The sequence below is a fragment of the Silurus meridionalis genome, chromosome 4 (genome assembly GCF_014805685.1).
Source record: "Silurus meridionalis isolate SWU-2019-XX chromosome 4, ASM1480568v1, whole genome shotgun sequence".
NCBI classification, from domain to species: Eukaryota; Metazoa; Chordata; class Actinopteri; order Siluriformes; family Siluridae; genus Silurus; species Silurus meridionalis.
The window spans coordinates 19,904,557-19,973,752 of record NC_060887.1 but is presented as its reverse complement, the minus strand read 5'-3'; the positions used below and the strand labels follow the sequence as shown (position 1 = coordinate 19,973,752).

The 69,196-nt window shown below is 37.0% G+C and overlaps 3 protein-coding genes across 14 annotated transcripts; 2 read left to right on the top strand and 1 right to left on the bottom strand.

The window, feature by feature from the left end:
* The first annotated feature begins 3,428 nt into the window (after positions 1-3,428).
* casp2 (caspase 2, apoptosis-related cysteine peptidase) lies at positions 3,429-13,271 on the top strand. Of its 3 annotated transcripts, none has more exons than XM_046848058.1 (13): positions 3,429-3,744; positions 3,854-4,013; positions 4,314-4,470; positions 5,089-5,238; positions 5,348-5,425; positions 6,767-6,839; positions 7,063-7,154; positions 8,395-8,574; positions 8,752-8,880; positions 9,048-9,138; positions 9,259-9,459; positions 9,650-9,759; positions 10,954-13,271. In XM_046848058.1, exons 3-13 carry the CDS (start codon positions 4,318-4,320, stop codon positions 11,086-11,088), a joined length of 1,392 nt encoding a protein of 463 aa, XP_046704014.1. In that variant the 5' UTR covers positions 3,429-3,744; positions 3,854-4,013; positions 4,314-4,317; the 3' UTR covers positions 11,089-13,271. The 3 variants fall into 3 exon arrangements, with proteins under 3 accessions (XP_046704014.1, XP_046704016.1, XP_046704015.1); XM_046848060.1 differs by having other exon boundaries at positions 3,430-3,744; positions 9,259-9,453; XM_046848059.1 differs by having other exon boundaries at positions 3,431-3,480.
* Positions 13,272-18,024: 4,753 nt separating this feature from the next.
* On the top strand, positions 18,025-39,651 carry clcn1b (chloride channel, voltage-sensitive 1b). 5 transcript variants are annotated; one of them, XM_046847227.1, is made up of 24 exons: positions 18,025-18,091; positions 18,254-18,426; positions 26,233-26,452; positions 26,725-26,856; positions 26,944-27,072; positions 28,202-28,335; positions 29,642-29,719; positions 30,642-30,720; positions 32,073-32,198; positions 32,317-32,401; positions 32,570-32,671; positions 32,961-33,045; positions 33,185-33,340; positions 33,581-33,650; positions 33,755-33,865; positions 33,959-34,172; positions 34,299-34,432; positions 34,571-34,752; positions 35,222-35,294; positions 35,952-36,028; positions 36,532-36,576; positions 36,672-36,776; positions 37,028-37,114; positions 37,465-39,651. In XM_046847227.1, the coding sequence occupies exons 2-24, from the start codon at positions 18,376-18,378 to the stop codon at positions 37,846-37,848; spliced, it is 2,859 nt and encodes a 952-aa protein (XP_046703183.1). In that variant the 5' UTR covers positions 18,025-18,091; positions 18,254-18,375; the 3' UTR covers positions 37,849-39,651. The 5 variants fall into 5 exon arrangements, with proteins under 5 accessions (XP_046703183.1, XP_046703186.1, XP_046703184.1 ...); XM_046847228.1 differs by lacking the exons at positions 18,025-18,091; positions 18,254-18,426 and adding an exon at positions 21,530-21,615 and having other exon boundaries at positions 37,465-37,732; positions 37,883-39,651; XM_046847230.1 differs by lacking the exons at positions 18,025-18,091; positions 18,254-18,426 and adding an exon at positions 18,616-18,841.
* Positions 38,479-68,368, bottom strand: fam131bb (family with sequence similarity 131 member Bb). 6 transcript variants are annotated; one of them, XM_046847245.1, is made up of 10 exons: positions 68,233-68,357; positions 65,425-65,469; positions 57,887-57,924; positions 48,512-48,547; positions 47,874-47,970; positions 46,527-46,751; positions 45,747-45,887; positions 44,467-44,792; positions 42,654-42,911; positions 38,479-42,482 (listed from the first exon to the last, which is right to left on the bottom strand). In XM_046847245.1, exons 1-10 carry the CDS (start codon positions 68,258-68,260, stop codon positions 42,252-42,254), a joined length of 1,425 nt encoding a protein of 474 aa, XP_046703201.1. In that variant the 5' UTR covers positions 68,261-68,357; the 3' UTR covers positions 38,479-42,251. The 6 variants fall into 6 exon arrangements, with proteins under 6 accessions (XP_046703201.1, XP_046703199.1, XP_046703203.1 ...); XM_046847243.1 differs by having other exon boundaries at positions 47,865-47,970; positions 68,233-68,356; XM_046847247.1 differs by lacking the exon at positions 65,425-65,469 and having other exon boundaries at positions 47,865-47,970; positions 68,233-68,368.
* Positions 68,369-69,196: the final 828 nt, after the last annotated feature.

Below are 69,196 nucleotides of genomic sequence, written 5' to 3'. Positions count from 1 at the left end.
GCTTAGTGATTGCACTTTATTACTACACTTGTACACCAACTCATTCAAGCAATGTTAACGTCAGACGTGTCAATGTCAACCATCAGAAAGAGGAAAAACATGAAACATTTTTTCCTCTTTCTGATAGTTGACATTAACACGTTGATGCCAAAGGTTTTTATATGATCTCTTGGGATTTTTTTTTTACCCATAACAGTCTATGGAGTTACTCTATACTTACAGTCTACAGAGTTACTCTGCAATAAATAAAAAAATGCCAGTCAACAGTTCTGTGAAAAGAAACTATTTGTTGATGAGAGAAGGCAATGGAGAATGGAGTGTTTTCAGCTGACAGAAAGGCCACAATAACAGTTAAGCACTCAATTGCACAATTGAGCAATTGCAGAAAAGCAACACACAACACATACTTCATGCACAATATGTCAAACTTTGAGGCAGATGGATTACAACAGTCAAAACAATAAAGCTAAGGCTGGAGCAGAAGTCAGCTCACCAAAACTGGACATTTGACTGGAAAAATTCACCCTGCTGTCATGAACTTTAATTTCTGCTGAGGCACACTGATGGTAAGAATAGAATTTGAGGCCAACAGCATGAATCCACCAGTCCAACCTATGCATTTTGTCCCCAGCTTATGCTGGTAAACGTGGTCTAATGGCATGATGAATGTTTTCCTGGCACACTTTGGGCCTGTTAATAACAATACAAAATTGTTTGACTGTCACAGACTATTTGAGTGTTGTTGCTGTCCATAATCAGCCTTTTACAGCCCATCTTGTAATGGCTACTTCCAGTCACCAGATTTGAATTCATTAGAATAACCTGTAGAATAAGATGTGTTATAGAACAGGAGATTCACAGTGTGAAGGTGCTCAATAATGACATGGACCTGAATCTCTAAAATCTTGTAGAATCCATGCCATAAAGAATTGAGGTTATTTTGAAAACAAATTGTGGTCTTACCCAGTATTAATATAGAGTTCCTAAATAAAAAAGTGTTCAGTGAGTGTAATATTTATATATATTTTCCAGTTTATTCTTTATATACCTGTATACAAATCAATGTAGCTATCCAATCAGTCAATCACGTGGACGCAGCATAATGCAAAATATCTCACAGATACAGGTCAAGAGCTTCAGTTAATATTTATATTAGTCATCAGAATGGGAAAGTGTAATCTCTGTGACTATAACTGTGGCTTTTGATGGTGTCAGACAAAGCAAAAGCACAGAATGAGTGTGAGTGAGTGAGTGAGTGAGTGACAGTTCTGTGCAGTGCTCGAATTGAGGGGGGATTCCGGATTTAATCAGATGTGTAATTCATATATTTTTACTAAAATAATGAGATTATTTTAGATAAAATATATGAATTACACATCTGATTAAATTTAAGCAGTTAGGATATGGTAAATTTCGTGTGACATATGCATGTTTATTTAAAAAGTTGTAATGTGACTTTAAAATGCAAACATCCCCACATCTAAAAACCGCCATACGCATGATATCATTTACCGCTTGTTTGGCGCCGCTACCTGAAGCCAGTTATGAAATGGATATGAAAAATATGAAATTTTCACTTCCTGCCATTCTACTATATTTGTTTTCTTCATGTCAGGGGTTTTGTATTCAACATAAATGACTTATTCTTCATTATTAATAGGCCTGGTTATGTAGGGGTGCTCAGACGAAAGCAACCCTCATTTGAAGCTAGTAGCCTATATTTACGGAAAGAATGTGGCAAAAATCCAGTACATATTTGAGTTTGCCCTCGAAAGATCAACTGCAACCAAGACAGGAAGGCAAGCACAGACAAAACCAGAGAGACCACTATGGTCTGTTCAAGGTGTAAAAGTTACGCATTAACGTGTTCTTACCCTGACATCGCCTGATACTTTGCCATCCTTTTGATGTTTTAACTAATAAAAAAGATCCTTAAACAGGCCCTTAAACACTGTAAAACACTGTAACACAATGTTTTGCGTTACATTGTAAATAGCTGAATCTGACAGAAAGACCCATCCGCCATCCCAACAACTTGGGACCCCCCCATCCCAACAACTGTGGACCCCCCCCATAAGACTTGACTCAATTCGAGCAGTGGTTCTGTGGATTAAGTGACATGAAATGGATGAATTGACAATGTTCCCCCAATTCACAAAAAGGAGCATAGACCCCAGAACTTAACAAAAGTCAAAACTAACTACATAAAGTGCACATGTGCATTTATTGCAGAAGAAAGAGGACATCATAAGACAAACAGACAGTAAACACGGCAACACTGTAGCACTGATGGAAAGTACAATTACTTCATTACTGTACTTAAGCAGATTTTTCTGGTATCAGTACTTTACTTCACTATTTATTTTTCTGACAACTTTTTACTTTCACTCTACATTTTTACACAAATATCTGTACTTTAAACTTCTTACATTTTTAAACCAGGCTCATTACTTGAGTTTGAATCTATTTGGTGACATGATCAATGTTTTTTCTTATTATTGCACACCATTTTCAGCCCATCAACCTATTTCGTGTCATTTCGTGGATTTTTCAATCTACCACTGGTGAATCATTTCCTCACACACCACAGACGTAGACTAGTTTACGAAGCTAACAGAAGGCAAGGCAGAAGGCAACAAGAAGTCTGTGGTTAACGTGGATGAGACAGAGGGAGTCAGTGATGTAAACATGACTGGAAACAGAAACATTTCTGATCACCTGATCATTATCATTTTTTCTTTGCTTGTGATGTATGTGGTGGTTGTTCAGACTGAATACATTCATTAGATAACAAAATGTTAAATTTTTTGTATTAATATATTAATATAATATGAGTTACAGTTACCAGCGTCCCTGATGAGCGAGCTGGTGGCGACTGTGGCAAGAAAAAACTCCCCGAGATGGCATAAGGAAGAAACCTTGAGAGGAACCAGACTCAAGAGGGAACCCATCCTTATCTGGGTTGCACCGAATGTCCATTTATAGCAGATATAAGATGTTGCGTGGTACAGTGATGATGATCAGAAGCGAAAAAGTAGTCCTGAGTCGATGTAGCAGACTGTTGACATTAACTACAATCCAATCTATCCTCAAAAGCGCCCGTTCTTCAAATGAATAAGAGATTACAGTGGACACAAGCTAATCTCTACAGGGGACACAAGCTTATCAAAATTGGACAAGATTTTGGAACTGAGACATCATTAATAAGTGATAAACTGTAATGTTTGGCAATAGACTAGAGCAAATGGATTTAGTGGGGAGATAAAACTGCTTCACAGTGGTAACACTTCTTTGTTGTTTCTCCAATCCCTCGTTGATTATTGTTCTCGCACAACACTCCCTGCTCTGGTTTGGGTTTTTTGTAACACCAGTATGTGGCAGTAATCACGGGTAGTACAGTTCAACCTGAAGAGCATGAAGAAGGGAAGAAAACGCTCATTCGCTGCCCAGTGGCGCGGAAGTTGCTCCTAGACACTGCTTGTATTGTCAATTATTTTTTTAAAACCTATTTTCCCCTGTAAACTCAGATAACCTTTTTGTGCATGCTGATGATTCTTCACGAAAGCCTCCTGCAGCATTAGATGCGGTGACTCGGTGTAATGTAATGCGTTGTGTTTATTACAGATTGCAGGCGAGTCGTTAGCAAGGCTATGCTTTTCTCTTTATCTAGTAACTTTGACTAGCCTTTAGCTTATTTCTAGCTAGATGCATACAGTAACTGCTAACTAGCTTGCAATACTTCAGGTGGGAAAAATCGTTTATCTTATCGTGTTTTTAAATGTTTGTTTTGTGTGTGTGTGTGTGTGTGTGTGTGTGTGTGTGTGTGTGTGTGTGTGTGTGTGTGTGTTTCCAGCTAAAGGAAACAGCTTGCTAGCTAACTTCAGGTGTTCAAGTTGCTCCAAAGAAAAGTTGACATTTCTGTTTGTGAGGCTTTTCAGCACATCTGTGTAACTGTGTACCTAAAAAAGGAATTTTCCTCTAATATTAGAAGTGGACCAGTGAACTAAAACACGGTAAGACTTTATATTGTGTATAATCAATACTAACACGCTGTATATAATAACAGATGATCGAGATAGTGAACCAGTGCATCAAAGCAGGTATATTGTTTTAAACAATAACAAAAGGTGTAGAGTATATTATCATATCATATCATTAAACAGCTAACTAGTTACTGTGATAATATTGCTGGCCATGTAACCATTTATGAAAACTTTTTGTGTGTGTTGCTGATTACTATTTGTTTATTGGTACAGACTCAGATTTCTGTCAATCTGTCATTCAACCACATTTCACTCCAATCCACTCCACAGCACCATGCTCGGGGGCTGTGGCATGAAGGAGCTCGACAAGGTGACCCTGAGGAAGAACTCGGTGGCACTTTGTAAAGAACTGGTGGTGGATGAGCTGCTCATTCAGTATTTACAGGCTGAAGGCATCCTCACTGAGGCCATGGCAGAAACCATTCTGGTAAGGCCTGAGTTTGTGTTGTAGCTTCTGCAGGCATGTGCAATTAATTTGCAGGACATGGGAAAATAGGTTGAACTGGATTTTGTAATGTATTGTGAAGCAGTTTTTACAATGGCAGTCAACAAAATATCTGTTAATGGGAAGAAAAGATGACTGATCTCTAAGTGGGATTGGGGCAAAGAGTTATGACACAAAGATGCAACTCTGATTGCCTGGCAATTTAGAAGGATCTCCAATTCGGTAGTGGTTGGGTATTATGGCCCTGGCCACAGGTTTCCAACTCTGCTTTGCACATTCTTTGAGTTTTTCTTGTTCCCAACACACATCATCTCTAGAAGGGCTTTTGATTGAACATTGTGGAAAACACAAAATGTCGAGGGCAAAGTGTACTCCCAGATCAGGCTTGGAAACCTGCAGCTTTTGTAGTTAAGGTGTTTTCAATAGAGGGTATGAATAAATCAAATACGTTTAAACAACTTCTGTATAAATCATCAGATATCCCAGACTATACTTTCAGTACGTATCTGTGGTCACTAATCTAAGAAGTGTATTTATGGTGGAACAGTACAAGAGTCTCTGTAGAACGTTTTTGACTTTGCCTTGAATTGAATCTTGTAGGCAGATCCAACATCCCAAAAGAGGAGCTGGCGTTTGCTGACACTTCTCCCGAAACGTGGCCCCCGAGCTTTCAGCACCTTCTGCACAGCTCTTAAAGAGACCGAGCAGGAGCACCTCTCCAACTTGCTCTTTAGGTTCAAAGACAGAGTGGTAAAGGATACAGCATACTCCTAAATAGTTTTATACCTGTTCATTATGGTACACATTTCAAAGGTAAGAGTGTGTTTATAACAAACATTGTGCACAAATATGGTTGCAGAACTCACCTACCTCAAGTGAGAGCGAGATCTCTTTCTCAAAGGACAGCTCACCTGCTAAGAAAAGTACAGAACAGAAGGTGAGACATGTAGACACCATAATTCACAACTAATCAAAGCAAAAGCAGCCATTACTAGTGGCCTGTAAAGCTTCTAACAAATTTTAGATTGATATGCAAATATTCTGGAAAACTCGATCTGGAATAGCGCAGTGCAGCACCTCAGTGCAGTACACTGAGGTGCTGAAGGTCTGACAGATAGTGTGATCGAAGTGGACAGTAATGTTTATTTTGGGTTTTAAAAAACATATGTAGAATGTGATGGTAATACACACGTGTAGCTTTTTGTGTTGCATGACAGCTGGTCAATAGATAAAATAAGTCCTTTCTGTATATTTCAAGAAGACATTATGTGAAACATTAAAACTGCAACATGGAAAATGTAAGCGATCACACTCCATTTAATGCTCAGTGGATTACTTGTATACTCTGAAATGGCCTATCGATGACTATTTTTAATTGGCTTAAAACAGATTTTTTTTTTTGTCAGCTGAACATCGAAAATCGAGTCAAATCTGTTTTCATTTAATAATATTTATTTATTTATTTATTTAATTTTGCTAGTGACTCACATTGTTGAAAAATGAACTGTGATTTACTCTACATAGCACACCTGCTTGGTGGTAGTTTAGTTTGCAGGTTTGCTGAAGTATGTGCCTTTAATCAATCAAACTGTAGTTAAGATTTCAGTACATTTGCATCAGGCAGTACCTCAAATAGAAAAGGCATTGGTTTGTTTTTTTATTCTAATAACATTTTAAAATTGTTCTATTTTAAGCATATAATAATAATTATTATTATATATAATAATTAATCATTTTATTTTTTAAACATCATATAAAAAGCTTAATAAGTAATGGGAATTTAATGGATAAAACTTAATATAAGTTTATGAATGTATATAGACATATATGTAATTTTCTTCTGTAAGTATACTTTGGTATAGGCTGGCTTTATAAAGACAGTCTGAATAAGGTGTAAACATGGTGACTGTAATTCCCAATTATTCTAACAAAGAGAATGAAATAATAATTTTCCAGTTTAGGACACAATTTAGGTCAAATTAGTTGCATAAATATGTTTAAGTAGGTAGGAAGTTAAAGTTGATTCTTGAAATGGCGAGATCTGAAACACTTGCTCAACTTGCTCATGGTGCCACACCCCAAGACCCTTTTGATCCTGAATGAGTCAGAGAGCCAGCTGACAAAATATTTTAAACAATTGTGAGTTTCCAAACGCCAATCTCTGGAGTTGATGCACTAAAAATTGCTTCGTATGAGAGGCCCAATATTAAATGAATCAATGGATTACTGCATCTGGCTTAACTATTACATCAGACCTAAATGTGTGTTTTGTTTGCAGAGGTTTGCAGACAATAAACTTCCACTTCCAACTGAGGAGTGTGCAGTGCCTGCTAAAAAAGCTCGCACCCAGGGTAAGTGTGTGTGTGTGTGAGTGTGATATAGTTAAATATAATTAAAGAAAGTAATTGGCAATAACATGCTGTATAAAAAAAGTACAACAGTTGCTTTTTGACATAGTCAGTGTAAGTACCGTTACTGTCCATTTTAACACGCACTTTTATTTAGACAGTAGCAAACTTTAGATACATTTATTATTAATATTTATTTTTTTGTTTTTTTGTTTTGACCATTCAGAGTCTATGGAGATGTCCTTAGATGCTGACAGTCCTTTCACCACTGCTTTGCTCCCCTGCACACATGAATTCTACCTCTCTCACTGTGAACAGGTGTGTGGGTGTGTGTGTGTGTGTCTATGTATATATGTATGTATATATAAAAATTATGGCATGCCATTTAGAAAATTATTCATGGGACAAAGGAATGAAAACTCAGAGATTCTGAAAATATTGAATGAAACCTGACATCAAGGCATCTTGTACATTAGGTAGAATAAGAAAAAATATACACTTTAGGCAGAATGAGTGAGTCAGCAAGACTTTTTTTGCTGCAATTTAGAGATGGTTGACACATTGGTGAGTGTGTGTAAAGTCAGAATTGCGAGATATAAACTCGCAATTCAGGGAAATAAAGTCAGAATTGCGATTAGAAAAAAGCAGAATTCCGAGTTTCGACTTTTTATCTCGCAATTCAGACTGTACACGCATTAAATCTTTATTTCTCAAAATTGCTGCAACTCTCTGACTCACTCATTTCCCCTAAAGTATATATATTTTTATTTTTCCTAAAGTACAAGCGCCTTGATAACATCAGGTTTCATTCAATATATTCAGTGTGTGTGTGTGTGTGTGTGTGTGTGTGTGTGTGTGTGTGTGTGTGTGTGTGTGTGTGTGTGTGTGTGTGTGTGTGTGTGTGTGTGTGTGTGTATATATATATATATATATATATATATATATATATGTATGTATGTATGTATGTATGTATGTATAATAATGGTATATCTCACAGTGGTCCCCCAGAAATCATGGGGGTTATTTTCTAAGAACCCCCCACCCCACCCCATTGCCTTAGTGAATTCATCTAGACATTGTCACTTTTGTAATAGTTTACATGTATTAGTTTACAGTATTTGATCAAATACATAGTTTAAGATGTTATTCCTAACGTTCCTGAACATTTGGTCCCACTGCGGATGCCCGTGAATTTTAAGATAATCTGCAACTTGCTGTTAGGTTCCAAATGAGAACCCGCAAATTTTTCTAGAAAATTTTGAGATATGTGTGTGTATAACTATAAATATATAAATTATACACAACCCACCTGTCACACAAACACAAATAGAGAAACACCTGAGTGCTGTTCCACTGTACACAGGTACTGTGCACAGGTGCACAACCACAAAAAACACCAACAGGTAAGAGTTCTACTGGTCTTTCTGGTTACAGGTATACACACACCTACCAGAATTCTTGAATTTTCTGTTTCACTGTGCACTTCATACTCATTCACCTGAGTACTCCCAGTCTCTCCCAGCCTCACACATATTTCCTCTCTTTTCTGTTTCCTCAGGCCTACCCAATAAGATCTAGTCGGCGTGGTCTTGCACTAGTGCTGAGTAACGTGCACTTCCAGCCTGAGTTAAGCGATCTGGACATACGGCGAGGAGGAGAGGTAGATGAGGAAGTGCTGAGGAGACTCTTTACTGAACTGGACTTCACAGTAAGCGTGCACAAAGATCTCACTCTCCAGGTAGGTCTCATTCCACTTCACCTCAGCAAACTATACAGAAATTAGCACTACAAGCAAACATAGGGTCTGCCTATAATCTGCTAGGTTATAGGTTAGGTTGTAGGTATGGGTGAGTTTCTAATTGTTGGTTTATAATGGATTGTAAACCTTAATAATATGTTGCTGTTTGTCTTTCAGGCCATGCAGACCTGCATAGAGCAGTTCGCACGGCAGCCAGAGCACGCTGTGTCTGACTGCTGTGTTGTGTGTTTGCTGTCTCATGGAGTGGAGGGCTCCATTTATGGTGTTGATGGAAAGCTGCTGCAGGTAGGCCTTTTTTCTAGCAAAAGTGGCATCAGTATTCAAACAGAGAACATGTTACTGAGATGTCCTTCTAGCTGCAGGTGGAAAACAATTATCTGTCTGGTAAAGAGTGATTAATAATTGCTTATTTAATTTGCCTAGCACTGAGCACACCTCTTTCTCTATTACAGTTGGACTGGGTGTTTGAGAGGTTCGATAATTCTCGTTGCCCCCTTCTTCAGAACAAACCAAAAATGTTTTTCATTCAAGCCTGTAGAGGAGGTTGGTGCACTTACTGAGTCACCCATAAAGTAAAATCAGTTGTTCTATGCTTACATATTCTGCTGTAAACATGAAGCCACCAGTGAACTATTTTCAGATTTTTATACCGTTCTGTTTCAGAGGAGATGGACTGTGGTGTGGACCAGTTAGATGGTGATGATGCGATGCAGCCTTCAGTTTGTGAACAGAGAGATGCAGGGAGAGAGGACAATATTGGCAGACAGACGCAAACAAATGGAGTGAGCGAGGGCAATGAACTACGAGTGAAACTGCCCCAGAGATCTGACATGATCTGCGGTTTTGCTACTCTTAAAGGTTTCAGTGTGTATCTGTTTATCTCTTTGTGAGCATGGTTCTATTTGTGTTCATGTATATTCACAGAACATCTAGTTTCAATATGACTACACACCTGTGAATTAATCATTTTATTTATGGATGAGGTGTTCTGACTGAGTGGACCCATACCTTCTAGATGTATTATTTTGTGTCTGTGTTTGTCTCTATATCTTAGGCACAGCTGCAATGAGGAACACAAAGAAAGGCTCATGGTTCATCCAGGAACTCAACAAAGCTATGAGACAGAAAGCCAGAGACACACACTTATCTGATATATTAGTGCAGGTAATACAACATACCTTTCAATGTCTTTTTTTACAATATATTTGAAAACATATATTTTTAACATAAAAAAATATTATAATGTTGAGCCACAAACGGAATAATACTCAAGTCAGTTTTAATAGTGCATCTGAATACAACAAATACTTGCTGAAGAACCCAACTATGATTCTTTGGCATTTTGCACATACAACCATCTGAGCTATAATTCAGAACCTTAAACTCTAAGCCAGTGATTCAGCCACATTCACCTCTGCATTCATTTGCACCAAAGATTTGCATGTGCTGAGTGAAAGCTAGCTGAGCTATTTGTGGTGGATCAGAGGTTATCGTCGTCACGAAAGTGATTGCCACTAAATGAAAAACTTTCCAGCCATTTTTACAGTGTGTTTTCTGGTTTTGCTTGGTTTATGGTTAAATCTTTTCCAAAGCATATTATTTGGCAATTACTGAATTCACTTAGAGTTTATCTCTAAAATGACTGACAAGAGGTCCATGTAAACATAAACAGGTACTCCAGACTCCAGTCAGTAAACCAGGTTTCCTGTGAATTTTCTCACCCACCATATACTTTCATCATTACTTTATATCATGAAGGTTAATTTTTTTGCCATGTTTTACATATATTACAGATTACTTAAAAAATAATCAAATCCACAATTACAACTAATGCTAATATGAACTTGAATAATAATATTTAATACTTTATTACTGTAGGATACACCAATGTAAAATGGTGTTTATCTCCTACTACTTAAACTAAACAAACAAAATTTAAGAGAATACAAAAATAAAAAATGTCTTTGTCTGCTAATGACTTATGTACAGGACTGTGTATTTTCACACAGGTTTGTAATGGGGGAGAAAAAAAATCAACTGTTTTGTTTCTGAATGTGAATGACATGTTCAGCTCTGACTCTGTATGACGTCTTGTTTTTACAGCACATGCTTGATGTCATTTTAAAAAACTAAGTGTAAAGCTAAGTATTTTCATCTTTAAAAGAAAAAAGTACCACAGCAAATTGAAGTGGTAAAAATGATTGATTTGTTGACAAATGGAGACAATCAGAGTCAGTAATAATAATTCTGTGGTAGTGTACAAACTTCTAAGGATAAAGATTTTTGCAAACATCCAACACTGCTTGATCGTGTTTTTGTTTTGTTGTTTTGACTTTGCTCTTTGTTTATTCTTGGTAGGTGAATAGCAGAATTAAAGAGAGAGAAGGCCATTCTCCAGGTGCAGCATACCATCGGTGCAAAGAGATGTCTGAATTCACCAGTTCACTCTGCAGAGACCTCTTCTTATTCCCTAAGTACTACCCAAACAGCTAGACACACAGACACACATGCAGCTCTGTGAAAGGACCGTTGCAACCCTGCAATATTTAGCATTCTGATACGCAGCAATCATTCGAAGCAGACTTATTTCATAAAAACTTACACAGAAATCAGCTCTGTGAATAGTATTTGTGTTTTCTGGGCCAAAACTGCGACTGGTTATCCAATTTAAATTAGTTACAGTGTTTGAACACATATTTGGTGTGTATACCTAAATATAAAAGAGTAACGGTTTTGTATAAGTGAAAAAACCTAATTTGTAAATATCAGTAATTGGTTATATCGGCTTGTCTTACAAAGATTAAGGCAATATTTTGGACAGTTCTTAAAATGTGTTTTTATTATTGGGATTTGCCTTCATATGCATTAATTGCAGTTTAATTCTATATCCTGAAACCCTTTTTAACACAGTCAGATCTATTTTTATTAGTTTTGTAGGAAATATATGGGCTCTGTACAGGATTTTTTTATTATTTTTCACAAGTTTTGTTTTACCTTTTCTTTATTCTGAGTTTTTATTTTTGCTCAAATGGCTTTGTGTCAGTTTTTAGGCATGACCACAGTGATAAGCACTTCCTCAACACCTTAATTTCATCAACCCCCTAACCACACACACACACATACACACACTCTGTTTCAGTAAATGTTTGAGTCAGTAAATGCACATTTGATTTCAGTTCTGCTCCGTTGAATGTTTGTTTTGCAGCATGTTGAGTCTCCACTTGTTTGTACAAATGACTTTTTTTTATTACATGTGGCACAGACCTTATTTTTATTGTAAAAAAAAAAAAAAAGTGTTTTGATGTCAGCATAATCTTTATAACAATTTCTTACCTTATTAATGTTTTATTAATCAGCTTCACATTCCACTGCTGATTTTTTATTTCTGTTTTTCTCTGTCACCAGATGGCAGTATATGTTTAGAAGTAATGATTAGACATTGACACATTTGCTACTCAAACTCCCGACTTTACTGCTGAATGCATTTCTGGATTCAAAGATTTTTGGTCAGTACAGTAATTGCCGAAGTCTGCAAATTTCCCTCATTCAGTTTAGTGTTGTAAATAGTAAAGGGTGAAAGCTTTCCAAAACCTCACATTATGCAGCTTTAATGCACACTTTAATTTTGCACACTATGACATTCCTAGTGAACCAAATAACACATCTGCCTGTTGTGTTTTCCTGCAGCAGTCATGACTCTGTAACACAGTTAACATTTGTCGTCTATCACACATGACTCTTTTACATGATCTCCATGCTGCTTTGGCCTGACAGCATAACATAATAGAATAATATTATACTGAGTGAATTAACATTATTTCAGACATAAATATTTTCTCTATTCTGCCAAACATAAATTTTTGTGGTGCTAGTACTTTTTTCACTTCAGAACATATATATTTGAGAGAGAGAGAGAGAGAGAGAGAGAAATTGCTGTTACTTTTAAACCACACACCAGTTTGTGATACAAATTCCAAGAGCTGCAGTGCTCATTGAGAATGTCTTCTTTTTGTGCAGGAAGTGAAAAGAGGAAGCATTTGTAATGATACGCTCAAGTGTTATAACACAGAGATAAATGTCAGCATTCCAGTTTATAGGTTCAGAGCAGTATTGATTATTCTGCGTCTGTTTGCAGTTATCTCATGATTCAATTTCATACTAGACCAAATAGTAAAGTGCAGATTGTTTTATGTGTGAAGATTGACAATCTCACTGTTTAAAAAAAAAAAAAAGATTTCCATCCTGAGAGTATTTAAACAGTTCTTTATTTCTTTGCTCTTAAAAACATCTGCAGTTTCCCCACTTTATACATTTAAACACAGCATAGAATTAGAAAATTAACATGGAATAAAATGTAACTAGGCAACAGTATGAGCAGCTCCATTTTGCAGTTTTATAAGCTGTAAAAAACATATAGACCCTGAAGTGCAAAAGTATTTATTAAATGGTATGTTTTCCATTTTGACTCAAAGATTTCAGGCTAAACTTTGTACATTTTGAATGAATAATATAATTTGTGGCAAATAGTTGATTGTAATTTACTGCCGTTGGTATCCGGGACAGTGCTATGGACAATGCTGTCAATCATTTGTGATATTTTTGTAAAAAATAAATAAATAAATCACTGTCTTCAAATAAAATTATATTGTTGGAAAATAAAGGTGGATGACATTGTTTATATGTGTCTGACTGAGTTATGTTTGTGATTGTGTGTGTGTGTGTGTGTGTGTGTGTGCTCACCTGTCCAGGTGTGCTTTTGTTTTTTGCCTCTATTGTGTTTTCCGGCTCTTAATTGAGCCATATTGTGTTGTGTGTGTGTGTGTGCGTGTGCATTTGTGGTTGTTGTAGGTTGTGTGGTTTGTTGGTTTGTTCAGTGTTCTCTCATGAGTTTTCTGCTTTATTCTGTGGCCTTGCTGTCATACTGTAACCGAGTGAATGACCATCACGGCACTGATTCGCCACGATGTTTTCATGTCTGTAATGGTGTAATAGCAAGTAGATCGCAAGGTGCACATGTCCTGTCTGCTTTTTTTGTGACTATTTTTTTTTATTGTCCAAAAGACATGATTTAATCACAAAAACACATGGAGGAAATACTAGTTTATTGTTTATTTGTGGGTTTTTGTCTTTCTTTAAATCACAGCATTTTTTTATCAATTTTGGCATTTTTTTATATGTATTTTCAATTATTAATTTTCCTAGCCTATCACACTGAGAAATTCCTGAATACACGTGGTCTGCAAACTTTGGGAAATTATTGACCTCTGAGATAAAATGTGCTAATTCTAACATATTTTGATTAGACGAATTAGAAAACAGGTGAGAAAAGGTGCTGGTTGGCTAAAGTTTGCAAGATATTTCATGATATAGATTTATTATTATCTGTACACAGGTAAGTATATTTGCCTACAAGGGAAGGGGTGTCTGGTGAACATGATGCCCTGTAAATTCTGAAAAAAGTACCTCAGTCTCCCTAGCGAAACCAAAATGTAGAAATTCTCAGTAAGTGTTTAAGCAACTTGATTAACATTAAATGAAATCTAAAGATAGGATTGTTAAATATTAGATCTCTCATGTCAAAAGCGCTCACTATAAACACAAGTATTACCAACCAGGAGTTTAATGTAACGTGTTTGACAGAAATATGGATTAAACTGAAGAATATCTAGCATTAAATGAAGCTAGTCCTCCTGGTTATAGTTACATACACCCACCAAAATGGCAAAGGAGGCAGTGTCACATCTATTTAAAAATCTAAACGTGACACAAAAAACTAAACACAAATGTGAAACAAGTTCTTTACACCAACATAAAATATTTAGCGTCCAAAAGCAAATCTGGTCAGTCAATTTAATGAATTATTATTTAAAGACCCCCAGAGTCCTACTCTGATTTTCTCGAATTTGCAGATTTCCTCATGGATGTACCTACTTCTTTACACAAAGCATTAATTGTTGGTGACTTTAATATTAATTTTGATAATCAGGAAGACTCCTTAAGAACAGCAGTTGTGTTCATTCTAGATTAGGTAGGAATTAATCAGGATGTTATAGGACCCACTCATAGTGATGGACACACTTGATTTAATACTAACATTTGGATTCAATATAAAAAATAGTCATATTTCCACAGTCTGAACCTATTTTAGATCATTAACTTATCTCTTTTTAAATGTTTCTCAGTCATAGCATAATCACCATGTTACCATGTTAAGAGTACATTTACATCAACTACAGCAGAGTTTTATCAATAATCTTCTGAAGTTATTGACATTAATTAGATCTCCGTCTGACCCCGCAGAGCTCCACTGGGCTACTGAATACCTATAATCAACGTTAGGTTATGTTACACTCTAGATGATGACACTTTAGCTCCCCTTAAAACTAAAATGATCAGGGAGAAAAAAATTGCAGTGGTATAATTATCATACGCACACCTTAAAACAGACCACTCGGAAATTAGAATGTAAATTTCGTCCAACCAAATTGACAGTATTTCAAATCGCATGGACGGAGAGCCTCCTCAGTTATAGAAAAGCTCTTAGTGCTGCTAGATCAGCATATTTTTCTACCCTCATAGAAAATAACAAGCATAACCCTACATTTTAATTCATTACTGAAGCAGAATTAACAGGGAACAAAGCACTGCACTAACATGCACACCATAGATAGTAATTATTTCAACTTTTTAAATAACAAAATTTAAATCATCAGGCAAATAATCCACATTAATATAAATCCAAACTATTTTATAAATAACCCTGTAGATAGCATTACAATTATAACAGACAATGAAAAAGTTTTACTCCTACTAAAGAGAATGACTTAATTTCATTTATTTCCTCATCAAAATCATCAACTTGTAGGCAAGGCCTAAAATGATTATTCCATTAGCACTGATTATGTCCCTAAAACTTACAAACTGGCAATTATCAACCCCCTAATTAGGAAACCTGACCTTGACCCTTATCAGCCGTCACACTATAGGCCAATATTAAGCCTTCTCTTTATCTCCAAGATTTCAGAAAAGGTTGTAGCACAGCAGTTCTGCCCACACCTACTTAGAAATAACATTTTCGAAATGTATCAGTCAGAATCTAGGCCTCATCATAGCACAAAGAAAGCGCTGGTAAGATTTTAAATGACCTGCTATTGGCCTCTGATCAGGGTTGTGTCTCCTTCCTTTTTTTATCTCGAACCTAATGCAGCATTTGACACCATTGATCATAATATCCTCCACCAGAAGTAAACTTTCCAATAACGTAGCATCTCTGGATGGTCTTTCCATCTCAGTGTGCACAGCAGTCAAAGACCTTGGTGTGATTACTGACCCTAGTTTGTCCTTTGAGGATCATGTGAATAACATTACCAGAATAGCCTTCTTTCACCTTAGAAATATTGCTAAGAAATATAATGTTATTACAGGATGCAGAAAAACTAGTTCATGCTTTTGTAACGTCTAGATTAGACTACTGCAATGATTTACTGTCTGGGTGTTTAAGAAAGTGCATAAATAAGCTTCAGATAGTCCAAAAAGCAACAGCAAAAGTCCATACTAAATCTAGAAAATATGACTACATTACCTCTGTTTTAATCAGTCTGCACTGCCTCCCCATCAAACCTCACATTGATTATAAAATACTGATGTATAAAGCACTTAACAGTCTCATGCCGCAGAATCCGAGTAAACTTCTGTACCATTATGATCCTCCATGCCTACTTAGATAAAAAGGTGCAGGCTATTTGTTGGTACCTCAAATAATAAAGACTACAGCAGTGGGCAGGGCTTTATAAGAGAAAGATCTGCCCACTGCTGTAGTTCCAAATAGTGTTCGGGACTCAGACACAGTCTCATTGTTCAAGTCGAGGTTGAAAACATTTATCTAGTCAAGCCTTTTATCGGTAGGGTTTTTTTTTAGGTAAAGGCGCAGATCTTTAGGGATAATGGATATATGGAGTGGAGTGTTCAGAGAACTGGGATATTTGTATGCTGTCTACAGCCTAGGGATCCATATTATGGAGTAACACATGAGCTTTGAGGATTGATTTTGGACTGTACTTAATGTCAACAGTTTGCTACACTGACTCAGGACTATAGTTTGCCGTTTATCTGTAATAAATGGACATTCTGTGTCACTCAGATGAGGATGGAGTCTTGTTCCTCTCAAGGTTTCTTCCTTATGCCATCTCAGGGAGTTTTTCTTTGCCACAGTCGCCACCGGCTTACTCATTAGGGACAAACTTACACTTATAAAGAACATCTTATTCATTTTTATCACCACATCATCTGTGTAAAGCTGCTTTGATACAATGTCCATTGTTAAGAGCACCATACAAATAAAAAATAATTACATTAAGTTAAATTAAAGTCATATTTATGTATGTATGTGTGTGTGTGTGTGTGTGTGTGTGTGTGTGTATGGTGAGAAGGACTTTGGCTCTGTCCCCTGAACAGTTTGTCTAAGCTTCTTCCTCTCTGATGAGGTACACACACACACACACACACACACAGACACACACACATATATATATATATATATATATATATATATATATATATATATATATATATATATATATATACACACACACACACACACATATACACACACTCAGAAACCCTCATCAGGTTACAGGGGCGCCCTAAAGGGAAACCATGTCCTCTCCAAAACACTCCAATGTTGGTCTGGAGGGAACAGAGAGGAAGCAAAACGGAAATCCAGGCGGGAGGGGTGGGTTAATATGCTGGCATGATGCCATTGGGCATGCTGCAAGGCTAATGTGAAAGGCAGAGAAGGCTAAACGATTATCTATCCACTCCTTGAAAATGAAAACTTTTTATTATTTTATTATTTTATTATTTTTATTATTATTATTATAATTTGGTTATTACAAATGTAAACATCGCCATTCCAAACATGATATACCAGGTGATATATTTATGTGTTCACTGATGAATAGCATGCTTCTTCCATCCAGAGTTGCTTTATTAACTCTTTAACTTAAAGTAACAGAAACCACTTAAACAACTGTACAAATATTGCATGAAGAGAAACATTCCAGGTGAAGTTTAAGCTTAGCATAAAGTTTTTTCAACAGGTAACTATGCTACCTGATTTGAGACTCTGCAAATATCTACCATCAGAGGAGCAGAGGGTGTGAGATGGAATGTAGAGTAAGAACATAAAGGGCTTTAAAATAAAATAAAATGCTTGAAATTAATGTTCCTAGCTTTCAAATTAATTACTTCTTTTTATTATTATTACTTTCAAGTTAATTACTGTTCTTTTTTGTAAACAACAGTGGAAAAACATAAAATCACATACCGCGTGTCTGAATTGACATTACTTCTCATTCTTTCAGGCTTCCACCTTTCTTTTCTTTCCCTCTTAATCCCTATAGTTCACCTCAGACCTCATCTCACATCTGCTGTGGATCTCACTGATAAGACCTTTTACACTTCCACTGTTCAGTTATCTCTTGGTGTGGGTTTTCAGGTACGTGTCCTGAATGTGTATTTTTTGACATGTATTATTAAAACTAAAATTGCATTCATGTTCTTTGTGTGTCATTTCACACAAAACCAGCAGTATGTGTGCCATAATGTAAGTACCACCGGTGCCGTAAAGTAAGAGGGCCTTTGTGTGTTTGTGTTATAGGTGGCGTATCAAAGAATCAAGACTGTGTATGTGTTTTGTGTGTGTGTCTGTGTGTTCCAGGCGCTGTAATACAGGAGCGGGACGGTGTGTACGTTTATTTTTGGCTCAGTGTAAGCTTGTCGATGGCTGCCGATGCATCGCAAAGGAAAGCTCTGAGATATCAGCAGACCCTGGTCAGTTTCTCCCTTTCTCTCTCTCTCTCTCTCTCTCTCTCTCTCTCTCTCTCCCCACTCTCTCTCTCTTTCTCTGTGTTTCTCTGTCTCTAACTCTCTGCCTGCCCTTTGTGTTACTTTGTGCTCACATTGTTTGACATGCTGTGTGTGGAGCCATTTGCTGAGATGAACTATGATAACATAAACAGTCTTATCTACCAATTTGAACTCCCTTTTGGGGCCTTTAAAGACCTGGTCTTCAATAGCTCACACTTTAATTGATTTTCCATTCTATTCTGAGTAGTGACATATCGAGAGCTTGATGAAAGTAGCTGTGCAGTGGTTAGAACCTGCACCAGTGGCTTGTTGGTTGTGGCTGTGATTTGGATGTGTTTCTTTTAGTTCCTACTGCTGCATGTTATCACACTGAGCAAAAGTAAGTAATTATAATAACCTACTCTTTCTATATTGTATTCTCCACCTTCTCATATCCATTACTTAATCATATCCATCTCATCGATCATTATCTATGTGATTAACAATGATACTAAAAATGTAAGTGTTTAACTATTTCATCATTCATTTTTCTGCTTATTATTCTGCTCATTATTTTCAACCGGGAAATGTTTTACATCAAGTAGAGTAGAAAGTGGATTAAGTGTTGATAAATATCTGTGTAGCTGCTCCATTCAACTTGTTAGCCATGTGTGAGTTTGTGTGCTGACTGTAACACACGCTCCACATCTGTGTGGCCGTGTGCGAGGGAAACCTGAGCATGCAGGTTAAATATACATCCAGCAATTCTCTTCAGCGTGGAGCTGCGGAAAGCATGGGCTCAGCTTATTAATTACAGCACATGGCCAGCGTTTTTTCCCTGGGGTACAAGAAAATTAGCAGAAAGAGGCGTAGAATGGAAAAGAATTCTGTGTCGGTTATCAATCGACTGTCGGAAGGTCACATGCCTTTGCGTCGATGTGAAAGAGGGGCCATGTCTGTCTCTATACTAATGCTTTTCTGAACATGTTCTGACAGTTCTCAAAGAGATATCTTTCATCCCTCTGCTGTCCCTCTCACTGTGCCACACAAACAGAAGCTCTGACAGGAATCTGTCCTTTATTAGACTTTTCTATACCCACATGCACACACATTTCAGAGATACCTGCAAAGAGATATGGCTCTCAGAAACATAAAGCTCTGTCAGCAGCTCTATAAATAGCCTTTATAGTTGTGTTGATCACTTTATTATAAGTCAAACAAATCACATTTTTTAATTTGAAAAAATTATTTTCATGTTTCTGTCTGTGTGTCTGTGTCTTCGTGTGTTTGTGTCATAGGTTCATTATGTTCATATGTGGTTTGCGGGACAGAGTTAAAACGTGCCTCCAGGGTTTGTGACCGAAGAAGTAAAGCTTTTGCCCTGAGGACTTTCACTCTCAGGGGAATGTATACCTAAATTAGGCTTAATTTGTTGCTGAGTAACTGATTTTAGATTTTTTTCCCTGCAAATATACAGTAGATCATAGTGCTTGTCTATATTGTTTAGTATATTCACAAACCACAACCTTTTTGTGGTTCTTGGTTAATGACTGGAAAGAAAGTGAGAAATCCGCTGTCAATCCTCGGAAAGACCTTTATTTTGTCCAATGTTACACTGTGTGTGTAGACATATGGTGATGTAAATAGAAATAATAAAAATTATTGAAACTAAATAAATGTTAAAATAACAGATTGCTCCTCATCTCAAAATGAAAAAAGCAAAATGCACATTACATAAGTGGTTAAAAATATAAATTAAATTTATTTTGTAAAAATATGTACTTCATCAAGCTATGTTCAGAAATATTTGAATTAATTAATTGATTTAGATAAATACATTATCTATCTATCTATCTATCTATCTATCTATCTATCTATCTATCTATCTATCTATCTATCTATCTATCTATCTATCTATCTATCTATCTATCTATCTATCTATCTAGCGACACTAAATGAACAAAAGTTTGTGGACACCTGCCCATTACTTGTATGTACTTTTTGAACATCCTATCCCACATTTAGTCCCCATTTGCTGTTATAATAACCTCCACTCTTTTGGGAAGATGTTCCACTAGATTATGGAGTGTGCTTGTGGAGATTTGTGCTCATTTAGCCACAAGGGCATCATTAACGTCAGATACTACTCTAGAGTTGAGGAGGCCTGAGGTGCATTCAGCATTCCAAATCATTTCAGATGTGTTTAAAAAGGTTGAGGTCAGAGCTCTATAGCAGGCCACTCCAGATCTTCCACTCCAACCTATGTAACCCATATTTCTGTCTGTCTGTCTGTCTGTCTGTCTGTCTGTCTGTCTGTCTGTCTGTCTGTCTGTCTGTCTATCTATCTATCTATCTATCTATCTATCTATCTATCTATCTATCTATCTATCTATCTATCTATCTATAATAAAAAATAATAACTGCAAAACTTAAAATTCTCAGAATGCTCAGATATTAGAAACATGTGTTAAAAATGTATTAATTATTAAAAACTAGTTGTTTAAAACACATGGATGAATTTTGACAGTCTGTGACAGAACCTGACACTGACAGCACCTGCATCTGAGAAAACTTAGGCTTATACCTATAAACTCATGAAGCTTATTGTGTTCAGAACTCGATAAGAACAATATGAGCAGATGTGCATTATTTATTAAAATAAAACATTTTTTATTATTTATTTATACATATAATAAAGATGTTCATATATAATTGATCATAAACTACTTGGCATGCTAGATTAAGACCTTTGTTAATCTTGGTGAAAATCTAATATAGTCTAAGATTTTGAATCTGTAACAACAAATGCAAAAGAAAGTATGTTGTTAATGTACATGAACAAATAGATCAACACACAGTTATATTTTGTGTGCCGGACCCCTGCCCTGTGTATTAGATGTTGTTGACAGCAGTTTATCAACCACAGCAGAGGACATTAATCAAAACTATGTTGTGGGTGATGTAGTTTCCTGCCCATACGTACAGAAGACACATAGAAGGCAGGTACAATTACTAATACCTGAATGTTTTCTGAAGGTTAAAAGGACAGAGATAGAGAGGGAAAAAAAGAGAGTAAAAGAGAGGGAAATAGGAACAGGCAGCAGCAGAGGGAAGAGCAGGATGAGCGAGAGCACTGAGGCATTTGAGACAGTAATGAATTTAGATCAAATTCTGGTAAGGATTTTTTTTCAGAACTATTTATTGACTCAGAATATGAATTGAGGCATTTACTACAAATACATGGTGCTAGAACGGGTACCATTGTAATTGATGTAAATTAAAAAAAAAAAGTTTATTCAGTGATATTAGCTGTTTATTTGATGTATACTTTATACAGAGAAACATTCTTCATTACTTCTTGGATTTGGGTCACTGTGTATTTGTAGTATGCAAAATAGTGCTTCAGTGCTGTTGGATCAGTATATTTTTTATTGTATTACAGCGATGTTATGAAATGTTCATAGTTGTATAATATAAAGCTGATTAAAGCAGTGCTGTGAAGTATGTAAGAAGGGCGCATTTATTTGTGCATCATGCCTTTTTATTAAATAATCAGATCCTCTTCTCATGCTTATTGCTTATTGTGAGAAAAGAATAGCTGAATAATAAACAGTTCAGAAATATTTACATATATCTTCTGATTTCTATCACATATTGTTGGACAGTTTGTTTCGGAGAAGTTAAATTGTCGGACTGAATTCAGGGTCATGTTTGCTCTTTTGATTTGTGTGGGTGTGTGTGTGCGTGTGTGTGTCTAATCTGTCAGTGTCTGGGTCAGATTTTATCATGATGCGCACACACATACACAGAGTAGTCACGTAAAGGAATGCATGATTATTATAGTTTTAATTAACTCTCAAAGACACTGTGCCCTTGATGTCGTGTCCACATGAGCAACTTTCTCTCTTGGTCTCTTTCTCTCTACCAGTTTTCCTCCCTTTCTTTTTCATGCATTATCTTTAAAATCATTTTAGATGAAACAGTTAAAAACATTATTTAGCATCCAGAAAGTAGTGCTGTTTTTCCCTGTGTATGTGTTACTTTTTCACACTCATATGACATTACATTTAATTTATTGCTCATCATATCTAAATGTCACCATATATGTAGCAAGTGAATAAGATTACACCTTCATCACCAACACATAACTAATAGTTTGTCTCATGTTTTTAGAAGGTTAAATCTGAGTGAGTCTTTCTGGCTACTACCCAATCTCTGGCGCTCTTTATTCTCTGGGTCACAGACCCTAAAATAACACCTAAAATCTTAACCCATGTCTTGTGTATGAGTCAGGTTTCCAGCTTCTTTCCGTTTCAAAATAAACCATTGCTTGTAAAGCTCTCTAAATCATATTATAAGAGTTTTTATTAATGATGTAATGATGATCCTAAAACAAAAATTCTGCCATTTGGAAAGATTTGACAATTTTTTTTGTTTGGGGAAAAAAAAAAGTTCACTGTAGTGTGTAAATATTTAATTTCAGTGTGTAAATAAGCCATTTCTATGCTTAATAGAGATGCACCATAATCACTATGCTTTGGCACACAGATTGTTCACAGTTACATGGTTTCTTTGTGCACCTTATACTTTTTTTTTAATGGGAATTAGATTTATTTCTGATCATTTGTTGGCCATGAACTGTTTTTAAACCATCCTGAAATATCATCACTCACAAACTTGCTTTTTACCCTCAGCCTTAACATACCAAAAGGTTTAAGCTCTTAAAGCTTATACTTCTCACAGTCAGAGATTTAAGAATAGGGCCATGAAAGTCCTTCTATTATATTTGTGAAATAAAAGTATTGCATTTGCTTATTTTAGGCTGGTACTGAACACAAGAATCAGGGCAGTCTAAAAAAATACAAATCACTGCAAATCACAAAACAGTTCATGATAAATGCACACATCACGCACTGACTGTGATTCTAAAGGCTCTGGCATGAAGAAGCTGGTGTTAGATCTGTGATGATCACAAATGTTGAGCTATTTTATGAGTTGCTCAGTAGCTCGTAGTTTTATAACCATAAAGACTGTATAAGACTGTAGAAAGAACATCACTTATAATCTTATACTCCAGTGCTCATGTTAGTTCTCACTCTCCAGTGTTCTGTATTGTTGAAATATTTATGATCACACTCTTGATGTCACCCAAATGAGGATGGGTTCCCCTTTTGAGTCTGGTTCCTCTCAAGATTTCTTTCTCATAACATCTAAGGGAGTTTTTCCTTGCCACAGTCACCACGGCTGCTTATCAGGGATAAATGCACACCATTCACCTTGACTGTTAATTTCTGTAAAGCTGCTTTGAGACAATGTTCGTTGTGAAAAGCGCTATAGAAATAAACTTGACTAGACTTGATTCTCTGGAAATAAGCACAATGAACACAACTGAATAAAACTAAAAATAGCTGCAGTAAATTCTAGTAACCGTAAAACAATTGGCACTAAATTAGAATGGCATTAACATTTTTATTTTGTGCACTCAGGATAAACTAATGTATTTAATGGTGGCGTAAAAGATTTAAGCATGGTCTACTGATTCCTATCAAGATCTTTATCACATTACTACTATTTTTAAGACAAAACCTACATTATAACATACAATAAAACAGTTATCTCCTACTTAATACACTTGATATCATTATGCAATAAGTTTACTGAGGATATTTTGGACCAGGTGAAAAGAGCATTTAACACTGGCATTGAGAATCCAGGGTGTTCTTAATATTAAATACTGTAGCTCGAGGATTTTTTGTGCACCATATATACAATAAATAAAGGCTTTTAATGAAGCTTCAGCTGTGAACAGGTAGATTGGAAAATGATTGTTATTTAAGAAAATATTAGAGGTCCCCTGGCGGTCTTGTGGTTAGGATGCGGCGCTCTCACCGCTGCGGCCCGGGTTCGATCCCCGGTCAGGGAACCAACCCCAGCCATTAAGGTTGCACAAGCCTTAGTGCCGGTCCCAAGCCCGGATAAATGGGGAGGGTTGCGTAAGGAAGGGCATCCAGCGTAAAAACATGTGCCAAATCAAATCATGCGGATGGTCCGCTGTGGCGACCCCTAACGGGAGAAGCCGAAAGATTTAAGAAAATTTTAGGGTAATTAGTGTTTCTGTATAAAATGTAAGGTCGAGTTTGTGGTAAAAACAAAAAGACAAAAAAAGGAACATACTGTTCAGAGAAAGATGTCATTAAACGGCATTTTGTTCTCAGACAAACTTTCTCTCACGCTGTCGAAAGGTCTTTCTGACCTCCAACCACACAAACAAGTCAACTGACAAGACAAAAGAGAGAATAATGAAGTCAGGCGCAGTCTCTCTCTCTCACACACACACACACACACACACACACACACACACACACACACACTTTTACAACATTTTCACTCGTTCAAATGCCTTTGCTCAAACTTCACTATTGAACCTCAAAATTGTTCATTGTTGCACTTCAGCAGAAGAATACATGTATTTTATGTACAGTTTGACTATTACTATTTTTTCTTATTGATTTATGTCCCTTCTAATTTCCCATAGGTGTTTACATACAATGTTTTCCTCTTACTCTGAGTTTCCGTGTAAGAGAGAAAAGAGGGAGGGAGGGAGAGAGAGACAGAGAGAGAAATAGTTTCTCAGTGTCTCAGTTTTGGAGCCACTTTGTGCACAAGTACAGTCTAAATACAGAATGCCCAAAAAAACTTCTTCAAAGGAGGTAGGTTGTAATATTCAGAGGGATTTTTTTGAACGATTCTTCTAGTTTACCAGCCACTCTCTATAACTGCACAACAGAACATTTTGCTAAACTAAACTAAATTGAATTGGTCGTGGCACAAAACAAGTTACTTTTATATTATTAAAAATGAAAGTGCTTTTAGTAAATGTATATTTCTGTATAAGGCCTATACCGTATTTGTTTTTGAAATTTACCATTATTACAATACAAACAGGAAATGGTTGCATACACCTTGTTGTAAAAATAATACATAAATAAATGTGAAAAACCGGATTAAACTGATGTAAATTATTTCGATAAAATTACATAATTTTTAATTATATTAATTGTATTTTAAAGCATGCAATTTCTAAATACAGGTTGAAAAAAACTATATGAATGAAAAGTTTGTAAACAATTGTTTGAATTATTTACAAATAAAATCCATCTGGCGCTTGAACAAAAATTTGAAATATACTAATCATTGAAATTATTTTGAATCAATTGCAATTACAAAAAAATGGTGGACTGTGTAAATGTCGAAGTGCAAAGATTGAGTATATTCACCAGGTGTGTTAGGTGTGTGACTAAAGCACTGAGAAATTGGGTACAGTAGAGAAAAATGATTTCCTACATTATTGCAGTCCATTTCCTTTCATTTGTGTTACATGCCAAGATGTGTGTGTGTGTGTGTGTGTGTGTGTGTGTGTGTGTGTGTGTGTGTGTGTGTGTGCTGTATTATGCTGATGCACGTATTGTAGTTGTTGAACTAAGGATCTCTTATTCATGCAGCTCCTCCAACATGAGCCTATTTTAGTGTGACACTCAAGTGCACTTGAGTGCATCTTCCTTACACAAACACACATGCACGCAAACACACACACAGCTAAATATGTAAATATGACTTCTTACTTGACCTTCTTAGTGACTTGTTTGTGAGAAAAGGGCGTTGTACATTTATAATTTTAGATTTGTCGGGTTCTTTCCACTTACTATTTTGTTATAGCTAACCTGTGTGTCCAAGTTTAATTCCAGCAAATACATTCTCACATCTTTTTATCATCTTTACCATTCTTCTCAGCTGTATGGAGAGTACAGGGAGCAGCTGGGTAGTCATGCCCGGAGGGAGGCCACACATCTGCTAACCGAGAACCAGTCAAATAGACATGCTGGCAATGCTAGGGCAATTAGAAGAGGCTATGGCCGAAGGCATCATATCGCATTGGAAACAGAACCCATGACCCCAGGATTTAGCCACTCTTCCTCAATAAAAGAACCTGAACCTTACTCGAAATGCCAAGGTGAGGAGGTTTCGATCTTAAATTTAATATAGGAGCATCTTCCTTTCTAAAAAATAATATATATATATATATATATATATATATATATATATATATATATATATATATATATATATATATATACATATATTGTAAAACAAATCACCGATATAAATCATATAATTACCATACATTTTGCAGCCTGAACAGATAAGACTAGATTTACATTATGTATGTTTGGAGTTTAATAGTGATTTTTGTCTTAATTGTTTGTTGGGGACATTGTTGTTCAGATTGCCTGAGACGAATACAGGGGTATTTAGTAACAAAGCTTGGGGAGGACTGGATTTTCCTGGTGCTGCTGGGTCTCACCATGGCTCTAGTCAGTTGGAGTATGGACTATGCCAGTGCAAAGAGCCTACAAGGTACTCTAACAAACTCTTATATCTCCAATAAAATGCATTTCTTATGACTTTTTAAAAATCAGTTTTCCCCTCCTTTTTTTCCCAAAGCATACAAATGGATGTATGCAGAGCTAAAAGGGAACGTGCCACTACAATATCTGGCCTGGGTGACGTATCCCATAATTCTCATTGTGTTCTCATCTGTCTTTTGCCACCTGGTCTCTCCACAAGCCATAGGTTTGTAATGCTATTTTCTTTGCATTCTATTAATGAAATCCAGCCTCAGTGTCATCGTTGTGTTGTTGTTTTTAATTAAAAAAAAAAAATAATTTCTCTCCGTGTTCTCATTAGTTACTCTACTCATTTGAGCTGCTTTAAGATTTCCCACTGAACTCAAGTCTCAATGATTTGAAATCCATCCATTGCCTGAACTCTATGATTATTTAATAGGACCTGCATTTTGGGTAGAAAGAATATAACACTAGTCAAACATGTTTGTCCATTTAAACGAATATGGCAGTTAGTGTTCTTCTCCAAGGGCAGCATGTTTCACTATGAGATTATGAGAGCATAACTTTATGCATGTAGGAGTATCATATAGTGGTGGATACGTGGTACCTAAATGATTGTAAATTTTAATTCATCGACCATTGCTTTCTTCTTCCCTCACTTGTTTAACTGCTTTGGCTAAAAGCATCTTTTCCAATGAACAAAAGTAAATGATTAGCCCATGACCCTATTGGACTGGCTGTGAGATTTAGATAATATAGAATTGACAGTGGCTCAAGGGCATCATGAATTTTTCAGGTTAATGATTTTAAATAATTTTTTTAAAATATAAAACTTTAACTCTGAAGAGATGTGTTAAAAATTATAAATAGAGGTGCTGCATGAACAAATAAATTCTGTTGCTATCAGTTGCTCCTAGACTTTATATGACCTTTGTACTCAGGCACAGGTGGTTGAAAGAGTTTCACTGGAGTTATGTAACAGGGACCTGAAGTGGTAACAGCTACATTCTATGAAGAAGCTACAATAAAATAAATGTTTCTATAGTAAAATAAAATATTAACTCTGAGCGACAAGTAATTCCTATATTATTTTCTCGCCTACAATTTCTTTATGCGGATGTTCAATTAGTAATAAAAAGTTTAACTTTAATCTTCTATTTGTTCTTATCCCAGATAGCTACTAAATTTATATCATATATATTATTATATTATATAACCTTATATACTATATATTATATATATTATATATATATTATATATTATATATTACCTTATATACTAAGGTTAGACATTGTATGAATTGTTTTCACTATTTTACAATTGTGTTTTCGTCTTCCCTCTGAATGTTCATGTAGGTTCTGGAATACCAGAGCTGAAGACCATTCTGCGCGGCGTGGTGCTGAAGGAGTATCTAACTCTGAAAGCCTTTGTGGCTAAAGTCATCGGTTTGACTGCGAGCCTGGGCAGTGGCATGCCTTTGGGAAAAGAGGTTTTTTAAATTTTCTTTAATTTGTCAGACAAAAACAACACTATTTATACTTGATACTCTAATTGTGTTCTATACTTCAATACTGTACTTCACATGGTATTCTAGGTATTCTAAAAAAACCGGAAGCAGATTATATCCACCTACTTTATTATACCTTCTAATAATACAGTGTGTGTTTATATATGCATTTCACTTCACTCGAAACTGTAGTTGCCAGAAGTATTTAGTTAAAGCAACACAGGAACCTTTCTTTTTTTTTTTTTATCCTTTATTTTCATTTAAAAAAATAGCTTCAGTATTTATAATGAAGATAAGTGAACAGTCTATAATCAGAATATGTACAACTGTAAACTGAAGAAGTTGAGCAAAATTAGGTATTTTTAGCCTAGCTGTGTGGTAAAACATGAAAGCTAGCATGATATTTTTTATCTATTCTAATTTAAATTGTTACATTTCTGTGAAATTCTGTGAATTGGAATGAAATGAAATCTAATCTTAGAGTGGATCTAAAATTTCTACACACACTTGTTAAAAGTTTAAAGTAAAACAATAAGACAAAAAAAAAAATCATGTTTGGGCTCTGGTGTAAAGTGACTAATAAGAAGTTGTTTCACAAAAAAATAAAAATAAATAAAACGTTGGGGCTACTTTTCTTTAGCTTGGGACTGGGGCTCTAGAGAGAATCATGGATTGCTTCTAATACCAATCTATGCAGGCCTGTGTTTAGAAAAAAATCACTTTCTAGCACTATAATTAACCAAAGCACAAAGTCAAAGGGATGGCTTTAGAAGAACAAGATCAATGTTTTGGAATGGTTCAGATCTAAATCCTATTGAACATCTGTGGGAGGACTTCAAGGGGGCTGTGCACAGGCAGCTCATTGCTATAGATTTAGAGTATTTTTGCAATAAAGAATGCATTGCTAAATTAAGATTTACTACATGGGGTAATTTGTGGAATAGAAATTTCTTGGTTGCTTTATCACGATTAATTGTTTCGTATTTTACTATTGACTATAATGTGATTAAAATTTATTTGAAAATAAAACTACCAGTATATTACTGTAAAAACAGTATACTGGTAACATACTGGTATTTTATTCAATATATATTCGATATATATTTTTCATATAAATTGTAATCAAATAAAAAAAAAAAAAAAAAGTTTCTGCTATTTATTAAATAATTCATTAAAATGTGCCATTATTGTAAAGAAATAAACATTAGGATTGCCAGGTTGTTATCATACATTTACAGGTGAAAATACTGATTAATATTTTGACATGACTGTCTGTGTGTTACCCCAGGGCCCTTTTGTCCACATTGCAAGTATCTGTGCTGCTGTGCTGAGCAAAGTAATGTCTATATTCACAGGAGTGTACGAGGTAAAGCCTCTGTCCTGCAGTATGTTTGTGTTTGTGTTTGAGCTGCACCAGCTTATACAGTGGGTTATTTATACCTTTATTTTCATTCTTATATGAAATGAAATTATAAGGCAACATAAAACCTCACTGTTGTTAAATACTTCAAGCCCACTAGCATCACTAGCTGAACACCATGTTTATGATTTGTTCTTTGGGAAAAATTAATCTACTGGATGATCTTTAAACTGGCAGGGATTATGAATTTCTTACATTTCGTAGTAACATTTTTGGTGAATTACATTTAAATCTCTTTGATTATGAGATATTTGTCACTTTTAAATACGATTCTATGTATTTTATTCTATGCAGTTTCAGATTAATTGAATTAATGTGGCTAATTCAAAAATATGTAGAGTTCATAAACTACAAGAACTTTCAAATTAGCAGCAAAGTCCCAGGAACAGTATCTGTGAATGTGAGAATATAAGAATGTGAATAAAGAAATGAATCACCCACTGCTGCTGTAATATGAGCATATTAATGCTGACTCACTCAATACCAACTAACAGCTTTTACTGCTGGACTGCTGACTGTAGCTCTGACCTCAAAGAAGTGATAAAACACAATATATATATATATATATATATATATATATATATATGTATATATGTATGTTTTGACAACATGTTCGACAACCTGTTAAATGACATCCAATGCTCACATCGGTCTTTTATTACATTTTTTAAACTCTTTCTCTCTCTCTCTCTCTCTCTCTCTCTCTCTCTCTCTCTCTCTCTCTCTCTCTCTCTCTCTCTCTATCTCTCATTTACTTCCTGTGTGTATCTTCCTACTGGTCTTTATATTAATAGTGTGAGTATTAACTGCCCTGGGTGTTTGTGTATGCGTGTGTTTGCCATTGTGTTGTTTTCTTAACCCCGCCCAGAATAGTGCCCATGTTCAGGACCTGCTGGTGTGTGCGTGTGCAGTGGGAGTCGGCACCTGTTTCGGTGCCCCTCTGGGAGGCAAGTAGCTCCTGCTTTATGTACAGCGCATTATATGTATATGTGCAGCTTATACACACTGTTTTGAGAGGGATAAGCGTCGAGAGAAATGTAACTCCACTGTTTTCCTATCACTCAGCTCTGCTCTGGGCAGTGAATCTTTTTCTTGGAGTTAGCTGTCCATAATAACACTAATTACATCAGGACTCTATCTATCTATCTATCTATCTATCTATCTATCTATCTATCTATCTATCTGTCTGTCTGTCTGTCTGTCTGTCTGTCTGTCTGTCTGTCTGTCTGTCTGTCTGTCTGATTATCTAGGTAAATTAGAGACATGGTGCAACCCAGATGAGGATGGGTTTCCTCTTGAGTCTGGTTCCTCTCAAGGCTTCTTCCATCCCTTTTTCCTTGCCACAGTCGCCACCGGCTTGCTCATTAGGGACAAACTTACACTTATAAAAAACATCTTATTAATTTTTTTCTCACCACGTTATCTGTGTAAAGCTGCTCTAAGACATAGTTATTAAGGGCAGCTAATGTAAAGTTGATGTTGTGCTTGTTTTGAGATTGTGTACAGAGCTCTGTAGAGTTTATTCTCAAATTTGCTCCTGACTGCTTGGAACTTTTCAGTGGTCTCTCTAGAATTATTTAATTGCCATATCTGTTTTCCCACTGTTTTTTCCACTGTATTCTTTAACACTTCTGTTTCATTTCATTAAAAAATATTAATCTTATTTACTTTTACCCACACACTGGCCTCTATCAGCTGTTTCTTTACTCTCCTCTTCTTTTCTCCCCTCAGTCCTCTATAACCCATCTGTCTCTCTCTCTCTCAGTAGCACCCCTATCGTTACACTGATATTCTGACAGTGGGGTGTGCTGTAGGGGTCGGCTGCTGTTTCGGCACTCCTCTTGGAGGTAAAACACACGTTTGATCCCTCTTCCTGTTTCTCTCATCACAGTTCTTCATCACTGTACAAATCATTTTTCCACCAACATTACTTACCGTAATCAATAACACAGTAGGTGCTGTATAATGTATTGTTCTGAGTCATTGACATTTGTACTAGAGTTTTTCTTTGTCTTTAACAGGAAATCTTCTCATGTTCTTTTTTTTTTGAGCTGTTTTCTATTTCTGCTTATTCATCTTTCTATCCTTCCATATTCTCCCTATTACACTGTCATCTTTGACCATTTTGTCCTTCATTTTTCTTCCTACATTCTTATCTGTGCATATTTCTCACATCTCTGTAACTGTTTAAATTTTCTTTTCCTTTATCTCTCTCTCTCTCTCTCTCTCTCTCTCTCTCTCTCTCTCTCTCTCTCTCTCTCTCTCTCTCTCTCTCTCTCTCTCACACAATCCCTTGCAGGTGTGTTGTTCAGTATTGAGGTCACATCCACTTATTTTGCTGTGAGGAATTATTGGAGAGGATACTTCGCCGCTACGTTCAGCGCCTTTATATTCAGAGTGCTGTCTGTTTGGAACAAAGACTCTGGTTGGGCATACACACTAAACCTTTTTAATAGAGCAATATAAATGCATAATTCACGGCTCCCTGAGCGGATGAATGATTTTTATTGATGTGAGATTCACTGTTTGCTCTTTTCCCATAGTCACAATTACTGCTCTGTTCCGCACAAAATTCCGGATGGACTTTCCGTTTGACCTGCAGGAGCTGCCAGCATTTGCTGTCATTGGGTGTGTTTGGCATATTACACACAGAAATATTCAATTTAACAGAGAAATTATAGCTCCAATTCTGTATCTTATGAATCCGAGCTCATTCTGCTGCAAGGGTTATTGTGTGAGTAAGCGGGTAGCTGTGTGTGGTTAAAGTCTCTCTGAATAATATTGCATTTCTTATAGGATCTCATGTGGATTTCTGGGAGCATTCTTTGTTTATCTAAACAGACAGGTTGTTTTGTTTATGAGGAGACCAACAGCACTCACCCAATTCCTCACAAAATAGTGAGCGCCTATGCCATATATACATGCATTCCTTCTTTACAATTTATGATATAGTCTCTCTCTCTCTCTCTCTCTCTCTCTCTCTCTCTCTCTCTCTCTCTCTCTATCTATCTATCTATCTATCTATCTATCTATCTATCTATCTATCTATCTATCTATCTATCTCTCCCTCTCTATCTCTTTCTCATACTTATATGCTTATATATACATTTTGTTTATAATTGTTTCCTGGTATATGACATGCATTTTCCTGCACTTTTACAGCCATTTTATTGTGTGTTTGTTTTAGCCGGTTGATTTACCCTGGTGTGGTCACTTTCATTATTGCCAGCTTCACATTTCCACCAGGCTTTGGTCAGTTTATGGCCGGTGAGGTATGTAGCTTTGTCTGTGATTCATTCAACAGCTTTAATGGATTTATGGTTCAGAGGTCTATTGATGACATGCTTGACCTTGCTTTTTTCTTTCCAAATTTGTGTACCTGCCACTTTATCTTCCCTGTTTGCTCTTCAGCTGATGCCAAGAGAGTGTATCAGCTCTCTGTTTGATAACTTCACCTGGACAAAAGTCTGGGACCCCACCACGGAACCAGGCCTGGGCCGCTCCACTGCGTGGTTCCATTCGGAAGTCAGCGTCTTTGTCATCATGCTTCTCTTTTTCATCATGAAGGTAGATAATTACAAACGTTACGTGCTTACAAAGAAATTGTATGCATAAATGTCATGTGGCGCTGCAAATATTGCTGTGGTTATATTTCTTAATGTAGGTGCAGCAGATTTTCAAGACAGTATTTTTCTTATTCACTTCCAGATGATTTAATACTGTTGTTAGAGATTGGATTAAAATACAACGGTATAATAGGCTTTATTCTTTTTCCTTCCTTGTTCTCTTTATATTCCTGTGACTCAGTTTTGGATGTCTGCAGTTTCAACGACGATGCCGATCCCCTCTGGCGCCTTTATGCCTGTCTTTATACTTGGTCTGTAAATCTTAATGAGATTAGGCATGAGATTAACTTCCTAATTGTTTTCCCAATTATAATCTGTTTGATGTGGGAATGATGCGTAAATGTTAAATGTTTAGGAGCTGCATTTGGCCGGTTGGTAGGCGAGATCATGGCCACACTTTTTCCAAATGGTATCCTCTTTGATGATATTGTTTACCGAATCCTACCTGGAGGCTACGCTGTGATTGGTCAGTAAATGTTCAACATCATCTCCTCAGATTATTTTATGTTTTTATTTATATAACATTTGTTGATATTTATGTGAATGTCTGACTGTCTAGGTGCTGCAGCGATGACCGGTGCAGTCACACACACAGTTTCGACAGCAGTGATCTGCTTTGAGCTGACCGGGCAGATATCACACATCCTACCCATGATGGTGGCAGTGATCCTGGCTAACATGGTGGCACAGGGCCTGCAGCCATCACTTTATGATTCCATAATCCAGGTCAAAAAGCTCCCTTATCTCCCAGAGCTTGGTTTTGGACACATCAGGTATTTACATGCTGAAATACATGCTTTAATAGATTTTTTCTCCCCTACATTATTTAATTCAATTTGATGTCATTTTCAGTGAAGTGTGTTTTAACCTGCTATTCCTGACCTTTGTTCTTCTCTCAGTAAGTATAATATCTGTGTGGAGGACATCATGGTGAAGAAGGTGAAGTTTTTGTCTCCTCAGACCACATACCGTGAGCTTCTTCACCTTCTGCAGAGCACAACCCTCAAAACCATCCCAGTGGTGGATTCTAAAGGTATGCTTATTTAAAAATGAGACATTTTATATATAAATTCTTAATATTTAACACCATTATTTTTTTTATTAAATCCCTCCACATATACAGAGTATTCTGCATGCATAAATTAACATAACTTCATTTTTCTGTCCATAGAGTCAATGATTTTGTTGGGCTCTATAGAGAGGTGTGAGCTTCAAGCAGCCTATGACTGGTGGCTGTCAGCCGAGAGACGAATCACTAACCAAGGTCAGACAATGTGCAGTCCAGGATCTGTGGTCAACTGGGAAACCTTCAGTTTAGTAGATGAAGAAGCAGGAGAGGAGAGCAAGGAAAAGGTGAGAGTCTTGGGCCATGATGAATTCACACAGTGTACTCTGTAGCATGACTTCAGTATAATTAAATTTAAATAAATACCAGGGTTAAAGCCACTGTTTCCAGGTGCTACTAAATTTCCCACCGGTTTTAATCACATCAGCAGTATTTTGCAGGCAGATCCTGAATCTTGTGGGGTTTTTTTTTATGGCAGCATTATATTAATAAATATGAAGTAAATAAAAAATAACTTGATGGAAACATGCTTGTCCCACTTTAAATGAACTGCCATCCAGAAATCCAGAAAACTGCCAAAACAGAAAAAAGTTTTATCTCAGAGAAGATGAAAAAGAAAATGTATTGCAGATGACACTCACTGAAAGCAGTCCTGTCCTGATCAGGCTTCTCTTCCATTTAGAAATCAAGATGAGATGAGTTCACAGCTTACTTGAACTTGCACCTGTGTTTGGTGCTCTTTAAAAATGTTTTCAGGAAAACACAGTCTCTGAGGAGCACAATGGTCCACTGGACACTGGGGGGGATCCCAACAATCACACGGCGCCTGGTGAGTGGCTCAGGTGTGGGATTTGTACCTCTGCTCTTTTACTTCCAATAATTATGAATACAATTATTAGAAGACTGTTTGGCAAATTATGGTGTTCGATATACATCAGAGATTTCCTGAAATATCCAAAACAAAATGCACTTCATACTCTTTTTTCTCAAGTGTCCTAGATCCACCTCCCAATACAGGCCCTTTTCTCTAGCACCATTATTCCTCTTGCAAATGCTACACAGGCTCTTACCGCTAATCCCCTAGTCTGCCTTCCCAGTACATGGCAGCTTCTATCCTCTAGCTCCCTATAACCCTTTCCAAAAGCACTGCAGGCTGAATTCTCTATTAAGCTAATCCTATTCTCAAATGAACTGCAGGCATTTTCTTCTAGTCCCCTTGTCCCTCTTGTGAATACACTGCAGACTCTTTCTACCCTACCCAATATTATACAATAATATATTTCTACCCTACCCAATTACAGCCCCTTTTCTGTTATTTAATTTTTTTTCCTTCCCAATCTGAATGGCCCGATTAATAATTATTGCTTAATCGATTTCTTTACTGAATGATTTTAAGTGTATATAAAACAGACTGGGCATAGATGGATTTGCTTTAGAGCCTCACTAGAATGGTTAATTTCTGGATTGATCTTATACCTAATCACAGGTGCACTCGGATTCATGAGGAGCGCACTTCATCGCCTCTTGTCCAACTCATCCTCGCCGCAGCAGGCTAAGTCACAGGTGCATTTTACACTTAATGTATAAATCGTAAATCAGGAAGATTGTCTGTGCTAGAAAAATGATCACTTTGCCTTGCTGCTCATTTATTTAGAAACGGTGGTACCATCCAACAATTTTTTTCTTTTTGGAAGTTAGATTTGAAGTAAACATTGTTTTTTTTAAGCAAAAATATTGACTGTAACACTAGGTGGAGACAAATTCTTCTATTTTTCTATGTTGCATCTTCAGCAGCCCTTTTGCCATATTTAGGCATATGCAGCTTTCTAGGCCACTGAACCACTGATTCTCTGACTAAGCAATTCATTTGTCACATTTGTCATCAATTATGTTGTAAGTATTTATAGCTGTGAAGTAGAATGAACAAAAAACATGTTCAAAATTTTAACATGAATTATAAATCTATCTTGTGCTGTTCTTATTATTGCTGTTTTTCCCCTCACTTGTGCTTTTTCTAGTTTTTTTTTTTTTTTATAAAAGTTTTTATAAAACTTGTCTTCTTCCAGGATGAACTACCCGCTCCTGTAACAGACAGCATGACTCCAGAGGAGGTGAACAGAACCACTTTTTAATGTCTTCCTGAGCATGACCATTACAACATCATTATAACATCATTGCTGATGCAGCTTCTGATTGGCCTGTACAGATCAAAGCCTGGGAGGATGCTGAGCTGGATAAGCCGATCGATATTGATCAGATTCGCATCGATCCCTCTCCGTTTCAGCTGGTGGAAAGAACATCGCTGCATAAGGTAGTCTCATGTAAATGGAAATCAGTGGAACACGTATACTGAGTTACATACATAACTTCAATGCCAACCAGTGAATTGCAGCTGCACTAACACCATGTGTGTTTCTTTAACAACAGTTCATAACACGGTTTTCCACAAACAATGGAAAAAAATTTTTTTTAGATGACAACAAGCATTAGTATCTTCAAATATTCATAGTAGATAATACAGATTTGAATATATACATACATTTATCTGTGTCTCTCTTTCAGACACACACCCTTTTTTCTCTTTTGGGTCTCAGTCATGCCTATGTCACTAGCATAGGTAAACTTGTGGGGGTCGTAGCGCTTAAAGAGGTGAGTCACTCCTACATGCTTCATTCCTTTTTTTTTTGATTTGTGATGTTTAAATATGCCATGTGTGGCCCAGAGGGTAGTGTTGCCACCTGGCAGCTCCAGGGCCCCTGGTTTGAGTGTGAGCTTGGGAACTGTGTCCACTTTAATAGTAAGGCGCTCATAGATTTGACTGACTGTGTGCATGATGCACTTATGATGGACTGGCTTCTGTACAGTGTTCCCCCAATATGCTCTGGGTGACTGCAGCCCTGACCAGGATAGAGCATTTACTGTAGATGACGGATTAAATAAAATGCCATTGCAATGCCATATGTTTATGTAAAAATGTGAACAATGTTTCTCTGCCACAGCTTCAGAAGGCCATAGAAGGTTCAACCCGTAGTGGCGTGCGTCTCCGCCCCCCTCTGGCCAGTTTCAGAGATGCCAGCCGTAAAGCCAAGGAGCACCCACATCCAGGATCAGCCCCCTCATCTCCCATTCGAGACAAAGACCTGTGGAGTGAGGGAGAAAAGAAGGAAACGAAAGACGAAGCAGAGCCCAAATTGGCCGAACCAAAAGAAACAGAGTGCAAGGTCAAAGTAGACGGCAGCAGCAGAAATTCAGATCATCCAGCACAGGGTCAGCCTTTCTCCTCTTTCTCTCCCTCTTCTCCATCTATCCCTCTCACATCCCTCCATCCTCTGCCTGAAAAGGAGACAAATGGAGAGAAAGAGAGTGATGATGAACTGGTTTAAGGATTCTCTGTTTTTATATGTCTTTCTTCCACAGACTTAACCCTCTGTAGAGTCTCTGTTGAGACGTTGGTGAGCTTTGGCTGCAGATGTTCTAAAAATGTACTACGTGATGTGAAGTTTTTCTACATCTGATACAGATTCCTTGGTCTATTTCTAAGACTCTCCCTACCTGTCTCAGGACACTGTGTATCAGCCCTCCCTCAGTCTGCCTCAATGTCTGCGTGTCCTTTTATCTGTTATTGAGAAGCAGGTGCTTGAACATCACATCTAATCAGCATGTTTAATATTTCCATTAGTTAGATGATCCATTAAATTGCCTTCCAAATAATTTAAGCTTCAGAATTTTGTTTCTCTTATCGCACTGCTTGATTATGATCCAGACAAATTATTATTAAATGGAATTATAACCAGTGTCTTTAAAATGTGATTAATATGTTTTCTGTAGTTTTGTTTTTCTAACAAATTGTTTAAAAAAAATTATTTCATTCTTGTTCAGGACCTTGCTTCATATTGAACCTAAACAAAACATTGCATTGTTTTAGACAAAAAAAAATACAATACAGAATTACTTCTTCTTTGTTTATTTGTTTGTTTTTCATTATTGTCATATGGGAAGAGGTGTAGAATAGGGGTAGATGGGGTATTTGTCTATGGCTAGGGTTTTTTTTTTTTAATCTCGTGCAGGAATAAGAAGGAGAGCGCACGAGACAGAGACAGGGAGAGAGAAGTGAAAGCACACTGGAAGAACCATGTCATTAGACCCTTCAGACAAGCATGCATAGATATAGGCATCACAGATCGAATTCCCACTTACACTTATTGAAATAAGTCTATATCCAAATAAAATCCAAATGAATTCATGTCTGTATGTTTAGAACATATTTGGATCACATTTCTAACAAAAGGTTAAACCTTTACATAGCTTGAACAAAATATCTGAACAAAAAACCCTGTAGATGATGACCATTTTGTGTCATGATTCCTCCATTAAAATGAAAACCAAGCAAAAAGAGACAGAATCTGAGAAACGGATAGTGACCAACAAATAAACGGAGAAAATATAAACAAAAGTGATTATAGTCATGCCCATTATGTTGTGTTATATTGAAAGATGGCAGTAGAGTCATACAAAAACGTCTTAAAATCACAAACAATCTGCAGTCACAAATTGTAATAACCAAAGAAATACATTTGGTTTGTGATTATTACTATATTCATTCATATTTTTTTTTATCTTACATATGAAGAAACAAAATACCTAACAGGAAATGACATTACTCTTCTGGTTATAATGATGATGTGACCTGTTTTGTAGTTTGGTATAATTTGTTCTTGATGGCTTGCTAGAAGCACTCTCTGATCTTCTGAAGAAATATTAAGCCGTGTTATGCAAATTGAGTGTGTATGTTGTCTTGGCTGAACTGAAATTCATGAATGCATGAATAAGAATGAAAAATAACACAAATCATTCTTATAAGATGTTGCCAAATAACGTATGGCCCATGTTCTATTGTAATCAATCCTGCAGCCCAGACAAGAAAATGCTGGACCAAATTACTCTACATTTATTTTGCTCCATATTTCACCTTGACTGTTAGACACATTTACACATTTCTCATATTGATCTGGAGATTTCAAAATAAATTCCCACCTAAACGGTTCAAAATTATGCAGCTGAACCCACTTCCTTCTTTCCTTCACAAGATTAAATATCGACTGGGTAAAAGATGATGTTGCAGGGTATTAAGAGGAAACCTAATGAAGAGTGATGCCATTCCCACCAAACGTGTCTACATCGCTAAATTAATAAGAAGTCCTCTCCCAAAATAATTCCTAAATAAATAAATGAGCACATTTCAGTAACTTCATGCTCCCTTCCTGCCAGGCACTAAGACTGGACAACAATGGAAGCCCTCAGCCGAGCTTCATAAGAACTCTGTAAGCAGCACTGACAAAAATTAAAGCCTTATAAACATTAGCTCTTATGAGTGTTTAATGTATTTGTATTATCTGCATATAACGTTATGAGTCAAGCTTTAGCAAAAGACTGAGTAGAATGCAACAACAATGTACAAACTAGTATGCACACACTCGCTCAGGAAAAGTTCCAAAGTTTCCAGTCTCCATGCCTGTCTCAGGAGCTCAGCAAAAATGAATGATATGTGCTCTATCATATACTGGAGGGAGGGCACATAATTCTGTACAAAAATAAACATTGTCCCAACATTGCATAAATAATCCATCAATAAATAAATTCTTTCAAGTCAATAAATGATTTTGTCTTATTGTATTTGGCTTTCACATAATCTTTAGAATAGAACTAAAGTGTTCTCCAAGAAAACAATGAAATAAATAAACTGAAACATGAAACTGGCCAGGAGGTTCAGCGGTCCTGGTTTTTGTCATTTTGTTCTGCTTGATAGATCACAGCCATCAAGAAGGAGCGAAGAAGAAGACCACTATATCTTCCATGACTTGTTTTAGCTTCGCTCGTACGCGCACTGAACGCACAGCATGTAATGGGTTTCCAGCCATAGCCACTGTGGTAATCAGTAACTGTGACAAACAGGAAGATGCCTAGTCCATCCTTATTGGCCTGAGTTCAGCATGAGGTCACTTCCTTTTTCTTCTGAAGCCAGATTCTGTTAGAACATGTTTCCAGATAATATGCCAATGTTTTGTTGATTTATATACATATGTTGGTCTAAAGCACAATCCCTTACATCTGTTATACAATACAGGTTTGAAATATCCAGCAGTAAGTCATGTTGTGTTGTGTTGTGTTACAAATAGAACTCAAGACACATAGTATAAAAATAAATAAGTAACTGAAAAGGGTTAGCACTATTTACATACATGTAAATAAAAACTCCTTCAATTATTTTTCTTTTTTGTTAGTAATGCAGCATTTTTCAGCCATCTCACTCACCATTGCTTGTCTAAAGATATTGTCATCAATTGAAACCTTTTATGTTGATTTTGTTCAACACGTCTCATGAACATGGATAGTCACTGAACAAAGAAGAACTTTCTGTCAGTTGTATTGTGAAAGTAAATCCTGTAAAGCTGCATTCAGGGGGGAGGGGGACAGATTATTTTTCCATTCAGAATGGTACCAGAGGGCTGTGCAACTCTGCAATGTACTCATTCAGACAAGCACAGCCTTGCGGTGAAAGTCTGAGTTTATATCAGTGACCAGGCCGAAGTAGAAAGGTTCAGTGCAAATAACTATACAGTGCTTCATGGGACATCATATTACACTGACATTATAGCATGCATGCCACAGGTGACACAGAGAAGGAAGCCCACTATAACAGAATCATCTGCAGCACAGTGTGTGTGTGTGTATGTGTGTGAGTGTGTTTGCTATTTGTGTGATCATTAATAAGTTAAGATCTTTTTAGATTTATTAAACAGATGGGTTGGCACACAAAACTTTAGTTTCCTTGTGAACAGAAGTGAATAGTTTCCCCGTGTAATCCAGGCTGAGGGAAAGAGTGCATTTTACAACCCTCACAATCAACTGTCATAATAAAGTATTAACAGAATCGATGATTATTTTATGATATTAAATTTGGTTCTGCTCAAAGTTAGCTGAGAGTTGCTTCGAAACTGCATCACATGATTGTGTCTTTAATAAGATACAGGGCTAGATTGAAGTCATAAACAGGAAAATAAAGCTCTGTCAATTGTATTATTAAACAGCTCGCTTTTGTGAGAAATTACATTTGAGCTGAATTATTTGAATGTATCAAAGACACAACTTGATGCTTGATATTTTAAAAAGAGGTCTGGGTGTACGTGAGCAAATATCTGTACATTTATAAATGATGAAGTGTCAATAAGGAAAAGAAAGTTTTAGCTCCACTGGGGTTCGAATTCATTTCATAATTGGTTTTCTGTAGTATCGGTTTTACTTATACTGTATAATGATACATGATATCCATAAAGGATAAAGAGGATGTTGTTTGAAATACAACTGACTTTACACTGTACCCCACATTTATGTGCTGTCACTTTTATTACACACTATCCTCTTTGTGCTGAAGGTATCGGTGTTATTGGTGATTTGTTATTATGGTTTATTATATGCTCAAAACAATGAGTAGCATCCATGTAAATAGCATGCATGTATTTAACCTTTGTTTAACCTTTGAACTCATCTCTTCGAAACCCTTTGTGTATATCTTTTATCATCTCTCGCTCTCTCTCCCTCATGTGCTCCTCTTCAGAAGTTTAACGTCTGTTCGAAAATTCTGTCTTTTTCTCCTTATTGTATTTGAAGTTACGCAAGGTCCATCCATCAAGGAGGGATATTTCTGAAAAGGAACTGATCAATTCAAACAGTTGATTATGTAGCATTAAATGTCAATCGAAATCAGTTTTGTTCCTGCTCCTAACACTCATTTTGTTGCCGTGGTGCTGGCCGAAGAGGATTCTGACGCCTCCTCTTTTTCCTCCAGCATTTCATTAATAGACGGTGTGACATCAGAAGGTTTCCATTCTGTAAATGATTCCCCAGGGACTTGTCCTGGACTACTTCCTCCTGCTGAGGTCACTTCCTCTCTCTGTGCAACTGGAGAGGGAATTAAAGTCACTGGTTCCGGTTCCATGCGTAACGTTACCTCTTCCTCCTGAGATGAGAGTAAAAATAGAATTTATGCTTTAGTAGACATACTGTATGTCTGTCAGGTGTGTTATTTTGTGAAAATAGGAACACAGCTTATTACCAGTCTGGTAAATATAACATTTTTGACCCCATTTTTGTCTTCTTAGCAGTAAAATCCAGTGAACTAGTTCCTCACCTTGATCTCTTCTTCTTCTTGAGCTTCCAGTAAAGGTGAGTGTTCTGTTCCTATGTCTTCTGATGTTGTCGTTAGATTTCCATCAATGGCTGCAGCCACGCCTATGTACCCACCTACTTCAGCCTGGTAGGTCTCTGTAAATCCTGCCCCCCACAGATCCACTAGGGGAGGGTGACTGATTGGTGGTAGACTGTGAATGGTACTGTTGGGCGTTGCCTGTAAAGACTGAGCGGCACTTTGTAGTCTATGTTCTAACATCTGGAAACAGAGGAATGAAAGAAAACAGTATTTTTTTTTATAATAAAAAAAAAAAATTTAAAAAGCAGAAAACTGGTTACGGATTTTAAATGTGTTTATAAGATTCTGTCAGCAAGGTTTTTAATATTACAAAATAAATATAATAATATTAAATGATTTAATTAATATTGTTGAAATGCAAATTAATTAATTATTAATTAAATTAATTAATTAAATTGATTTACTTTAATTGTTTTCTATTGTTTTCTAGTAAAAGCCTTAAAGAGTGAAGCTCCAGGTGAAATATGTTGCGCTTCCTTTAGGAGCATAGCGGTATTTTGAAAAAAGACCGGCACAGCATTTTTCCGGTATTACTGTATGTGTTAAAGATGAGAATTTTGTCCTTATTATTTTCTGATGCTCATTTCCAAGTTTCTTTGACTAACCCTTAACGCTGTTGCCAAGAAAAATAAAAAAGCACGAGTTTTGGAAACCTTTCTGTGCTTATATGATTTCTGTTGCAACTGGAGTTACAACTCAAGCTCTCCCTTCACCCAGACTCAACGGCTTGTATCTAAACAGTAACCTACCAAGAAAGTCATTGTTCGCTGTCGTCCTCCTTCCTTTACAACTATTTCTCTCGAGAGTTTATCTTTTAAAAAAATTGTTTTTTCTCCCGATGCCGTGCAGCTCAGAACACAGGTGAGGTGTATTTTTTCGTTTCCGTTCGGAAATTTAATTGGCCTAATGTTATGGGGTTCAGTTTTTTGGCTTGAAGTTTGTAAAATCGGGAAAAACCCAGGAAAAAAATCATAAATTAGCCGCTTCGTTGTTTAAGCTGCGGGGTTCAAAACATAGGAAAAAAGTAGCGGCTTATAGTCTGAAAAATATGGTATATATATATATATATATATATAATAAACTATCTCTGTCTCTAACTGGCTAGTTAAACTTGTTTAATCACTTGATTTTTAGTAGTGTTGGTAAACTAAAAAAGTAATGAAAAGTAATGTAGAAATGTGGCTAGCTTGATAATAAAATCAATTATTAAAACATCATTGCAAGTGTTGTTTTTAATAAGTAGCTACTTAGAAAGTGAATGTAACCCAACATCTTTATGAATGTCTTGCTCCTGGAAAATCTAAATATTTTGTTGAAATATGAAGAAATGAAAAGATAGACAACGTCATTTTAGACAATGCAAAATGAAAATTCACACTTTTTTCTTCTGACTGAATTCTGGGTGAAACAGTATAGTTGGCTGGACATGTCTTTGCTGATTATACATTTTTATTAGTGGAAGCCTTTTTTAAGCGATCACCCAACAACAACATACTAACAACACAATAGGGTTGTTAATTTCATGTCATCTTTAAATGTTTGAATGGGACCCGGTTTTTAAGGCATGTATTAAGATGTTTCACTAGGCAATAAACTTTGTAGATATCACCGATTCAGCTTATAAAACTGAGCAAGGCATCTTCAAGGAAATATTAAAAACTGAATTGATATCTAAAGTAAAGGCTAGTTAGAGGTAATTTAGGTAAGTTGTTAGAAGTGCTGTAGGCAGGATCACCTGTTGCTGTTGTTGATACTGCAGTATCTGATGTTGCTGGTATTGCTGTATCTGCTGTAGTTGCTGTATCTGTTGTAACTGGCTGTGGTGTTGGATGAACTGCTGCTGTTGCTGTTGTGACAGGTAGTGAGTAGCAGCATTTCCATCAAAGCCGTTATCACAGGAAGCTCCGCCAGCCATAACATAGGAACCTGTGGCTGGAGAGGCCACTCCTGACTGCTCGTTGCTGATTGGCTCCCAAGCATCTGAAGAGGAGAGGCAGTAGAGGCCCTGTGAGACGTAGGTGTGAGGCCACACCTCTGCAGAGGAGTGGTGTAATATCTGGTCTGGAAAGGACAAAAGAAAACCTTTATATAACAGCTTCGTTTTGCCATAGGGCTATTAAATTGTACAGGGATAATAAGTATAATTACTGAGCTCTGAATATAAGTGCACTGAGTAAGACCAACCTATTTTTCTTAGCTTTTCAATTCCATTCTTTCAGTAAATACACTGGAGAACTTTTATCTGATCATGCTGTTGTTATATGGTGAAGAATCTTTTGGAAATGTTTCACAAGGGTTTCATCATACTACTGAATGCCGAGTCTCATAAAATGCACTGACAGCTACTGGCCATAACATTAAAGCCCACTCTTCTGCAAAAGTTTTAATCAGTGAGGTATAGAATTCAAAAATAACTTTGAAGGTGGAATCAAAAAGGGATCCAACTGATATAAAGGTCAGTAAAAAACCTGGGACAATATTGAGAGGCAAATGTAAGTGGAAAGAGTCATGGGCAAAGGTTTTAATGAATGTCAGACATGTTCAGAGAGTCATTGATTCTTGACCTGTGGCTATTTTAGCCCCAGTATATGGTGAATTTTAAATAAAGTAGAGAAACTACTCCTTTTTCACTGTTCAAAAATTATCATACTTTTTTGCCAATAAAAAGGGATCTGCAGGCACAGTTTTTATGAATTGCTTTGGTGTTGAATGACTGCAGTATTCATCTATATGCTGATTATGCTGTGTGCTTGGTTGCTCGTTTGACTATAGCAAAATAGAAGTTGCATTTAATAGTGATCGCAAATAGCAAATGGTTTGAAAATCTCAAACTGGTGTAAAATACTGATAAAACAAAATGTATGTTTTATGCTTTTATTTATATTTTTACCTCATGTATTAAAATGCTGTATATATTAAGAATTATCTATTCAACACTTTTGCTGTTTCTTTAGCATTTCTTTGTATCTATACATGGGCAAAAATTTGTTTCCCAGATTCTAGCAGTTAAAGTACCTCGGCTGGTGATGCTCTCCTGATTGGCCTCGCTTAGATGGGCAACACTGCCTTGGTTGGAGCCTGCACTCATGCTTTCTCCATCCATGGAGTTCCAAGCTAGCAAAGTGGCCTCGGATATTGCAAACTGTTGCATAACACCTTAAAAAACACAGAAGCAGAGGTAAGCAAGTAAACATTTAATCCCCTTAATTTCACGATCAAAGAATATTGAGGCATAAAATTGCTCTCGGTTCATGGTGCTTTGTGTTATGATAAAACTAGTGGTGTGGTAGCAGAGTGGTTAGGAATATCCTCATTTTTGCTAGTTAAATAAAAGTATCGAAGTCGAGCACATATAATTATTTTTATTTATTATTTTTACGCTTTACATTTTCATAGTTTTACATTTTTGAATGCAATCAAAGCAAGTATTCTCCGTCCCACTTATTTTGCTAATTTCCCTACATTTTAAATTCCCTGCACAGTATGAGGCATCATCATAAACTTCCTCTGAAACCTGAATAATGAGGACAAGTGCTGAGATGGCTGAGACACAATATTATAAATATGAGATAATAACAGCTTTGCACAGCACTGCTATATTCTCACCATCACTATAAATGAAAATCATAATCCACTCACTCTGATTTATATTCAAGCAAGTTGCACAACAAGCATAAGAAGTGTCTTTTGGTAGAAACATCTGATGCTGACTACTGTAGTACTGTAGTTCATACATGTAAATTCCTCATGTAAGTCTTAAACCTGACCTCAAACCTTTCCTATTGTTCTCTTTACCTGCTGCGAAGCGTGCCTCTTTCTCTCCATCGCTAAGGTCACTGTAGGCGTCGTTCTCCAGCTTGCGCTCTTGCTGAAGATGACGGGTGGAGATTCGGCCGCCACTAGACCCTCCTGCTCCAACTGTCTGCATTCCCCAGTTCTGCCACTCTATCATATGGGCCACACGGCCCTGCGCCATGGCTGTTGGCTTTGTTACCTTGTCCTTCATAGACCGAGTCACTCCTAAAGTGGAAGGATGGAAAGACAATTCAGTTTTTATAAAAAATAGAGAGGATGAAGTAGAGTGTTGTATAGATGGTGGGCTTAACAGATCAGTTTTGTAATATTTTTAATTAGCACAAAACAGGAATGTGAGATGCAGTGATATGAAAGATGAAAGGGACTAACACAGTGTTTATACTACCAAAACAGAGCTGAATACATGTGACAAATAAAGTGGAATAAATGGAGCCTTTGAATTGTTTAGGTAAATGTAAAGCTGTTATCTAATGAGAGTGTGTGCAAATTGATTTAAGGAAATAAAATGGTTATGACTCAAAAAAAGATGAGGTTGAATCTAGAAGATTAATTGGAGAAAGATGAGGGTGCAGTCTGAGGAATAACATTGTGGCTTGTTGGAATAATCTCTCTCTGAGATATCTCTCTCTATACTTTCATTAATATATACTAGGTTAAGGGCCAATACTCCTGTAAATAGCTTGTATATTATAGCATAAACCACATTTTACCTAAGCCTTGCCTATAATATATTGTACTGCAGGTATTCTCTATATATGACCGCTTACATAAGATTCATGGAAGCAATGGTCTCATCAAATATTTATTCTGGTAATGCCAAGGTTCTATAATAAATCTGTCATCAGGAGACCAAATGACCTCACCTTATGCAATCTAAAATTAAACGATGAATATAAATTAAATATTAAGGGAGGAAATCGGAAAAAAAAAACATCAGACTGCACTGTACTTCAGTACACACACATGATAGTCTGAGAGACAGAAAGACACTAATACATCACAGAACACTGACTGATCTCCACGCTGCACTCCACAAGAACTTAACACACAAAAATAACTGCAATTCCCGTCCATCACCACTCCCAAAACAACAAGCCAGAGAAGAAAATGTGTTGTGGGTAGTGTATATCGTTTTGAGTAAGCAGCTCTTGTGATATCTGATATTCCACCAATGGATTCACATGCCATTGGCGAGCATTGTAAATGAAAACAGGGAGTGAAAAGGGCACCCACAAGGGGCCATGTTGCCTCCATCTCCACCCACTTAGACTGGAGCCAACATGGGGTCAGTTACCAGTTTACAGGACAGACACACACCTGACACACCTGTCAGTGAGGACTTAGCCAGAGCACCAATGCTGTAGGCGTTGGAATTCCGCTTCTTTAGCCGGGGCAACATAGTGGTCGTGTCCTCCATGGATAGCTGGATGGGAAGAAGATAGTGGAGATAGTGGAGAAAAAGAGAGGGAATGGGAAGAAAACAAGAAAGTGCAGCAGAGAGGAACAGTGAGGGAGCAGGACGTGCACCTCAGCAGAGAGGATAGGGAAAATTGAGTGTGAGATTTTATGAATATTTGGAGGAATAGAAGGGCAGAGGTGATGGAAGAGGTGGTGATAGACACAGAGTTAGTGTTTTAACATGGGTGTGAAATACTACATTTCCCAACAGTTTGCTGGTCAGTGTATATCCTTTTGCATTTTGGGAAGTGTAGTTTGTGGCATTTTGGTTAGCTAAAAGCTCTACCATAGTGCAAGAAGTTACTGCAAAGTCATTAGAGAGAGAGAATGAGAGAGAGAGAATGAGATAGAGAGAGAGAGAGAGAGAGAGAGAGAGAGAGAGACCGAGACCACAGGTACTGCAATGAGGAGTGAAGGAAAGGCCAATGCTATCTAATGTAAATTTAAAGAAAAGTAAAGGAAAGAAAAATAATGTAAAATGAGGGGCTGATAATCACAACACTTACATTGATTCCATCCCATGAAAAGTCTGTTCGGCCATGCTGAGGGAAAGAGGGGAAGGAACATGGGGAAAGGTAGGGATGGGGAAAGAGGAGAAGACAGCAAGAATGGAAACAATAGAAAAGAGACAGGAGGAAAGAAAGAGGGATTGTGACAGAAGAAGGTAGTTTTTAAAAAATATGCCAAGAAGAAGGAAGTACAGAAGAAGAAAAGGAAAGGGAGGGAATCTTTGTTCAAGACAAAAAAACAGAGGTGGAAATATGTTGTGTTTCTATGGCAGTGTGTAATGTTATACTAAAGAAAAAAAAAAGATTTCCTATAAGCCACAACATAACCTATTAATTGCCAGTACTCCTTGCTAGATGCCAGATGTCAGAGAAGATGCCAGATGTCAGAGAAGGTTGAGTTAACCAGTTTTTAATATGCTCACCAATGTGCTATTAAGCTGCCCAGACAGACAAAAGACCTTCTATCAAACTGTGCTGTAAATAAGGCAATATCTAGTTTGCACTGATACAGAAAAAACCCTACTTGATATGGTTGTCACACACTGCAAAACACCATAGTCTGCATGGTACCTAGCATATAAAACAGCCTAAAACAATTGCATGTTATTGCTTTTACTGTATATATGCACAATGTTTCTTTGTGCTGGGGATTTTAATCTAACATTTCGAGTATAAAATTATCGATTAGTAGAAAATTAGTGATGCAACTCATATTAAGCTTTAAAGAGTTTTTGTGTATACAACAACCATCTGTCACTCTCTCTCCTGCTTTTATTGTGTTGTTTACGTATTGTTTTCTCTCTACAAGGCTTTTTCACTGCAGAGTCCTGACCCAGCACTTTAAAACCGCAAGCATTTTAAGACTGCCTGGAGTGATGATTTGCTATCGCTATTACAGAACCATATGCATCATGTGGTCTGCTTACTACTGGTTTGCATTAATGGGTCATATGACCTTCGTACAGAGCATGCATTTACTAGATTCAAGAAAATACAACTAACTGTATCCATTGAACCACATTTTAAGTTGCTTCTTTTCTGCTTTGTGCAAAAATTCAGATGCATTCAAAATAGAAGCAATATCTAATTTAAGACTTTTTTACACCCCCTCCATTTGCTTATACAGTGCTTGACCTACAGAGTTGCTCCTGAAGAATGTTTAGGAGTTCAGAAAATTTGTGTATCTAATTAAGTTGGAAGACACTTTCCTGTTGCTTGCAGTGTGACTTTTTCTAATACAAATTTCAGATTATGTAAGAACTGAGAAAAGCTGTTGGGATGTTACAATGGCGTAATTAAATATGCAGCGTGTTTAGTGTAACTTTGCATTCGTTGTGAGAGCTCATTCTTCTGACATTTTTGAGAGAAGATCTCTTTGGAATTTTAATGAACCACTACTAATGCACTAATGTCCTTTTTATGCACATGCACCAAACACAAGGATCAAACTCAAGCACAAGATGACAAGCAAGCAATCTGGTTGGATGTAACTATTGATTGCATTTGAAATAGCAAATGCAATCAATATACTGTCAAAAGTTTGGGCACATCTTATTCAATTATATTTATTTATTTGTATTGTATTTTATTTATTTATCTGTGACAGAACAAATATAGAATTATGTGGTCAACAAAAATATATTAAATAAGACAGAATACATCGACCAGGCATAACGTTTTGCCCACTGATCAGGCATAACATTATGACCACCTACCTAATATTGTGTTGGTCACCCTTCTGCAACCAAAACAATCCTGACATGTCGAGCATTAACTTCTTCAATGAGCTTTGGCCGCCCATGACCCTATCGATGGTTCACAACTGTTTCTTCCTTTGACCACTTTTGATAGATACTGAGCATTGCAGACTGGGAAAATCCCACAAGATCTGCAGTTTTGGAGATGCTCTGACCCAGTCGTCTAGACATCACAATTTGGCTCTTGTCATACTCGCACAAATCCTTACGCTTACCCATTTTTCCGGCTTCTAGCACATCAAGGTCATTTGAGGATAAAATGTTCACTTGCTGCCTAATATATCCCACACATTAACAGGTGCCATGATAAAGAGATAATCAGTGTTATTCACTTCACTTGTCATAATGTTATAATATCATACTATTATGCCTGGTAGGCGTATGTTTTATATTTTCAATTCTTTAAATTAGGAAAAGATGAGGGTGGGTACAGAGCCAATAGCCATGTTATTGCTACTACAAATAGTGTTCAAATCCATATTATGAAAAGGAACACTTAGTTAAGTAGAGAGAAAAAACATTCCATCATTAATTTAAGAAATGAACGTTAGTCAACACGAAAAATCTCAAGAACTTTAAATGTATTTATATATATTTATGAATACACCTCTGGGAACTCCTAAGTATTGTTAGAAAGTCCTTCTAGGTGACTACCTCATAAGGCTGACTAAAAGAAGTTATCTCAGTGCAATAATAATAATTAGTTTTTACTTTTATTGTAGTCTGACTTTTCCGCAATCTGCTGCTACAAATTCTACAGTGGGGCAAAAAAGTATTTCGTCAGCCATCAATTGTGCAAGTTCTTCCACTTAAAAAGATGAGAGAGGCCTGTAATTTTCATCATAGGTACACTTCAACTATGAGAGACAAAATGAAAAAAAAATTGTCTGATTTTTAAAGAATTTATTTGCAAATTATGGTGGAAAATAAGTATTTGGTCACCTACAAAAAAAGCAAGATTTCTGGCTCTCACAGACCTGTAACAACTTCTTTAAGAGGCTCCTCTGTCCTCCACTTGTTACCTGTATTAATGCCACCTGTTTAAACTCGTTATCAGTATAAAAAACACCTGTCCACAACCTCAAACAGTCAGACTCCAAACTCCACTATGGCCAAGACCAAAGAGCTGTCAAAGGACACCAGAAACAAAATTGTAGACCTACACCAGGCTGGGAAGACTGAATCTGCAATAGGTAGCAGCTTGGTGTGAAGAAATCAACTGTGGGAGCAATTATTAGAAAATGGAAGACATATAAAACCACTGATAATCTCCCTCGATCTGGGGCTCCACGCAAGATCTCACCCCGTGGGGTCCAAATGATCACGGTGAACGGTGAGCAAAAATTCCAGAACCACACGGGGGGACCTAGTGAATGACCTGCAAAGAAGCTGGGACCAAAGTAACAAAGGCTACCATCAGTAACACACTACGCCGCCAGGGACTCAAATCCTGCAGTGCCAGACGTGTCCCCCTGCTTAAGCCAGTACATGTCCGGGCCCGTCTGAAGTTTGCTAGGGAGCATTTGGATGATCCAGAAAAGGATTGGAAGAATGTCATATGGTCAGATGAAACCAAAATAGAACTTCTTGGTAAAAACTCAACTTGTCATGTTTGGAGGAGAAAGAATGCTGAGTTGCATTCAAAGAATACCTACTGTGAAGCAATGGGGTGGAAACATCATGCTTTGGGACTGTTTTTCTGCAAAGGGACCAGGACGACTGATCCGTGTAAAGGAAAGAATGAATAGTGCCATGTATAGTGAGATTTTAAATAAAAACCTCCTTCCATAAGCAAGGGCATTGAAGATTAAACGTGGCTGGGTCATCCAGCATGACAATGATCCTAAACACACCGCCCGGGCAACGAAGGAGTGGCTTTGTAAGAAGCATTTCAAGGTCCTGGAGTGGCCTAGCCAGTCTCATAGAAGATCTTTGGAGGAAGTTGAAAATCCATGATGCCCAGTGACAGCCCCAAAACATCACTGCTCTAGAGGAGATCTGCATGGAGGAATGGTCCAAACTACTAGCAACAGTGTGTAAAAACCTTGTGGAGACTTACAGAAAATGTTTGATCTCTGTCATTGCCAACAAAGGGTATATTACAAATTATTGAGATTAACTTTTGTTATTGACCAAATACTTATTTTTCCACCATAATCTGCAAATAAATTCTTTAAAAATCAATGTGATTTCATGGATTTTTTTTTTCTAATTTTGTCTCTCATAGTTGAAGTGTACCTATGATGAAAATTACAGGCCTCTCTCATCTTTTAGGTGGGTGAACTTGCACAATTGGTGGCTGACTAAATACTTTTTTGCCCCACTGTATTTCATGCTGCTACATATTAATTTCTCTTAATCTTCTTCTTCTTCTTTCGGCTTCTCCCATTAGGGGTCGCCACAGCGGATCATGCATCTCCAAACCCCCCTCTCCTGTACATCTGCCTCTTTTACCCCAACCACCTGCATGTCTTCCCTCATAACATCCATAAAACTCCTCCTTGGCCTTCCTCTTTTCCTTTTTCCACATGGCTCTATTCTCAGCATTCTCCTACTGATATACCCCATGTCCCTCCTCTGCACATGTCCAAACCATCTCAATCTCGCCTCTGTCACCTTGTTTCCAAAATGTGCTATATGCACTGTCCCTCTAAAAAACTTATTTGTAATCCTGTCCATCCTCGTCACTCCCAACGAAAACCTCAATATCTCCAGCTCTGCTACCTCCAGCTCCACCTCCTGTCTTTTACTTAATGCCACTGTCTCTAAACCATACAATATCGCAGGTCTCACCACAGTCCTATAAACTTTCCCTTTCACTCTTGCAGATACCCTTCTATCACAAATCACTCCTGTCACTCTTCTCCACCCACTCCACCCTGCCTGCACTCTTTTCCTCACTTCTCTAACATACTCTCCATTACTTTGCACTGTTGAACCCAGGTACCTCATCCACCTTTACTATCTTTTCTCCCTGCAACTACACCACTCCACTGCCCTCCCTCTCATTCACACACACTCCTACTGACTTTCATTCCCCTTCTCTCCAGCACATACCGCCACCTCTCCAGGCTCTTCTCAACCTGCTCCCTACTCTCACAACAAATAACAATATCATCCGCAAACATTAGAGTCTAAGGAGACTCCTGTCTGACCTCGTCCGTCAACCTGTCCATCACCACTGCAAACAGGAAATGGCTCAAAACCGATCCTGGATGCAATCCAACCTCCACCTTAAACCAGTCTGTCGTTCCTATTGCACACTTCACATTGCTGTCACACTGTCCTCATGCATGTCCTGCACCACCCTCACATACTTCTCTGGCACACCAGACTTCCTCATACAGTACCACAACTCCTTTCTTGGCACCCTGTCATACGCTTTCTCTAAATCCACAAACACACAATGCAACTCCTTCTGACCTTCTCTATTCTTTTCCATCAAATTTCTCGAAGCAAATATGGCATCTGTGGTGCTCTTCCTCGCATGAAACCATACTGTTACTCACAGATGGCCACCTCTTCTCTCAGCCTAGCTTCCTCTACTCTTTCCAATAAGTTCATAGTGTGACTGATCAACTTTATTCCCCTGTAGTCACTGCAGGTCTGCACATCTACCTTATTCTGAAAGGTACCGGCACACTCCTTCTCCATTCCTCAGGCATCCTCTCACCTTCCCAAATCCTGTTAAACAATCTTGTTAAAAACTCCACTGCCACCTCTCCTAAACATCTCCACACTTCTACCAGTATGTCATCGAGTCCTACTGACTTTCCACTCTTCATCCTCTTAATCACTGCTTTCACTTCCTCCTTACTAATCCTATCCACTTCCTGCTTCACCATCTCCACACCATCCAGCCTTTTCTCTCTCTCATTTTCCTCGTTCATCAGCTGCTCAAAATACTCCCTCAGTTTTCTCCACACACTCTCCTCACCAGTCAACACATTTTCTTCTCAATCCTTTTCTCCTTCCTTAGTGTCCAACTTCTCATACAGCTCCTCATATGCCTTTCCCCTGGCTTTCACCACATCCCTCTTCACATGATGCCGCATTTCCTTGTACTCCTGCCTACTTATCTCATCACTCTGTCGATCCCAATTCTGTTTTGCCAACCTCTTTCCCCTTATGCTCTCCTGCACTTCCTCATTCCACCACCACGTCTCTTTGTCTTCCTTTCTATTTCAAGGTGTCACACTAAGTACCTTTCTTGCTGTCTCACTAATCACTTCTGCAGTAGTTGCCCAATCATCCAGCACTGCTCTACCACCACTGAGCCCCATCTGACCTGTTCCCTGAAATTTACACTACAGTCTTCCTCCTTCAGTTTCCATCATCTTATTCTTCTTTTAGTCCTCACTCTCCTCCTCTTCTTCTTTACCTCCAAAACCATCCTACAGACTACCATACAATCCTGTCTAACTACATTTTCCCCTGCCAACACCTTACAGTCTCCAATCTCCTTCAGGTTGCATCTCCTACATAGAACACAGACCACCTGTGTGCACCTTCCTCCACTCTTACACTCTTACATCACCCTATGATCCACCTTCTTCTTAAAATAAGTATTGACCACTGCTATTTCCATCCTTTTAGCAACATCTTTCACCATCTGCCCTTCCACATTCCTCTCCTTAAGGCCATACCTACCCATCACCTCCTCATCTCCTCTGTTCCCTTCACCTACATGTTCATTAAAGTCTGCCCCAATCACTAATCTTTCATTCCTAAGTACACCATCTACCACTTCATCTAACTCACTTCAGAATTTTAAATCACTCCTTCATCTCACAACCCACTTGTGGAGCATAAGCACTGATGACATTTATCATCACCCCTTCTACTTCCAGCTTCGAGTTCATCACCCTATCAGAAACTCTCTTCACCTCCACTACACTCTTTCTGAACTCTTCCTTCAAAATCACCCCTACACCATTTCTCTTTCCATCCACACCATGAAAGAACAGTTTAAACCCACCTTTAATGTTCATGGCCTTACTTTCTTACTTGGTTTTCTGAACACACAACATATCTACCTTTCTCCATCATATCAGCTACCTCTCTCCCTTTACCAGTCATAATACCAACAATTAATGTACTAACTCTCATACACACATGCTGAGCTCATAAAACTAGGAGCTACCATAGAACCATAAAGACTGTATAAGACTGCAGAAAGAACATCACTTATAATCTTATACTCCAGTACTCATGTTAGTTCTCACTCTCCAGTGTTCTGTATTGTTGAAAGATTTATGATCACACTCTTGATGTCACCCAAATGAGGATGGGTTCCCCTTTTGAGTCTGGTTCCTCTCAAGGTTTCTTACTCATAACATCTAGGGGAGTTTTTCCTTGCCACAGTTGCCACGGCTTGCTCATCAGGGATAAATGCACACCATTCACCTTAACTGTTGATTTCTGTAAAGCTGCTTTGAGACAGTGTCTGTTGTGAAAAGCGCTATACAAATAAACTTGACTTGAAAACTTGACTCTACCCTCCAATTTCCTACACTGCTCCTTTATAGAGATTTTTTTAAAGATATATGTACTTTGATAAGTATATCTATTTACATTTCTTTTTTTTTTTTTTACTTTAATCTTTATTTTGATCTTTTACTGTGAGCAACTGCAACCAAACAATTGCCCTATGGGATTCTGATTCTGAATGCTAACAGTGTGCAAAGCTGTAATCAAAGCAAAAGTTGGCTAACTTGACTTTGTTGACTACATAATCCAATACATGTTTTATAGTTTGGATGTCTTCAGTATTCATGTTAAAAATAAATAAATAAATAAATAAATAAATAAATAAATAAATAAATAATAACAATAAAACAAAGGAGAACATGTGTATTATACATGTATTTATGTATTGCTTTTAAAATGTTATATATATATATATATATATATATATATATATATATATATATATATATATATATATATATATATATAATTTTATACCCATACACAACAGATAAAGAAACGAAATATTTAAAAATATACAAATATTTAATGATAAATAACCTTTATAATTTATAATTAAACAAATTTGTGATACTGATAATTACACAATAATTGTCTTTACAAAAGATCACATTTTCAGGAATCCATGTGGATTTCATATGGTATAGCTATCTGTAATTGGGAGCCAAAAAGAACAAAATTGGCAGTGATTTTATGGAGGAAGGGGTGCTGTATATTATTTTTTCCTATCAGTCACAGTAAAACAAACAAATCATGGGTGTCTGTGGGCTTATGCGTGCAGACAGGGATGGATAGCACTGTCCTGTGAGTTTGTTGTGTCATCCCTAATGTTGTCTGAGCAGCAGTTCAAAAAGGTGCATCTTTCCTGACAAATGGAAAATTAAGAAAGATTATGTGAGTAAAATTACTAAATTAGAAATGTTCCTTATTCTTGAACTCTTCTATTGAAGCGCATGTGTTCATATGACATTCAACTTGACATTTAAGTTGTTAAGTATTGTATAATTTGTTATAAATGGGTTGTATTAAACAAGAAAATCTAAATGCAAAATAGAAGCATTTTCACTAATGGTTTCAGACTTATATATTATTATATTTTATATATATATATATATATATATATATATATATATATATATATATATATATATATATATATAAAGACTGATGATGCTGATGTAGATAATTAAATCTGATTTGAAATATTATAAAATGGATAAATTCTGGGACAAGCTGGATCACCTTGCATGCATGGTTATGTTAGGCATTGACCAACACAACAGTGTGTATTTAAACTCATTTTTTTTAATAAATGGTATAGGAATTTAGATGGAGTGTTAATACACTGTCATTATTATTAACTATCATATCTGTGGCAATCAGTTGTATGTAAAAGATATCATATTGTATCCATTGACATCTTATTAAATGTAGTGTTAAACCTTGTCTTGTGGTGCTGATTATTATTTTATTTCTCAATAATACATTTTGAGTTTTAAGAGAGTGTGTGTGAGTGTGAATGTCCTTGAGGTGACAGAAAAATATGTCATTAATATCTTATTAGGCTATCTCAAAGAGAATATCATTAGGTATTCTTCAATCTTCTATCTAGTTCAGAAAAGTACACATGTTATAAATATGTATTGCCTAGTAATTAAAAAGATATATTGTTAAGTTGTTTAGTTCTGTAACAATGAAAAAGAGAAGGAAGAAAAATAGAAGGAAAGATGGCTGTGAGGTAATGTAGAAATGGTGATGCTTATGCCACAAGGACAGTCCAATAACATCCTAAATCACAATCTGAGACAGAGCTTAACACAGAACCTACTATTTATCTTAATATAGAACACATCTTGGATCAAATTACATAGAGGCATGAAGCTATAACATTATTACCCGAGTGAACACCAGAGTAATTAAGTAAATAGGCAGCAGTAAGTGTAATGCAGTAATTTAAATGTTTATTTCTTGTTTATTTCAGCCAAGGAGAACAGCTGCATTCTTATCATTGGCCTCCTCAGCCTGCTTCTTAGCTTAGTCTGATTCATTCACCAGTACACGGCTTAGTTCTGTATGATTCAGCTGTGGAGAGATTTATTATTATTGTTATTTTTTTCTGGCTTACCTGTTCCCCATCCTTTTGTACTGGAACCCCATCTGCAGCTTTAAAAAAAAGAGAGAAACTAATCAAGGAATGTTGAACCGAATACATTTTAATCTTTTGTAATATGACATTAAACAGATGAATCATCAGGTGTTGGTTCTGTCTCAGTAGTAGCTGCACATAGGCTCAGTGTTTCCCATAGTGATCCTGTCAACATGCACTTTAGTATGAACCTGGGAAATGACTGATAGTATAATTGAATCACATCCTTACACCTATCACCTTAGTGCACACTTACTGTGCTTTCATCATGAGCTCAGCTTGACCTGCAAAAAAAGAGTCTAACAACAAAGGCGGACTGAGGGAGATAGGAATGGGAATGTGTAAGTAGAAGAGCAAAATGTATACCCATTAAACAAATGTAGTCTCACTTTCTTTTTCTGTCTCTCTTTCCAAAGTTTTCATTCTCTCACTTACAGCAATGCAAAACATGATATCAGCTTTCACAAACCAGCCAGCCTCATAATTATGACCACAGCATAATTATGCAGCCTATCACACACCAAATGGTACCATCACTAACAGGAGCAATGGGTCACCTGCACAAGAGCTTCTCTACAAATTCGATCCATATTATTTATTTAATTTTTCACCACTTCTCACTAAGAGTGCAATTTTAATTAAAGATGACTTAATTACATAGGGGCCTATGATAATTAGGTTTCAGCACATCCCAGGTCTCAGAGCAGCTTTTCGTTATTTAATTGGTATTAGTATTTTAGTGCAGTGTTACTTTAGCATCATGAGACTTGCACAGGACTGTTACCTAAACTCTGTGTTTGAGTGAAATATTAGATAAAGATTAAAGTGATGGATCATAGTATTTTGATTTTGTTAATGTCAGTCTGTAGTTAATTAAACATCCCAAATTAACAGCACAAGATAAGTGCATATTTTACAAGACTAACAACCATGTGTAAATGTTATGGAGACTTGGCCATTAGATTAATGTCTTAATGCCAATCTGTTTTTTTTTTTTTCTTTCTTGCTAATGTTAGCATTGTTACTATTACTTTATTGTCTGGATATGAATGCCCATTGTTAATGCATTTGATGTGCATTGTGTTTTTATACTGGTAGTTCACAGTTCTGTTTGTACCTTAGCACCTTGATGTATTTTTTATGCCAATGCTTTGTAGGAGGGTCCATTAAAAGCACACTCACTCCTACAGCTGACTGCTTCACTCCTCACTCCAACTGCATTTGCAATGAACCTTGTCAACTTCAACATGATTAAGGGTGGTTGAAGTGGCTAATTAAAGAAAAAAAATATCTACACCTATTTCCTGCTATCTACATTAGAGTGAAAATCTTCATGTAAACCAACATACTTGGTCTAAGTAAAATGTAGAACCAACTCTAACCACCAGAACAACTTTAGTCTCTGGAATTTTACTGGAGGGATGAACAACATTCTTTTATGATAGTGGTGTAGAGTGCTGTCTAACATGTCAGCCAAAAATCTCCCACAGGTGTTCACCTGGGTTGAAATCTGCTGAATGTGAAGGACACAGACTATGATTTACATACTTTTTATATTCAATAAAACTATCATTGCTTTCATACCATGCCCTCCTTCCATGTGGATAGAGACCCTGCTGACTGCCAGATAGATAAAAATGTTTCATTATAGGATATGGTGAAAAAGATATGAAATTACTCTTACTACTAAGGGGTCAAGTTGACACAAAATTCTAAAGCAGATCAATTGTTTCATTTGTGAACCATTTGATTTTGATAGTTAAAATGCTTGGAAAGTATTATTGGGAAAGGAAAGAAAATCCTAAGCAACACTAATTCTGATAATATATATATATATATATATATATATATATATATATATATATATATATATATATATAGTGTTATACATTCCATTATATCCTTTTAAGGTCAGTAACATCCCCATAATCTGCTATATAGCAATATATGCAAAGCACTACAAGTTTAGGTAGGTCAACTTTTTATTTTAACTTTTTAGTTTCTTATAATAACTTATTCTATAACTCAACATCAGGTTTCTCATATATTATTTTGTACATTAGTGTAACATTAATGGTGTAACACAATATATTAAAATATATGTATCCTACATATGTTTAGAAACATTAAATTGTAAGTTAAGAAAACATGTTTTTCACATGGTTGTACATATACTTTATTATATATGTCTCAAGCAACCAATAAAACCACAAATATGTTAATATATGTTCGCATATATAAAGAATAATTTTATATATACATCTCTGTAAAATGTGTCATAGAAACGTATAAACAATGACAGAAGCTACAGGCCGATAAAGTTCACTTTGAATGGCAGTCTATGAGTAATCACAATAATGACAAATCCACTTTACCTAGCGCTGCATCTAAATGTGGAAGTACAGGAAAGTAGAGGAGACCTGTTCTCCTAATATGAAAATCAAACTGTGCACTCTTTGCCTTCTTTTGGATTCTATCCAAAGTTTGAGAAATCTAACACCATAAAAAGCTACAGATTATTTTCTATCCGCATGTAGTGTGTTCTGGCTGTCAGACTTGTCTGCGACATTTTATCAGTAGCAGACACGGCAGGGTAAACTCTAAGCTACCTAAATAAGAAACCAAGAGTAGTCAGAAGTCATCTGCATTTTATCCAAACAATGTTATGTAAAGTGCAGAACAATTTATAGCCCTGTATCCCTATTTCTAGTATTAAGTTCAGGATAAATAATACAGAAGCACAGAATCAGTGTCGGGTAACTCTTTAATGCATGAAAGACAATAATCTGTAATTACAGAGAAAGCAAGCTGAAATTTATCTATGCACTCAGTACTGCTGCAGCTGAAACTGGTATGAAAAAGCATGAGTCATCTTAACATGAAAATATGGGGCTACGATTTAATTACTCTGCAATCTAGATTATCTGCCATCATTTGAAGAATAAGTGTCATCAAGTGTCTCTAGTTACGTATTTTCATTGTCCAATAATAGAAAGCTTACAGCTGATTCCTAAAATATACAATTTAGTTGTGATAGATAGATAGATAGATAGATAGATAGATAGATAGATAGATAGATAGATAGATAGATAGATAGATAGATAGATAGATAGATAGATAGATAGATAGCATAATTTAGTTTATAGGGTTATTATCAAAGTTGCTAATTAGGATAAATGTATTAGGGCAAAAGCATACATGTTACTTGTGTGCTTTATAACAGCATATATTCTGTGATTAACTTGATCCACACTAGGAACACTGCAAGGTGCCATATTTAAGAATGCCTCTGATTCAGGAAGATATATTCACTTTTATATAATATACAAGTTTTTTTTCAGCAGAAAGATGTAAATGAATGGTAACAGGATGCCCTAGCGTTATCCCTGCCTGCTCTTGAACATAAAGTAGCTTTTCCCTGCTGTAATTACTGCACCTCAGCCCCTTGACACACGAGGCCAAGTCATCCCATAATTTATGTTGTAACCAGGAGACATTTAGTTGCTAAAGCACAGTGGTTGTGTGAGGCTCAAAGAAGTCTCATGCACCATGACTTCATGGTTCAAGGCTTCACACAGCTCCTTACAGATTATGGTTTGACCGACAGTAACTTCAGTTCGGAATCAGTCTGCAGTCCTGATTCCCCCAAAGATGCACGGCTCGACGATCCTCGCCATAATGGAGCGTCGCAGATGCGGCAACAGCTGATCACGTGACCACGGCAAAGTGCCTTAATAGCGAACTCGACACCCAAAGGCCCCAGCATGTTAAAGAGTAGAGAAGCCATCAGATGTTTAAAATAAAACAGCTTTGCTAATCACTGCGTTTACTTCTAAAATGATTATGTGTGAGCTTTACTCTCTCTGAAGGCTCCATCTATTACTGTAAGAAGCTTCTCTGCTGGTGCTGCAAATTGCACGCATTTGCACATTATTTTCAGATAGTCTAGGAAATGTAGGAGTTGTTTATTTTACCTTTAAGAGAAACATGTTACAAAATCATAGCATTTCACATAAAAGTGCCACAGATGGGATGGTGCAAGAAATCAGAAAGTTGCAAAGAACACACATAAGGTAAGTTGACTTCTGCATTATTATAATAAAATGTAAAAGACAAGCGGTAAATCTGTCGGCAATGCAACTATAATAATCACAAATTATTCAGTTTATGCTTAAATTGTAAATTAAGCTTTGAATAATACTTCATAATGCAGTAGAACACTTAGAACTGAAAAGCAATTTCAGGTGTCTGGAGGTTCTGTAATAAAGGAAATGTTCAGGTCATGGAAATCATACACTTGCATAGCCTATATGTTAATGCAAGAACTTATCAGCAAAGTGGTAACTTGAATTTCTCAGAAACTTTATTTATCTTTGTTAGAATTGTTGAGGATCTGGAGCCTGTCCATTAACACTGGCTGCGAGATGGTAGCCACCCTGGATGTGTTGTGGGAGTGCTAACGGCTTCACCAACATACTACCCTTGTTGATTATTTTATAGGCAAAATATATAATGCAAATATTTTAGGATTTTATGAATCATTAGGAACCTGTGCTTTATTCTGAAATAACCCTACACATGGCTGCTGTGACTGTACCTTTAATTTTCTTTGCACATTTTTGTGTTTGTTTCTGCACAAATTTATGCACAAGAATGAGACAAGTATCTATCTTTTTTAGCAACAACATATGGATGTCCACCCAGCAGACCACACACTGTCTGTACTGGAACCATACTAACATGCCTGTAGAAACCAATGGATCCATTTGGCCATGGCTGTTATGTGCTGTGAGACCTGGTCCTGACGCCCAAAGACTGACAGCTATAGATGACTGGCAGTCTCTGAGTGAACATCTCAGTCGCCTATCTCTGTGTTATGCACACACCCCACATGCCACATTACAGCTCATCCGTCACCCTGTGGAGCTCTCTTTCTGCAGAAAGGAGGCCAATGCCAGCTGCATCATACTGAGCCAATGTCGGACCTGTTTGATAAACAACATGTAAGTGCTACAGACTGCAATTAATCATGCCCATGGTAAAGAGAAGAGCCAAATCAGCCTTACTGCACAGTTTAGATGACGCATCTGAAAGTACTGCTTGTCCTCGTCACTTATCTGTCACGATGCTCTAATACTGCATGAGTCTGTGCCTTCATGAAGAACTACATGGTGACCTTCCATAGATGGACGCATATAATGTTTTACAGGCACATAGCTTGTTCAGTCCAGAATTTTTGTTACAGTGTGGACTGTTGCAGCTGCCATCCTTTTGTGTGTGTAAATATATATATATATATATATATATATATATATATATATATATATATATAGCACTTTGTAATCAGATCAATAACTGGGAGTCCCTCTCTGTAATACAATACCTTAAATGCAGCTCGATCATTCTTAACAGAAGACAATGAGAGCGAGTAAACTGTATATTGTACCTAAAGTATGTACAATACCATCGTGCAGAGCACCTATTGTTAAACTGAATGAATTACCCTTTAAATGCTATTAGATGTCATTACCAGTTTCTATTATTGTGTCTAATATTTAGTGCACAGTTAAGTCCAATCAGAAACAGCTTTAACAGTCTCAGACACCCAAGAATCATATAAATTTAATAACAGAACATTTACTAGACATATTAGATTATTGTAAAAATTTCCAATGTGGATTTGTTATTTAAACAACTGATTGTAGAAATTCTTGATAGATGCTATAGAAATGAATTATGAAATATCTGGGTTAAATTTCCTGGATAAAAACAGTAAGAAAGCACTGTATATTACTTCCGTGAGACTGAAATAGTAAATATAAAAGAAGTGTAGCAGTCAGTGGCCCAAATCTCATTTTGATTATTTTAAATGGCCTGTATTGAAATGCTTCAGGCCTAGGTCAGCTGTCATGTGTTTTAAAAATCAGGGTGGTGGTGATGGTGGGGGGGATTAGCGAACGATTCATTTATATAAATATATCAATTTCTCAGACATGCTGCACACGAGAATAAAAAAAATGTGTTAAAGTCAGCCAGAAGGTAACACTTGTAGATGTAGTGAGACTGCACTGAAGGGAGAAAAAGCAGCTGAGCCACTTTATTACACAAAAGAACAGGGAACAAACAAACCTCACTAATGCTCCAGGAAGCTTTCTGACACGGTGTGCTTTCTTTCAGGCTCTCACATACACCCTCACTAAAGGTTAACATAGCCTCAAGTAATAGCTTGGAGAGCTCCCTCAGGTGTAATGGCAGTCATGCACAGAGACTCTGTATTTTCACCATAGACTGCCTGTACACTGTGTTTTCTCTACCGTGACACTGTAGTGCAGTCAACACTAAGCCTTCTCACACACATATGTACACACACACATACACAAAGCCCAGAGGAAGATTCTCTGTAGCATGTATTGAGTTCCTATTTGTTCATGAGCATGAAAATGAGGGCTTGTGTGTGTGTGTGTGTGTGTGTGTGTGTGTGTGTGTGTGTGTGTGTGTGTGTGTGTGTGTGTGTGTGTGTGATAAAGAGCCAGATCAAATTGATGCGCTTGTTGCAGGGCTGATGCCAGACCCTCCTGCAAACTGCCATTAGAATTAAAACAGTGTAATAAGCGGAACACACTTTGGACTCACAACAATAACAAATTCTTAACCTCACTCAGCAAGGCAAGGTTATCCCTACACATATCACCCAACATACACCAGACCTGTCACTCTGTTTAATTGAGGATAATTCCAAATGTAAATACAGGTACATCAAATTTTATGATTTTTATTTTAAGGCATGGCTTAACCTCCACTGAGACTGGTTAAGGAAATGTTTTGTCATGGCTGTACTAAAACGCCCTTCTCCAATGCTACCTACTGTCCCAGAGTTATAAATAATTGCAAAAAACTAGTCCAGTATATTTAGTCCACAATAAAGTATGATGTGTAAAAATCTTTGAATAAGCTAATTTAACAATGCATTTTATTGTCTATGTACTTGACACTGACAACAAATTTGAACCTAAACATGTAAGCTACTTTCATAATTCTTCGGCAATCACTTATTTTCATCCTTTACCATAAAATAAACAATGGTTTGTTATACTATTGTAATTTCTGAAACACTGATGGAGGAATCCTGTCATTTTCAGACCGATTGAGTTGTTTCTTCAAGCACCTCTCCACTCAGCACTCAAGGCCATATTCACTTGTGAGTGTAGTGTGCGCTTGCTCTAATTACAGATTCGCTAGCTGACATCTGGGTCAGAAGTGAGCATGTGCAGTATGCTGAAGAAAATAAAATAATAAGTCTGGGAGAGAACATTCCTGTTTGTCAGTAAGGGAAATGTACTGAATCAACAGCACACATCGGTAAATACCAAAAACAAACACTTGGCACAGTGTGACACAGATGTCATAGCATCAGGTTCCGTGGTTCAATCCTAAGTTTTGTGTTATTGTCTGTGGGAATCTGGGGGTGTATGGTGACCTGTGATGGACTATAGGTCCAATCCAGGGTGCATTCCTACCTTGCACCCAGTGTTCCCAGGATAGGCTCTGGATCCTCCATGACCCTGATCAGGATAAAGCAGTTACTGAGGATAAAACAATAACCACTTGCACAATGCAAGTGGTAACTACATGTTGTATTCCCCTTTGTTTCTTGTGTATGTTGTATAAAGCAGTAACAGTCAATTAGAACAATGTAAACAAGCTATATTTAATACCCTGATTTTGAATATTGGATTATAACTGTTCCTGCACTTAGGCCATTTTAAAGATTCAAAATCTTTCAAATATGGCCTGCAACCCTAAGAGAGAAAAATGCTTATATATTATTAATTAGTATTTGCTTGTGTGTGTGTGTGTGTGTGTGTGTGTGTGTGTGTGTGTGTGTTTGTATTGGGGCACTATGCAGCATTAATACAAGTATTGCCAAACCAGCACTTGTTTGCGTGTTTTTATAGGATCTTTTACTTCAGCCAAGCCTCCTCCTCCTCCTCCTACGTGTGTGTGTGTGTGTGTGTGTGTGTGTGTGTGTGTGTGTGTGTGTGTGTGTGTGTGTGTGTATGCGTGTATCCTATCACTGCATTGTCCAGCTCTCAGATCACAGTCTGGCTCAGAAAGCTGATCTGAAGTTTGCCAATCGATATCTGCCTCCAGAGCTGCCCAACAGCAGAATACACACCGAGCATCCGACAATACTCTATAGAACTGTGCCAATATATTCTACTCTGCTGCACACTTACAGATCTATAACGCTGTCATTTAATACTGCTTCAGTTTGAGACAGCCAGAGATCATTTTTCTTTCCAAAAAAGGAGCTGCGAATTAAACGCAAAAACGATTAGGAAAAAACGTATAGCTAAACAAAGAACAGAGATTCATATTAGTATTAGAAGTGACAATCTTTTTCAAGTGGACATATGAGAAGATAGTTTATGAAAGCCTACCACAATCTACTTTTTTTTTGCATAGTATTTGACAGCCGCTTTGATTGGGACAATATTTTATATACAAACAGTAGCACTACATGATGATAAGCATACTCTACATGTGCTATACTATAGTAAAATTGTTGTAAAATATATAGTAAATATATAAATAATATCCTGTTTATATTTTTGTTCTCTCATATGTCAGTAGTGATCGTAGTCCATTTTTAAGTGGCCAGAAAAATGTGAAACGCACACTGGGAATTGATAGATATAGCATGCTTGATTTATTAATTTCTTTATGCAAATATTCCTCCTATTCTTCCCACCCATCAGGCTAATAAATCACAAGTGTAATAAATAAATAATGCAGTGTTACTGTCTTTGTTTACTCTCACTATAGGCCTTTAATGACACATTGAATTATTGTATCCTGTATGAGAAAAAATGATAGCAGCTGCGCTGGCCACCAATGACTGTCACTCATGAAACTGTTAGAGGTCTCAGTATTCACAAGTACATGTAAATCTGCATCACCAAATGATGCCTTTACTATTATTAATTGCCCTGCTAAGAGCTTGAAACTCTCCCTACTAAACAATGCTGTCTTAAACAAGTCGGTTTTGTACATTGTACATTTCCAAAACAAACTTAAAGTAAATAGCAGCAGGTGGTTACCGGGGCAGACATTATCATCATTTACATTGATGATATAAAGTCATGCACTGACCATCACACACACGAGTCATCTTGAACTAATACATTCCCATGCTCTTCTGACCTTGTTTGTGCTGAGTCGAACTTTTAGACCCCTAAGTTAAGTTAAGTTTTGCTGAATACTATGTAGGGCCTTTATTCTTTCACTACTTGATTTTGGTAGGTCATTGAGAGTAAAACTGGGGTAAGGTCACTGTAGATAGAACAATTATTGTGCATCGAACCTAAAAGATTCAAAGACCTTTGACAGGAAGAAAGTTGGTTACAAGCTTTTTGTGTTTCAGTCAGACTGCCCACCTAGAAATGTTGTCAATAGCCCTTTAAGTCAAAAGTCAATAGAAGCCATCAAAGCTCTGGCCAGGAAAGGAGAAATGTTCTATAAATAAATCTACATTTCCTTTTGAGGTGTCATTTCCAGGTTCATGCTGCATTGCCTCTCCTTATGATAGGAAGTAATCTGAAAATGGTTCAAACATGCTGAACATTTATGCTTTTCAGAGTTTCACTGTCAGATTTGGAATATCCTCAGCCACACACACACACACACACACACACACACACACACTTGCACGAACGCACTATTAGTAACTCCTGCTCATGTCCCTCCTTCCCCCTTAATCCTTGTTGCATCTCCCCTCTCAGCTGACTGCAGTGAACTCAAGCATGCCTTTTCTTTCCTCTTCTCCTTCTCTCTGTACCCCTTTCTCTTTTTCTTTCATGTCAATCAAGCATGTTTGCTATATTTCTTTTTCCTTTGCTCAGTTATCCAGATTTCACAAATCCATTTTTCAAAGTGTTCAAAGCAAACAGCTGAAATTACTGCATTTCCATCCTCCATCTCCCCATCTCTCTTTATTAACATCGCTACCGCCCACACACACACACACACACACACACACACCAGTCATGCAGTAGCATAAATCAAGAGATGTAGGTTCTGATCCAGCAACCTTACTATAAACTCATAAACATACACAAAACGTGCAAGCCGTACAGACACACAAAGTAACACAAAGCTCCAAACATGTTTCAGTCCATACAGCCAAATGTATCTGACACATCTCAAATGTTAGCTCAGTGCTGCTTTCCACACCAGCTACCCCTCCCCAACTCCCTAATTAACACGCACACACACACACACACACACACCATTGTCAGCATTAATACAAAAGGAAATGGTCTTACTGAGGGTTCGTGAGCCAATACATCCCATGGTTTATTCACAAAGGCCCAGGACATGAACAAGGAAACGCTTGCCGTTCACTATACATTCTCTCCTTCTCTCTCCCTTTCTATTCTCTTGCTGCCTCTACTCTCATAGTGCTCTTCCTCCCTCCCTTTCTCCCTCTCTCTCTCTCTCTCTCTCTCTCTCTCTCTCTCTCTTTCCTTCTCACTCTCCTTCTCTCAGTGATGCAGTCAGACCATCATAAGAATATAGTAATTTTACTATACGTTTTTATTGATAATAGAAATGTAATGTTATTTAATAATCTTCTTTTTTTTGTTAAAAGTGAATTAATGTATTAACTTAAATGGCAGGTAGTTTGAATATTTTTTGTGCTTGCGGGTGTCTGGAACTGCTGCGGTATTACTGATATTGCTCCATATAAGTGTGTGTGTGTGTGTGTGTGTGTGTGTGTGTGTGTGTGTGTGAGAGAGATCACTCTTAACACAGCAGGCACGTATGTTTCCATTGTTTTCACCACATCTGTGCACTGCTGTGTGACTGAGCTGAAATGCGGTGATTCTCTCTCTCTCTCTCTCTCTCTCTCTCTCAGTCCTTTTCTCTGTCTCTGTCTCCCTCTCTCGTTCTGCTCTCACTTTTACAATGCAGCACTGTTTTTTTTCCTTTTTTCTATCTTCTTTGGAATCCCCTCCCCTTTTGGCTCTTGCTCACCCACTCACTCATAGTCAATAATGAAAGATCATTTGAGGGTATTCCTGCAAAGACCTTTTTTTTTCTTTTTTTTTGTTTTTTTTTAGATTTCTCTTCTGTTTACACCCCACCCATTTCTTGCTGTTTCTGTAATCTTGTCCTCTCACTGTCCTTACTCTTAGTGTCACACACACATACACAGACATAGACAGAAATAAAAGCACAAGAAGTAGATTTGTTATCTGCATATCTGCCTTTTGTCTTTATCTATCT

Excerpts from the sequence above, each read along its gene's own strand:
- casp2 (XM_046848058.1), top strand. The coding sequence starts at position 4,318 with ATGCTCGGGGGCTGTGGCATGAAGGAGCTCGACAAGGTGACCCTGAGG. Across the intron at positions 5,426-6,766 it reads AGAAAAGTACAGAACAGAAG|AGGTTTGCAGACAATAAACT; the intron begins GTGAGACATGTA and ends TTTTGTTTGCAG. Across the intron at positions 9,460-9,649 it reads TGCTACTCTTAAAGGTTTCA|GCACAGCTGCAATGAGGAAC; the intron begins GTGTGTATCTGT and ends TCTATATCTTAG.
- fam131bb (XM_046847243.1), bottom strand. The coding sequence starts at position 68,260 with ATGGGATGTATTGGCTCACGAACCCTCA. Across the intron at positions 48,548-57,886 it reads TACAAAAGGATGGGGAACAG|CATGGCCGAACAGACTTTTC; the intron begins GTAAGCCAGAAA and ends TCTTTCCCTCAG. Across the intron at positions 47,971-48,511 it reads TTTCATGGGATGGAATCAAT|CTATCCATGGAGGACACGAC; the intron begins GTAAGTGTTGTG and ends CTTCCCATCCAG.
- clcn1b (XM_046847226.1), top strand. The coding sequence starts at position 21,562 with ATGAGCGAGAGCACTGAGGCATTTGAGACAGTAATGAATTTAGATCAA. Across the intron at positions 27,073-28,201 it reads GGTCTCTCCACAAGCCATAG|GTTCTGGAATACCAGAGCTG; the intron begins GTTTGTAATGCT and ends ATGTTCATGTAG. Across the intron at positions 29,720-30,641 it reads TATTCACAGGAGTGTACGAG|AATAGTGCCCATGTTCAGGA; the intron begins GTAAAGCCTCTG and ends AACCCCGCCCAG.